At 37.1% G+C, this 72,089-nt stretch overlaps 4 protein-coding genes across 4 annotated transcripts; all 4 read right to left on the bottom strand.

Annotated features, from left to right (window-relative positions):
• Positions 1 to 6,134: 6,134 nt before the first annotated feature.
• Positions 6,135 to 9,655, bottom strand: LOC133529768 (uncharacterized). The gene is made up of 3 exons (XM_061867576.1): positions 8,722 to 9,655; positions 7,684 to 7,930; positions 6,135 to 7,233 (listed from the first exon to the last, which is right to left on the bottom strand). Exons 1-3 carry the CDS (start codon positions 8,857 to 8,859, stop codon positions 6,884 to 6,886), a joined length of 735 nt encoding a protein of 244 aa, XP_061723560.1. The 5' UTR covers positions 8,860 to 9,655; the 3' UTR covers positions 6,135 to 6,883.
• Positions 9,656 to 9,935: 280 nt separating this feature from the next.
• Positions 9,936 to 12,798, bottom strand: LOC133529767 (uncharacterized). The gene is made up of 3 exons (XM_061867575.1): positions 12,384 to 12,798; positions 11,651 to 11,906; positions 9,936 to 10,393 (listed from the first exon to the last, which is right to left on the bottom strand). The coding sequence occupies exons 1-3, from the start codon at positions 12,651 to 12,653 to the stop codon at positions 10,053 to 10,055; spliced, it is 867 nt and encodes a 288-aa protein (XP_061723559.1). The 5' UTR covers positions 12,654 to 12,798; the 3' UTR covers positions 9,936 to 10,052.
• A 23,140-nt stretch (positions 12,799 to 35,938) lies between these two features.
• On the bottom strand, positions 35,939 to 42,224 carry LOC133529863 (uncharacterized). Its single transcript, XM_061867668.1, has 3 exons — positions 41,713 to 42,224; positions 40,854 to 41,109; positions 35,939 to 36,793 (listed from the first exon to the last, which is right to left on the bottom strand). Exons 1-3 carry the CDS (start codon positions 41,848 to 41,850, stop codon positions 36,477 to 36,479), a joined length of 711 nt encoding a protein of 236 aa, XP_061723652.1. The 5' UTR covers positions 41,851 to 42,224; the 3' UTR covers positions 35,939 to 36,476.
• Positions 42,225 to 58,238: 16,014 nt separating this feature from the next.
• Positions 58,239 to 62,471, bottom strand: LOC133529814 (uncharacterized). Its single transcript, XM_061867623.1, has 3 exons — positions 62,316 to 62,471; positions 61,979 to 62,234; positions 58,239 to 58,838 (listed from the first exon to the last, which is right to left on the bottom strand). Exons 1-3 carry the CDS (start codon positions 62,454 to 62,456, stop codon positions 58,516 to 58,518), a joined length of 720 nt encoding a protein of 239 aa, XP_061723607.1. The 5' UTR covers positions 62,457 to 62,471; the 3' UTR covers positions 58,239 to 58,515.
• Positions 62,472 to 72,089: the final 9,618 nt, after the last annotated feature.

The following is a 72,089-nucleotide window of genomic DNA, read 5'->3' as shown; positions in this document are numbered from 1 at the left end:
GATCTGAAGTAGGTGTCCTGCTCTAGCTCGCAAATAAACAGAGCGAGAGCGTGAGCGAGCGATTTCTTGTCCTTGACTCAAGCCGATCATTCGCTCCCGACCGATTTGTTACTAGGTACCGACGTAACTACTGAACTAAAAGGACTGTGACCGGTTAAGAGCGCTAGAGAACTAGTTCCGTTCGGTCCGTGAAGGGATTTCATTCCTTTTAGTTCTTCAGTCCAGACCAACTCAAGCCTATATTAAATTCACGATATAAGTGTTTGTTTTGACGGTCTGGCCTAGTCGGTAGTGAGCCGGTCTATGAAGCCGATGATCCTGGGTTCGAATCCCGGAATTAGCCAAACGTTAATGAGAATTGACAATTAACCATTACAAATTGAACCATAAACTGTAACCGTCCGTTACAGGCTGCCGGTAAGGGCATGTACTTGTGTGAACTTAATGAGATATTTGTTCCTGAGTCATGGATGTTTTCTATGTAATTACGTATTTGTATATTATAATATATCGTTGTCTGAGTACTCACAATACAAGCCTTTCTTGAGCTTTCCGTGGGGCTCAGTAATTTGTGTAAAAATGTCCTATAATATGTATTATTATTTACACATGTATTTTTGATATAACCGCAAACTTAAACTAGACGTAGGTTTTAGTGCTATAAAACTATTCTGTAAGATTTATTTCTATAATTCATTTTTGATTTTTTTTCTAGCGGCAACATATTTCGTAGATCATAGTCACTTGTGACAACGCGTCATTAAATGCGACGTATTTTGTGAAAACGAAGTATTTATACATTGCTTGCTGAATTATTGTATGTGAATAAATTAAAGTCGTCTATTTTTATAAAACCTATGAAAGTGTGTTCATTAAAGCCTAAAGTATAAACCCTTTGGTTAGGCGGTCGAATCAAAAATACACGGTGTATTTATAAATGACAGGCAAATACAGGGGTATTTGTTTTGTATTTGTATCAGAATGAACTGATGTAATTCTTTTATCGTGCATTTCGTTCGCACTTATCCGTACATGTAATGGTGCGAACGAGACGCATGATAACAAAATAACATAATTCTACTATCATTCTGATGTCAATGTACGTTCGCGCGTTCGAATCGGCCTGTGAATAGGGAAAAATCTATACGTTTTTTTTCATCAGAGGGTAATATACTCATATAGTGCGAAGCTGTCTGGAAGTGCTAATAAAAATTAAACCAACATGGACGTTTAGAGATGACTATGCCACGAAAACCTTAAAAACCTTAATTCATTCAAGCGTGTTCTTAATTCTTATCATTATTTAAGGTCTTTCTTTATTTCCTGGATAAACACTAGTGATTTAAGAAAATACAATTTTCATAACGACTTTATTTTCTTATATTAATGTATGACTCAGAAAACGTTTAAACAATATCTACTTACTTAGATAAAAGTAACTAAAAACATGCAACTATGCCTACAGATTTTGTAGCATCTGAGCGCCGTACGAGAAGTCAAGGTTACAAAAAATGTAGGCGCTTTCTTTACGAGTACTGACTTCGTTGTTGGTGAGCTTACTCACTTAACTCTTCAAGTGGCATTGGTCATTTTTGAGTTATTGTAATTTTTGATTTTATTTCAATAAATCAAATTTGAAATTTAAATAACAAAATCGGTCGGGAGTCGATGGCCTACCACTTCAAGGGTTAAATCAAACAAGTCAAACATAACTAACAATAGCTATTTTAATGCTATTAAATATAAATATTTGTCGCTGGCAAATATACTTGTGTATTAAAACAATATTGGTGAATTAGCTAGTAGAGTTTTGTTATGCTTGTAATGTTTCGATATTTCTGAATTCAAATTATTGTTACTGTGTTAATCAAAACGTTAAAAAAAAAACAAATCTATTGGTATGTAAACTTTGTTATAAAAAGCAGAATATACTTAGGTATTTCATAGCTAAATGTAAAGTTTTTAGAAGAAACTACTTAATATAAAAAAGGTCTTCTTTAGGATTTCGAAAAAGTTTGACACAAACTATCTACGGAATTAGAGTTAAGTATACTGAATAAAATTAAGATAAATTTAGTCGAAAATCTATCTTGTTTACATATAGTTTAAAAAAAACAATTAGGACATTTAATATTATTTCGTGAACGCCTGCCAGTGTGTGCAAGGCCAAGTTTGGGGTAAAAGAAATTTCCCTTGCGAAACACATCGTGGAGAAATTATATATAGCTATTACAACAACTTTATGAAATATTACTCCCAGTAAGTTGTAACAGGCGTTTATTTTATTTTTTATTAAATTGACCATGTATGTAGGTGTTTGTACTGGTCAAATCTTGCAAGGTAAATTTGACCCACTTCCAGACTTCCTATGAAGCTGAAAATTTGCATCCATATGTAAGTCGGGTGACAATGCAATATTATGGTACCATCGAGCTGATCTGATGATGCAGCCAGAAGGTAGCCATATAAACTCTGTGATATAAAAACGCAACCTAATTGAGTTTGGGGTTTTTTAGAATTCTCTCGATGAGTATTAGTTGCATGTGGAAAGAAAAGAACAGTCAACGATAAAAGCTTGTACCAAAAATTATATATGAAATTAAAATGTATTTAGGAAAATAGGTAATCTGACTGATTACAATGACTCGAGAACTGTTATTACCGATAAAAATAAACTTGAAATGATTATATTATTGTAGTAGTAGCATACCTTTATATGAGTTATATGCCATTCCATTGACAGGAAAAAAATTGATCCCTTCACACAAGGAACCACTTCCTCTGGAGTTGCAGGCGTACATATAGGCTACGGAGACTGCTTACCATCAGGCGGGCCGTATGATTGTTTGCCACCGACGTAGTATATAAAAGAAAAAAAACATAAGACGAAATGTATTTTTTTTTAATGAACACGCAGTTGTATCACCAAAGTAGATCAATTCATTTACCGAAAAGTTTTGTTTCAAAAAAACGTTTTTGTTACCTATGCTGAGAAAACATAAATAGTGGGGAACGCTGGGAATTCAGATGCAACTCTGCTATTATTTTTCTATTTAAAAAAATATTATTATTTAAATTATTAAATCTATTATATACATGTAACCTGTAAATATATAGTGACGTATAAGATGTAAATTTTATGAATAAATAATTGAATTGAATTGAGTTGAATATGACAGCAGTAAATGTGACGAACGTCTTAACCTTTTAACCGCCGTAGTCTGATAATATAAGACGTACAATAACCAGCTCATTTCACCGCAATCTGATAAATAGGACAAAACCTTGTGTAACTTTCGTATCGGCGGCGATACGAGAACGTTTGATGAAAAATTCTAAGCGGTTAAAAGGTTAAAACGCGAACTTGATTGTTTAAAATACCATTGGTGACGACCGGTTTGGTTTAGTGGGTAGTGACCCTGCCTACGAAGCTGATGGTCCCGGGTTCAAATCCTGGTAAGGGCATTTTTTCGTGTGATGAGCATGGATATTTGTTCCTGAGTCATGGGTGTTTTCTATGTATTTAAGTATTTATTAATATTTATATATTATATATATGGTTGTCTAAGTACCCTCAACGCAAGCCTTATTGAGCTTACTGTGGGACTTAGTCAATTTGTGTAATAATGTCCTATAATATTTATTTATTTATTTATTATTGGTCAGGGCATAAAATTACTTCGATTAAGCTAATAGTATTTTGTGTATTTTTTCTTCTAACGCAGGGGTAACTGCATTTACGCATTTCACCCCCGGGCTGCGGAAGCCCATTGGGGGGTGGTATGTGGGACTCGCTTCTTCCGTAACTCCCTCTGCTAGACAGAGGAAGGGGAGGAGAATACCCACTAACATCACCCGCGACGCCCCCCGAACACAAATACAAGTCAACCTAGCCCCAAACTAAGCAAAGCTTGTACTACCAGCAATGGCAGCATGGTTCCATTTTTATCACTTGTCACTATGCCCGTCACTTTCGCGCTTACATACTTGTTAGAACGTGACAGGCATGGTGACAAATGATAAAGAGCCGACCATCTTAGCCCTACAGTACTAGGTGACGATATACATATAAAATACGCATTATTATTATTATATTGTATCTCCTTGGATTTCACGGGCCTATAAATCCCGGTCTTTTGATAGGCTTGCATGGGATATAGATCCAACACTTATTATTATTATTATTATGAGTCCATACTGTCCCACTGCTGGGCAAAGGCCTCCCTCTTATTCTTCCACGTGTCCCTATCCTCGGAAGTCTCCCACCAGTCTCTGTCGAAGGCATCAAGTTCGTCCCGCCATCTCCGACGAGGTCTACCGTGACGCCTTACAACCTGTGGGACCCAACAGGTGGCTGTTTTGGCCCACAGGTCATCCGGCATACGGCAGACGTGTCCTGCCCAGTCCCATTTGAGCTTAGCGGCAGTTTCAGCTACATCAGTTATTCCAGTTTTGGAGCGTAGTATTGTATTTTTAATGCGATCGGTTAACTTCACGCTCAGAATACTACGCTCCATAGCTCGCTGACCCATGACTCAGGAAAAAATATCTATGTTCATCACACAAATAAATGCCTCGTAATTCGAACCCAGGACCTTCGGCTTCAATAGGCAAGATCACTACCCACTAGGCCAGACCGGTCGTCAAACATCACACACACACTTGTGTTGTGGTGGTCGTCTGGATTGATATCAGCAATAAACAAGTAAGTAAGTACGTTAACACTTTATTGCACGAGAAAAATAAATATTGATTACATGAGATACAAAATAATTGTGTAGTACAAAGGCGAACTTACAATACCATAACCCCAGGTACGTAATTCTCTGCTATGTATTACAAGCTGTATTAGATGACGAGTAAAACGTGGAAAAGTAGTGTAACACGTTCATTTGTACTAATAGCATTCACGGTAGGGGTCAAGACCATAAACCTAATAGACCTCTACCAAATTGGAAACTACGAAATTAATGCAAATGCATATGCTAATATTCACTGACCGTCATTTGACTAACACACTTCAACAAAGCTGTTTTATGGCAAGCCATATTTTATATTGATACCATAATTGTATTTTCGAATGTCGAAAATTCCTAGTGAACTTTCGAATCTTACCTAATTTCACTGTGAGATTTTTTAAGGTAGGTGTATCTCCTCTGAAAGCCTGATATGGGTCTTAGCCATTTAATAATATGGCGGATCATAATTTATTGTATTCGTCTAGAAATCTCGTTATTATAGGAACTTTTACTTTTTGATTGTAAAAATCTTATTTAGGTTCTACAGTGAATGGTTATGGTTTAGTTTTTCCGTGAACTGAATTTCATTCGGTAGTAATATACTAGAAATGAAAAATATTGAAAAAACTGGCATTTTACCCTATGTATTTTTTTTTAAACAAACTAATATGGGTATATTACAGCCACTGTACAAATACTAAACTAATTTAATACTTTCTTAATGGCGCAGCGACCCAAAATGAGTCTTGGAGATCGATTTTTAAATTTCGAGCGCTCGATTTCGTCACTCGGTCGAAATCCAAAAATCGGTCCCCTGGCCTCCGACACGCCATTTGTCTCAATCCCGTGTAATCTCCCACCAATTATCGGCTTGGAGATCAAGAAACTAAATTAATAACCAGCTGAAACCTAAAATACCCTTAAGGCACACAAACTACATTTGGGATTCTAGAGGAATAGTTTTCATAAGTGCAGTCCCATATCCTTGACAAATTCTGTGATCAGCTGAGAGATGTGTTAATAAATAAATAAATAGGGTTTGCACGACGCATCTGAAGTGTATGGGATGATCAACGCATCCGGATCCGGATAATTTCATACATTTCAGATCCGGATTGCAAACCCTAGCTGGCTATAATAAAGATAATGGCATCTAATGAATTTGTAGATTCATTTTTACTAAGTCCCACGGTAAGCTTAATAAGGCTTACCGTGGGAGTTAGTCAGTTTTTGTAATAATGTCCTGTAATATTTATTTATTTATATCCTTTCTCTTTCTCGTTCTACAGAGAGATCGTTTCAATAATTCTTAATTTTATGGAACGTTTGTTTTATTATCTGAGATTTTCTTCTAATCGTGGGTATTTGAGGTTGATAGGAAATAAAATCACAATGTATGTAATCAATGCTATTTGGTTTATTCGTTTTGTCTATATAATTCACACACAATAAATACACACTCACAAAGATATCTTAAACGTTATACATTCATTAGTCGTGATACACGATACTATACAAATCGTACACATTATAATAATATATAGCTATAATAATAATATAGCTTAGTTATTAATAATTTAATATAGGATAAGTTGTAACAATCAATAATAAATACGAGAGATCATGATAATAGTAGTCAAATAAGTAATGCAATATAAAGTTTATGTTTGACCCAATGGTTGACTGGTAGAGAATGCATTAAGGCATGAAGTCCGCCATTTGTACAATTTTATATCGTGCAATAAAGTTAAAAAAAATTAATAGAAAATAATAGTAATAATTTGAAACGTTATAGAATATAAATAAAATAAAACTAAACAGAACAAATAAAACAAAATAAAAGAATGAACAAAAAAACTATTTACAAATAAAAATAATCAAAAATATACCAAACAAGATAAAAAATAATCACAACCCATAAAAATACGATTTCAAGACGAAAGTTCCTTTTCAATCAAATTACTACTAACAGTGAAACACCAGTTTCAGCGTCGTATAAAATGACTGAAAAGAAGTTAAAAGCAGTCAATAAATAAATAATCAAACACGCACACAGTCACACAAAATAAATATGGCAATAATGGCAAATATTTGGTTTGAACGTACTTTGCCTATAGCTATTAAGTCAGTACGCCATTATAGATCTACTGTTGCTTGTAGCCGGCATAGGCCATATCAGCGCCTTCGATCTTGCCTGAACGTCCCCAACCTTGGCTTTCCCAGCCACCATGGCCGTGTCCATGGTCTTCATGGATAGGCGGGGCCCATCCACCATGCTCCTCATGCTTCTTAGCCAACAGAGCCTTGATAATGGCAATGATCTTGGCAATGAAAGCAATCTTAGCCATGAGGGCCAGCTTCCAGATTGAGATGGCGATGACACCGAGGAAGAGGACAGCCAAAGCACCGAGTTTGGCCTTCAGCAGGTGCATGAGGGGCATGAGCAGCTTCATCTTCTTCTTGATGTCTTTCTTCTTGCCACGGCTCTCCTCAGCTGTGGAATTGTGTAAATGTAGTAACAAGGTAATTTGGATTTAATTAAACATATTTAGGCGACTGAAAAAGCTCAAAATAATAACAATGAAAAGCATTTTATTAACAATGTGTTGTAGGTATAAAATGTTCCTTGTCAAGTAGGCAATAAAATATTGCAATAATGCTATTTATTGACCTTAATCCTTCAATATCATTATTTTTGTCAGGGTTGTTTGAGTTTATTTTTGGGAATTTCTAAAACACAAGTTTTAGTATACGACCAAAGCCCATTTAACTATGCGGTCGATGAATAAAAGTAGCTATATAAAATGATTTATTTTATCGTAAATCAACTTTTGCAACTGTAAGTGAAATTGTTCGGTAATTTTTAATTTTTCTTTTATACGATATTTTGTCAAGCACAATATTCATGTCCAATTACGACTAAGAGGTAAATTATTCTGCTCACCGTCACCAAGAGCCCTGGATTCCTCATCATCACTACCAAAGCTGATCTCCAGCTCGCTGTTCTGAAGCAAATCATTGGCCTTCTCCCAGAGTCTCTCAGTCACTTCCTTGTTCCTGATCTGGGGATCGGTGGACAAAGCCTCCAGACTCCTGGCTTCTTTAGGGTTGTTGTTCAGGATGGTAAGACCTTCAAAGATGTCGAGTTTGCGAACGGTGCCGAGACGGTCGGTGGCACGAAGGGCATGTTCCTATAAAATGAAACATTCTATGTAATTTTCTTTACCATTTAATTAAAGGGAATAAATTCCCTTTTGTACAAAGAACTGGCAGTTTCCTCGCTCAACGCATTATTTAGTATTGCGATACAGCGAGGACATTTAATTTAATTTAATTTATTTATTTAAATCAATCAGCACTAACAGCTAAACCTTACGTGTTCATTGGCATTATATTACTTAGAGTCTAACATGCATTAATCACTAAATGCTGCCAGCGTCTACGGTACCATGCCACGGGGTGACAATTTGTATTAATTTATTTATTTTAAGATTAGTTTTATGTATTTTTTTGGTTTTGTACATATACTTTTTTTAAAATGTATATTAAGGGATTTCCTACTAAATTATTAAGTCATATGTTAAGTTTAGTAGCAGTTCAACTATATTAAATTGAATTAAATTTTGTCTAAGTATAGAAGTGTTACTTTAACTTTTAAAGTTTATTACTTTTTAACTATTTTAAAGTATAACAGGTCTAGATTATTATGATGAACTTGAACTTGAACTTGAACTTGGGGCATTGAACTCAGAGAATTAAATATTAACTAATAAAAAATCTAAATTAATCAGATGTGAATCTTTTGTATCCATTAAAATTTTAGTTTTTTTATCACATTTGTTTAGATGATTGTAGTAAGTCGCAAATTCACTATGACGAATAAAATTTAATCAGAAAACGTTAAACACTTGCCAACTTAATCGTATCACAGAATATTCACTGATTTTCAAGTTGAAATGTTCAACCACCGCACTTGACGTACCTTGATACACAAGTTAACATCACTATTCATGCAGTTCACGAAGCTCCCAACCACCGACTTTAGCACTGATTCGTCCTTAGGCACAGGACTGGAGTAAGCCACGGTGGCCACGCTAAGAAGAACCAAGGAGAACTTCATCTTGAAGATGTTTGGATGAACTCAAACCACCGATTACTATTTGATTGTGGTGTTCCAACCAAAAGTCAACAGTTTTTTATTCGATCCGCCCCCACTCCGATCTTTTAGTGAATTTACATTTTTAACTCGTATAGTATATTATCGTAGCTCGGAACACTATGGGCCGTGTGACACACATATTCCGGTCATTAATATTAATTTTGTTTTGGATAACACGCTTTTTCTTTCGTTTGGGATGTGATCGGTTTATGCGACAATGCAATATAATTTAATGCTTATTAACGTGTCATAATTCGACCATTATTTACTCGCAGGAGGGCATTCTCAGTGTTTTTAAATTACTTATTGATATATCAACCGAACCGAACCGAAAAAGAATCATAATGGGTACGGAGGGTATATCATATATTACTTCTATCCTTTCAACAAAATTTTCATCATGAAGATTATAATTTTTACTACCCTTGTTTTTAGCTCGTAAGTCATTAAAGCTGTGCACGAATAGTTATTATGATTATACGGTGAAAGAATATTTGTATTACCCTTCTTAATTAAAGGCGATAGGTAAATGTTTTGAACTGTATGTTAATTACCCTGTTAAATAGACAAATACCTACATTTTGAGCGTACGTAATAAGCAGTGACGTTCAAGTGAACAACATTCAACCAAATTCAACTCATCTGTGAACATTTTGTCTCATTTGTCATATATTTAAGACAATTTGTTTTAATATTGTGACAAGTAAAGTGCAATGTGCTCTGATTTTTAATTGAGTAGGTATTATGAGTCTTTGTTTGGCATAATTATTGAAAGTCATAATGTAATGCTAGTCATGTTACCATTAGTCATAACTCTGAAACCGTTAACTTTCCAGGAATTTCCTTAGGTTATCCTATAGATAGGTTTGGTTAAAACTAAATTGTGGCTAACAAAAATGCGGACAAACAATAATTATATTATGACTTAAATCTTTATGGGAAACATTAGAGACCCGTATCGGTATCGCGTACCAGGTATCGGCCTGGCTTGGGAGGAACAATCATGTACCTGGGATTCTTAGATTGAATTAGAACCGTATTTTTCAACTTCTTTATTTCGTTAAATAAATAAATTATTGAGGTACTTTAACATGGCAACGGCAAACAAAAAATAAATAATCTCACACACACGCAATCACACTAATTGTATCGACTTAGTTTATTTGGCCTGCATACGCCATCGTTTGGGCGTCCTGGGCTTTCCTGCCCCATCCTTGGGCTGGTTCGTAGTTGTAGCCGGGGTGCTCGTCATGATGCTGAGGAGGTCCGTAGGAGATGCTAGGTGAAGAAGAGTGCGACGAGCCTCCCTTGTTGAGGAGTTTCCTGATGAGGCCGACGGCTTGCATGGCGAAGGCGATCTTGCCGAGGAAGACAGCCTTGGCGGCAGCGAAGGCGATAATGCCAAGGAACAAGGGGACGAGGGCGGCGAGCTTCAGCTTCAACAGGAGGATGAGGGGGAGGATCTTCTTGATCTTCTTCTTCTTCTTGCCGCGAGCTGTAGAGAGGATTTTTATTAGTCATGTTGTCTTTAATTATCCATTTTAGGTATACAGGCACACTATCTACATATATTTTTCTTATACAATATAAGATAATTATATTGCAAACACTTTGTTGGATGTAGTGGCTTTGAGTTGATGGCTTATGATCGTCACTTATTTCATAGATGATAATTTATTGAATGGTTTATACGCCAGTAATTGTAAATGGAGATAATTCTTTAGATAGCTGATAATATCGAAATTGTTCATAGAATATTAATTTTGTTTACACTTTTTCTAGGACGTATTAAAATAATTGATGGCTACGTGCACTTAACGTCAGGGCAGAATAAGCATTTTACGTTTCAAGTTTGAGATCCAATTCTGGTGAAGTTTCTTTAAAATCTTCTCAGATCCGAGAGTCACGTTTGTCCAGTAACACAATCTCTTAGGATCATCTGATCCTAAACATCTGTTTAGGCTGCGTATGGAAATACGAAAGAGAAAGTTAGTGTTTGTCGTGAGCTACGTGACAATTCGTGACATTGACAAAGGGACGGTAATATGTAAATATGATGTGTGTTCGAGAGAAACGCGTACAGTAAACGAACAAGCGGCTATTTGCTTAATATTCTTAAATTACGGACGTTAAAGGTACCCGTTGTTTTAACCGCTTTACGATCATTATTGTCGCGACTACGCAAATTTTGTTTGGTTTTTATAACGATTCACATTCAAACAATAAATAAATTGTATTTGTATTTCAGAAAGTTGAAGCTGATACATATAATATTTAGGTAGTAAGAACTAAGAACGGCATCAAGATAAGTTGTCTGTTGATAGAACTACAGAACAGACAATTTACAAATAATACGGTCACGTCTGAAAATTGAAAAGTGCCAAAAATATATATACCATACCCTAATATATGAGCCATAACCATAAGGTCGTGTATACATATTCTTGGCACTTCGATCGTGTCGATGTTTTCAGACGTGACTGTACAACCACGTTTCTAAATGGTCGGAAAACCCCTCGAAACACCCTTGAAGTTAAATTCAACCATATATTATTTAAGTATTTGTATGTTACTAACACAATATGGACATTGTTCGAAATAAATTATTTTTGATTTGATTTGATTTGATTATGACAACCGCTTACCACCAAGCAGACAATTCACGATTAACATACAATACAAATTTACTTTAACGTGTAAATGCTGTAAATTTTTTAAAATTTTGGTTACAAGACCTTAATGCGTTACATACCTTCCTCGTCAAGACCGCGGGACTCGTTGTCAGCCAAGTCAGACAGCCGCAGCTGTAGTACGTGGTTGTCCAAGAAGTCTCCAACGTTGTTGGCGATCCTTTCCTCGATCTGCGATTCCCTGGTTTTTGGGTCTTCAGCCAAAGGCTCGTAGCTACGGGCAGAACGGGCTGTTCCACTGTTGATGAGAGTCATGCCCTCGAAAATGCTGATGTCTTTGGTCACTGCCAGCTTCTCCGTGAATTTGAGGGCCTTTTCCTGTAAATATTTATTGAAGTTAGAATATAACAAGATTTTATTGTAAGCTAGATTACTTGGGCTTTTCGTAACCCAACTCTACTTTAAAAAGACTAAGAATTCTATCATATGTAAAACTCCAATTATCTGCTGTTGCCAATCATCGTACAGAAAGACGATCTACTTTGCTAAGTCATGTCAAAGTCGGACAAAAATATCAGCTTATTTTCCTGTCACTTTTTAGAGTACTGACGAATAAACACAAAGGCCATAAGGTTGACTAGAAAAATATAAACTAAGCCCTCCTGCATAATGCAAGAGACGTGGTGCACTCCGGAAGAAATTAATTGAGTCTACTGGTACTGTACTCGTATCGCCTAATAACACAACATCCAATCTCAGAGGCGTTGACAAAACTTCAAAATACGGCATGAAAGCCTCGATGCACTGTATCACAAAATCCATTAGCACGTCACTTCACAATATCACTTTACACACCTTAAGACACAACGAAGTGTCCGTTTCAATACACTCTGAAACCACATTGACTAAATTCTCCGCGACTCCACCGTCTTGTACGGGATTCGATGCCGCTAGCGCCACAATGGCTAAGAATGCAATTTTCGACCACATCGTTTTTTGTTTTGCAAGTCCGTTACCCGAAGCCGCTGAGCAGGTTGTGATGTTCTTCCCAAAAAAGTGATGGATTATATCCTCCTTGCCCCACCCGTGCGAGTGACGTATGGCTCGGCTCAAACAACGGGCCATAAGGGGTAAGTAGAAAAATAAATATTGAATGTTAGAAAGCGAAGTTTTCGTTTACGATGTTACGGTGTTTGATGTGCTAGTGCAAATGAATGAAAGAAAAAGTGCGAATATTTGTATTTTCATTCTAATCGACGTGTGAAACGGTACGTAACTTCGTCTTTGGGATTGGGAGTTACGACATAAATTTTAAATAAAATTGAAATTAAATAGAATAACTCAACATAATAATAAAAAAAACAAGGCTAAGACACAGTATATATTTTTTTGTAACTAACAAAATGTACCAGCATAAAGTATAATTCTATGAAAAAGGGTATTAGTTCACTTATTGATAACCTAGGTTTTATTTTAGGATTAAATTGTAAAGCAAATTGGTATTTTATACAATTCGGTGACAACCTTTATATGTTTTTGGATGAACTAGTGTATATTTTATACTTCAATATCACCTTGTTATGTAAAATAGAGCGCAATTATAAAATATAAACTAATTTTCAACTATCTGTCAATAAAATCTAAAATTGTTTCTATGTTTATTCTCGCATGACATCTTCCCTATTTAATATGTAGCTATTTTTTAATTCTTCAAATTTCGAGGTCATGGCGGCTCTATGACTTCAAACCGGTAAGGTTCAGTTCTACTGGAAAGTAAACTTTCTGTCGCATCGGATTCCCTTTCGATAGGTTTTAGCGTTTTTCACTAAATTATGAATCTGTGTTACGCGATTAACCTATACCGGTAGTTTTACCTTCGTTTCTAAATATGCGACATTTTGTTGACATATTATAATAAACCTATATTACTTATATTGAATCATTAATCATTGGTTTAATCATTGGTTAGTAAGGTTGCCAGAGCTTAACGAGGGGCGGGAGGGGGTTAGGGTCGGCAACGCTCATGTAACTCCTCTGGAATTGCAGGCGTACATAGGCTACGGATACTGCTTACCATCAGGCGGGCCGTATGCTTGTTTGCCACCGACGTAGTATAAAAAAAAAAACAATCTCAATTAAATGAGAGTAAACTTTACTGTTCATAAATCCTTGTTGCTTGTTTTTCACATTTTTTCAACTAGTTCGCTACCTACCTAGTGGTTAAACACAGTCGCATTTTTATCGCCTGTCACCATGCCTGTCACGTTCTAACAAGTATGTAAGTGCGAAAGTGACAGAGATAATGACAGGCATTAAAAAAGTAACCATGCTGCTACCGCAGGAGAGTTAGGTGAATGATTACACACACAGCTACACAGAATACTAACGACAAAAACAGTATTGAATGAATGAGTGAATGTGACTTAAGCGCATGATTTTTTGGTTCGCAGTTTGGCGTTCAACTTGCTATCAGTAGGTACGAAAATGAATACTAATTTCACAAAATCTCGGTCGTTACATGATATTGTTATGTTAGTTGAAGTCACGCACTGGGCACTAGACCATAGGATCCTATATTACAGGTGACCCAAAAATACGCTGACATTTTTTTACTGCGGTGTATTGTTAATAATTTTAACAAACGCTTGAGTTTGTAAATCAAAGCTGAATGGAAAATTATAAAAAAAATAGTTTTGATTTAGTTCATTGATCAAGTTTTAATTTATTTTTGTAAAAGGCATGTAAGTAAGAAAATAAAATTGTCGGCATTATTTCAGCCACTGTCATTACAAAACAAAAATCTATTGTAGATTCTTGCGATGTTACGTTAACTGTCATATTTTTCAATGAAAAATATGTTAAAGAAATCAGGAAGAATAACCGGCCAAGAGCATGTCGGGCCACGCTCAGTGTAGGGTTCCGTAGTTACTCTTCCGTCACAATAAGCGAAACTGGAGCTTAAAGTATAGTAAATTGTTAACCAAGGGATGAAACGGTACCTTTCACCTGAGTTAAACAAATAGGCAAATTTGCATAATCAGTACCTAATTAAAATAAGTCTTTTTACTATGAAGGGAAAACTTTTTGCGATAACTCAAAAACAGCTAAACTGATCATGTCCGCTATAGTTTTCATTTAATGTCTCTCTTAAGCTCTACTTTCACGATTTTTTTCATATTTTTTGGACCTATGGTTCAAAAGTTAGAGGGGGGGGGACACATTTTTTATTTCTTTCGGAGCGATTATATCCGAATATATTCACTTTATCAAAAAATGTTTCTTGAAAACCCCTATTAGTTTTGAAAGACCTTTCCAACGATACCCCACACTCTAGGGTTGAAGCGAAAAAAAAATTTCACCCCCACTTTACGTGTAGGGGAGGTACCCTAAAAAAAATTAAATTCTTAGATTTTATTGTACGACTTTGTCGGCTTTATTGATTTATATATCCATGCCAAATTTCAGCTTTCTAGCACTAACGACCACGGAGCAAAGCCTCGGACAGACAGACAGACAGACAGACAGACAGACAGACAGACAGACAGACAGACAGACAGACGGACATGGCGAAACTATAAGGGTTCCGTTTTATGCCATTTGGCTACGGAACCCTAAAAATCAGGACAGGAGATATGAGATAATTATTTCTATCTCCAACACTTAGATGGTTGGCTCCCCAGCTGTATGTTTCAGATTCAAATTATTTTTATTTGCGATAAGTACATGTACATGGAAATACAGTAATTTACATTAATTACTAAATCTAGCTAAAAATATAATGTATAAAATAATGTCAATGGTATATTAATGTCAAATATTATCATTATGTAAAAAATAAATAAAAAGTCAACCTTACAATGTGTTACTAAAACAACCTTGCGTTGGAAAAATATTCGTCAATTCTGTAGAATGGTCCATTTATAAAATAATCTCTTACATTATATTATATTAAAGGTTCTTTGATCATTACATGGCTTTATGTCGGTACTTCATTTTATTAAAAAAAATCATTGCGATATTGTTCACGCTATTATTGAAATAGATAAAGTTAGATTTGGTAAGTAAATTATGGGTTTCTTCAGCTTTTCTATAGTTATTTTGATTGAAATATATATTAAAATGAATACAATGCAGAAACTGTAAAGATTTTGTGGTCTATAAACATATCACGATTAGTGACTGGTATGTTTTTAGATCCAGTAATAACTCGTAGTGCCTTTTTTGCAAGAGTAGTATAGAAATTATGTTCGTTCCCCATATTTCAATACAATATAGTAAACACCCCTATACTGTGTACAGGTACCAGTAATGGGATGGTATAGACAAATCCAGTAAAACAAGTATTTACCATCAGTTTTTAATCGCTAGCAACATTTCACCATAAACAAGAGCCAAAGAGCTGCTTAAGTTTAATTTTTCATTGATATTTGTTATTTTGAAAATGAATGGCGCTATACATTCCATGACTGGAGCAAAAAACCACAGTTTTAATTGGTAAATATGAAACTAATTGCAGTAGCTTTCATTAAATACATAGAAAACGTAAAGGACGAATTGGTCATTCAACTTTTAAAGCGTAAAGCGGTAGAAATTTTACAGGTGTCAGTGAAATATCAAAAACACACCAAATTTTCTCTTCTTAACATATCTTCTGTTAATAATCTCGAAGTAGGAAAAGTATAAATATAAATAATAAATAAATAAATAAATATTATAGGACATTATTACACAAATTGACTAAGTCCCACAGTAAGCTCAATAAGGCTTGTGTTGAGAGTACTTAGACAACGACATATATAAAATATAAATATTTATAAATACTTAAATACATAGAAAACACCCATGACTCAGGAACAAATATCCATGCTCATCACACGAATACATTACCAGGATTTGAACCCGGGACCCTCAGCTTCGTAGGCAGGTTCACTGCCCACTAGGCCAAGCCGGTCGTCAAAATAGTATACAGTTCTAAATATAGTTACGTTCACACGTTTTCTGTGAAGAAAAACCTCGCTGCGCTGAACTATTTCCACTACACTAGAGCTACGCTAAGCGAGGAATCGAGGATGGTTAAATCAAGTGTACCTATTGGTTTATGAAAAACAAATCCCTCGCTAAGCATACTCGCACAGATTTAGTGGAAAGCAGCGTTAGAGTAGGTATCAAGCTTTTCACGCCATCAGAAGACTTGTAACGTAAAAAAAAAAAAAAAATTGGATGTAATTTGTCACTGTGATGTAGACGGAGGCGTCGACTCAAACAGAAAGGTCCAGCTTCAAGTCGTTGCTGATGCAAAGACTGTCCATAGTGGTCCAGCGTGGAAATGATGCCGGCTAACATCATGGTCGCCTTTGCACTGGAAACGTTAGGGAGCGGTTTTTTGACCGAAGCGTAACGTAGGTCTACGTTGTAACTCGGGCAATCCGCTATCGTATGTGCGGATGTTCTCCTCTACAGGTCGCAATTCTCAAACGATTCGCGTGAAATTTTGCGACCTGTTTTTTTATTCAAACAGATTACACAGTATTACAGTGAGATACTAAGGCACTGTGGAATGCATACAATATAATTACTATCCAAAAACGTTAACGTAAAGTTCTGTTATACAATAACAAATAAACTTAAATATTAACCGAAGACGCGTGATCATCCATCGCCTCACATAACCTCTTACATTCGTCACATAGTATCTTTCAACTACTGGCAAAAACATCACAGTCAGGAGCTGATTTGACAAGTGCGTTTAGGTATTGTAAGGCGCGAACTAATGGTGAGTTCCTGTACGCCACAGTGCGCGCTTTAGGAACTGCCAGTAAGTCGCGCTTACGTGGCCTAATTACGTGTCCAATCCGTATATTCTATGATTAAATAGTTTTAGCAGTAATGTCGCGCTACAAATACTGCGGCAGTAGTGTAGCTGCGGTCGGGAATCCGAACGTTACCTTTACAGTGCTTAGAGTAGTGGTCGACCTTGGGTATCTTGCTGTAGGTTGTTTGTACGTTGCAGTTTCTCGGATTCAATGTCCTAATAGCATTATCCTAGAGCCTTCTAATTTAGATCGCCTGGCTAAAATTAAGACTATGAATCTCCCATTGCGACTCAAGGACTTCTAGGAGACAAAAGTACTGAAAAGACTGGCAAAGCAAACAAACCGAGACACAAAGAATCTCGGTTGCAGCTTACAGTCAAATTTTGAACGTACACTGACATCAGAATGCAAATTCCTTTTCCATGCGGGTTATTCCAATATACGTAAAAAGTATCCCTAGCAAAATTTTGAGCAATTAGAGCAGGTCTCTATAAATGAAAGAACCCCATACTGTATACCCTCGGGAAAACCTCGGCAGGGAGCTCATTCCACAGCCGGAGCGAAGAGGAAATTCTCTTAAACCGAACAGTGCGCGACCATTTAGGCTCTAGGGTATTAGGATGAACACCCTGCCGACGGCGAGCGGTGCGGTGATAGAAAGTGGCCGTTGGCATCATGTCAAACAGTTCTTCAGAACACAGCCCATTGTACAAACGGTAGAACACACACAAGGAGGCAAAGTCTCTCCTTAGACTCAATGGTTCAGTGTCGCTTGTGAGTTTGGGATCATCGACGATTCGTACAGCGCGCCTTTGGACTAAGTCGAAGGGTCCAAGCTGGCATCCAGGTGCTCCTGCCCAAAGGTGACAGCAGTACTCCATATGGGGTCTGACTTGCGATTTATATAGTAGCAGTCTTTGCCCCGGAGTAAAGTATCGCCTAGCTTTATTGAGCACACCGAGTTTTTTGGATGCAAGCTTAACCTTCCCTTCCAGGTGGCTACGAAATTGGACGTCACTGGAAATGTCGACACCAAGGATCCCAATACTCCCTGACATGGTAAGAGCTGTGCCTTGGAACTGTGGGACCAAAGTAAATGGAGAGTTTCGCTCTCATTTCAAAACTACGTGTTGGATTGTAATGAAACTTTGCACATACAATGACATGAGATATACCTATTCCTGTAGTTAGTTTGTCATATAGCTCCAGCTTTTAAAACAAACGAATTAGAGCAAAAACGAGTTTTGTATCTAAAAGTTAAATACGCTGTATTTTTTGAACTATGGTATCTGAAGCTACATAAACTTATTACAGGCAGAAATATATCTTTTCCTTTTGTACGTACAAAGTTTTAGGAAAATCTAGCTAGTCGTTTTGACATCAGAGCGCAACTATGTTTGTATGGAGAACCAAGCTTGCTGTGGACTCTTAACACGTTGAACGCCATGGGGGGCACCGGCGACCTCACGAAGTCAACTGCAACGCGCCATGGGGGGCACCGGTGACCTCGTGTTAAACCTGTTTTTAAGACGCTATCCTGCGCCGCGTGTAGCAGTTATAAGCAATGCGTTGTATGCAAGGGACCGGCATGGCGCTCGTTAGTAAAACGGTGGCTTGGGACGTAGGTGCAGTTAGTGACATAGTAGATTTGTTGAAAAAATGAAAAAAACAAGGCATTTTTTTCAAATCACAGCTTTAATTCTATAATTTATATAATTAAGTATTTGCAATAATTATATAATTAATAGAAATTAATTTCAATTATCTGGAGATACACGACAATTATCAAAAAATAAGAAAAAATAAATTTCCCAATGCAGACACACACCTGATACATGCATTCCACAAAAAAAACATAAAAACCCAAAATTAACAATAATAAACAAAAACAGCGTATCTTCTTGAACCAGTAGCAGGAATTGCCAAACCAAGCTATTGTCACACAATGCCAAAGCAGTTAAATTTTATATTATAAGCATATTTTAGCGGGTGCGAATGTGACAGTATAATGACCGGCACAGTGACCGGCGTGGCCGGCGGGGGGACCGGCGTGGCGTCATGGTAACGGTTTTTGAAATATGAACTTCACAGCGCCACGGGGGTCATCGGTGACCGCGAGTTTTTTTTTTTTAATAACTTTTTAACTAAACCTCCAATAACAAAATAAAATATATATCTATATACATATCAAAGTAATAATTGAATTTACATCAAGTTTTTTTTTAAGAAAAAATGAATATTTTGGTCTGGCGTTTAACGTGTTAAATGACAAATGTATACACCCATACGAGTTGTTTTTGTAGGGTTATTATTGGCGCACAAAATAAATCTTTAGTAGATGTTACATATCAATCGAAAACGTGAATTCAGCCTATATACGTGAACACTATTGGACACTGGTCTCTCAAGTACGAGAGGGCTTTGACTCTGGTCCTGACTCTGGTTCATTGAGGGTTGGTATCAAATCAAATGATATTCCGTAGGTAAGTTCCGAAAAACTCATTGGTACAAGCTAGAATTATGTCATATCCACTAGATGTGAACACAGTTTTAAATCTGACCCAAAACCATCTTAAAAATTCGTATCAATTTTTGCACGAAAAGCTGTATGAAAATTGTTTCTAAATTACGCAATTTTATTTCTGATCGAATACTTTTTTTTGGTTAAAACTTACTGAAAATAACAATTCAAACACATTATATCCGCGATCCCTGGCACTTACGCTCAGTTATAGAGACCTAAACCCACAGGGCCTTAAAGTGAATCTATCAAATAGGTACGGTAATAATCAGTACAAACGAAAGCAAAATAACTACTTTACCTCAAACCGGCCCCTTGACCCAGAAACATTGCGCAATTATGAAATAATTTGGGGTGAGTGCATCTGTTGCCATGCGGACTGACGCAACCTCAGTGAAAGTGCTGGTTTTTTGGCACTAGCGTAGTGGTGTGTATGAATGGCTGAATGTCGGATGTTACTATGGAGCTTGAGGCTAATTTGAACTAACATTTCGCTATCAAAATTACACACGTGTTGTCTTACTCCTCCGTAGTCAAATTATTATTTAATCATCAAAGCTGATTGCCGAGTGGAAAATTGCACTTCCCACCCTAGGGCGGAAAGTATTATTTTTTTTCTAATTTGTACTTCGAGCAACGGCTAACAGCCATAAATGCCATATTATTCATTTCAAAGCTGCTGTAGTCAAAAATAATACAAACAATAGTAACTAAAAGTTTGATTAACACTTTTTATTATTTATTATTTTATGCTTTTTTGACGTGTGTACATTGTACATTAGGTACAATTTACTGGCTATATTTAAATCAAACTAAGGTTTTTTCGTAGATTTATTGGCAGCCAATTTTGATAAATATTAATCAATGACATTATAATTTTCAACACTTTTGTACAATGGCGCCTAACGGTAAAGTTATGAACGATAGGTATGATATACGTAGGTTTATACATAAACCTCAATTTTAGGCATCAGTCGTAATACTTACGATAACGTTTTAGCACATTTCGCCGGATGCTCGAGGTGCTAATTTGACGGTGAAACATCGCCTAAACATTACAAAACCGTTTGTGAATGGATATGAAATAATATAAACCGTTTGAGTTAAGAAAACGGCTACTTACTTCACCCAGTCCGGTGAAGAGGGATGGACAGAGACATATTGCCAGAAGAGCGAAGTTGACGGTCGCGGGTAAGGCCATAATATTGAAAGAAGGATTTGAGGTATACAAGAGAATGTGGATCGTTAAGCACAGAAAAAAGAGTGGAAAGCAAGCGAATATTGCGTCGTTGACGAATGGGAAGCCAGCCAAGTTGTGCGCGAAAAGAAGAAACGTGATCATATTTGCGGAGGCAAAAAACGAAGCGAATGCAGTTATTAAGCAGGCGGTCCAATTTATCGAGCAACTCTTCGTTTAAGTCCGGATAACACACATCATTCTTTTGTTTTTTAAGGCGCTCTTATAGACAGATTTTAGGTTTTTGAGGGGGTGAAGCAGACGAAGTGGTAAAGCAGGCAGGCGGGCGCCCCGCGCGCCGCGCTCGCAGCAAGCCTACGTCCTTATTCTGACGCCATCCGTATTCTGGTTTGTTAGTTCTGGGATCTTTTCCGGAAATTTATATTGATTATGATTTAAACTTAATGAAATTAAAAATTTGATAATTATATATAATACTAGAGTATACCGCGGCAAATTGAGAACCTAGTAAAATATTACCAAATCGTTTTGTGTCGAAATAATATTACTTACTAATTCAGACAAAAGTTACAACTGTCTGCTTTAAATCATTTATATAGATACCTATTCAAAACTTAGTTGAATACTAGCAAAGCTAAGTAATTTGTGGAAGTGAACGTAAAAAGGTAGCATGTTTTTGCTGGTATTGAGATAACTGAAAATATAAGCATAAGGTATGCACAAGCATATGTAGCTCCAAAAAGTAGATAAATTATGCTATCTTCTCAAAAAAGAACCATGACTCTAACTGTAACGACTATTTCTATATTATTTTTTGAATTGACGACAATGAAGACGATTATAAATTTTAAATGCAAAAGTCGAGAAAACTGCTATTATTATTTATTATTTAAAGTTTATAATGGCTAAAATGCACTTATACTACTACTACTACTTCGAAGTTATATAGTAATGAGTATAATTGACTGACTTTAATTAATGTCTAATAAAGAATCAGTCTGTTGTCTGTCTACTCTGTCTGTAATCAAATATTACAAGTATATTTATTTTGACCCACTGAGGTTTCAGATGAAGTTGAAAATCTGCATACATATGTAAGTAGGGTGACAATGAAATATTATGGTACCATCAAGCTGATCTGATGCATGAGAGAGGAGGTGGCCATAGGAACTCTGTGTCAAAATATCGCAACCAAATTGCGTTTGAGGTTGTTAGAATTGTCTCAATGAGTATTATTTTCCTTTGGAAAGAAGTACAGTTAAGACCTGTTCCGTAAAGTTAATTAACATACAAAACTTTCCGATGAACAAAATTATTTTATCGTCAACTGTTATTTATCCCTTCAAGGGGTGGCCCACCACTCACGGGTCGATGCGATAGCCAGAAAGCTGTCGGCCAACAGAGGGTGGTTAGTGAGGTGTTGCCATTTTTAGTGGCAAAATTAAAGGCTTTGAAGTATATTTACGCTATTCTAACGCCCAAAAGTAGCTAGCAAGTTAGACAAGGAAAACATACATACACACGCTTGTTAACGCTTGGTTGCTAAGGACCGTTCATCCGGGATCGAACGCCTAGGTCGAGTTCTGTCTTGATTTTTAAAGAGGTTATTTTGTAAATACACGGTACCCTCGAGGAAACGGAAAGATTTTAACAGTATATTCTGGATCGTATTTAGAGGCAAAAATGTCATATAAACTTTTTTAATTCGCCTAGTTTCAGAGTTAATACCAATTTAAAAAAATATTTTTCGTTGTGTTTTAGTGCATAACGCCTTTTTGATGGCTATGTCGCCAGTCGCCACTTTGGGACCTAGTCTAGACTACCTTCTTGACAGATATCAAAGTCACAAGGTACCATTTGAATAGAAAAATGTACCAATTTATATTAATCCATAAATTTTCCAAGAACATGAACTTAATATGTTTAAAAACATACAAAAAGTAAAAAAAAGAAACAATTTTTTTTTTGCGGAATTGACTTAAAGGCTCGGTGCATTATTGAATATGTACATGTACTCACAGGAGTTAACTACTTTTTCTTTTTTTAATTTATTTTTTGTAATAATGAATCATATATATATATATATATATATATATATATATAGATCTGTTCTTATGCTGTAGGAACTTGTATGTGTAAATTAAGATGGGCAAAAACTTTTTATAATTTATTGTATTTCTATAAGTGAGAACCTGTAATTGGCTCTGTAATTCTATTGGAAGTTCTAGATATATATAGCGCTGTTGGTTTTCCATATATATACTAAAAAAAAAAATGAAATTCTTCTTATGACCTCAGGTATACGTGGTTAAAAAAAAATCCGTTTCCTCACGGGCACTTTTTATGACTTAACCTTTGAATTTTAAGCCCTACGTAGAATATTAATTCACAATTACCTCCAATCATAACTTTGTTTTGTGGTGGTAGTCATTTTTAATAAGGAAACTGGAAAACTGTCACTGTTGCTAGGTTTGATTAGTTAGGTGCATGTGGCGAAATGCATAAACATAACAATAATTTAACAACAACAAGGACATGATGTCACGATCCTCAGCATTGAGGGACCAAGAAGAAGAAGACAATAATTTAATTGTTCTATTCGAATAGCGTATTTAGTGCTTATTCTAACGATATATGCTTCAATATATACTTTTATACATAGATAAGCTTAAATAGTTGAATTTGTAATATTCTCTAAATCCGCGCTGAACACCCGACGGGGCCCCGCCACGTGACTACTTTTTACGTTTTGGCTTCTGCCACTTGAAGGGATATACTATAGGCTAGTCAAGACTAGTGATTCATTTCAAAATAAACTATTTTAATATATACATATTACACATAAGCACCCTAATGCAAAAATGAAGAAAATATATTTTGCGAAACTTTCGATCGATTTTTCCACTTATATTTTGTATTGGCAGGAAAAATAGTAAAAGCATATCACAAAGACATAACAAGGTCCAAGGTTTTAAAGAAGAAGGTAAAATTGGCTGAGACCTGAAATTGACGGCAGAGTGTCATCGAAATTTATACTTGAAAAAAGAAATAAAATGTCACCAGTTTTCATTTCATACAAAACAGAAATAGCATGGTATAAAAGTATTATACCAAACTTTTACAAAGGACTTTATGTTTAACATTATCAAAAATGGAATTTAGTGACATTCTTGAATTTACAGAATAATTAACCAGTGATATAAAAATATTGGCTAGAGGTACAAATATATACGAACTTCCGAACCGAGTACTTGCAAAATTTTGAATGGAATTTGAAGGGTAAATATCACTCCTGCTCACCTTACAAAATAAAATAGTTGATAAATGTTGTAAATAAAGTCTTAAGTGTATACCATATGAAAGTTAATAAACCAGAAATACCAAACAAATTCAACACTTATAACATAAACTATTACAGCCATTTGAGCACTTCCACAAAAACGTGAAATGGTACCTTTCACTAAGCACTATTTAAATCCCACATATTTAAATCCAGTATATCTCCTGCATCCTGTATGTGTTAAAAATGAAGCTGTTCCAATATAATGACTTATATAAATTAAACAAGCGGATTAATTTTATTTGTTTACGTTTAAAAATAGGTATTCAATTTGATTATTACTGTAATAGCCATTTAAAATATTATTTTACCTAAATTGATAATTAAAAGTAGGTACCCCTCACGAAATAAGTACTACTGAATTTTATACTTAGCAGTGTTTTTTAAAATGTACATGTATTTTACCTTCCTCGTATTAAAAATGAAAAGTAGAGTGTTTAACTCGGGTGCAAGGCACCATTTCATCATTTGGTTAATCGTGGCTGTATGCCGGACAGGTGCGTGTGTAAAACTTGTCAAAAAAGATAATATGACGGATGGATGTCTGAAATGTCACCGTATTTAAGAATCAATTAGCTTAAAAATTAGTTTTTTCTTCGTAAGAGTGATGAAAACATTGTGTGTATAACATATTTGTGTATTTATAGTGTGATTATCTATTTTATGTAACGTCCGCTAAACTAGCACAGGTCCGACGCTGACAGTGGTCACGGGCGTACTGGCGTACTGACGGTATTGCCGCGCAGGGTAACGTTTAGTAGACAAAATGTTGAATTCATAATTATGAATGAAAAATTTAACGCATCGATAAACTGACAAGCAAAATGTTAGAGTTACTTAAAAGCTATTGAATGAAGTAAATTTCATATTGATATTCATCATAGTACTTCTAAAATATCGAAATAAATACAGTTTTAAGCATATTTTCAAAGCAAAAATCTATCGAGAAAAAGATGAGCCATCGTGTTTCTGACAAGCATACGGCTAGTTCAAAGACTGAAGTTATACATACTAGAAAATAATCGATGAAATCCTTGTACAAGCCTGTAAATATCGATTTAAAAATAGCGCATTTTACTATACACCGCGCCTTAACGTCAAATTGTGACACAACGTCTTGGCATCCAACCATCAACTAGCTTCAGTTAGCTTGGTACGGGGATTTGTTGTCCATATTCGTTGCTAAGCAACGGCGGTGGCGCGTCGCGCAGGCGCGCGGACTTACGCGCGTAAGGTTGTACATCGCTGGTAGAGTGGCGAGCCGAGTAGGTCGCCACAAAACAAATTGACTACAATTTTTTGTTTTAATTGCAAGTTTGAGAAAAGCACTATACATATCTCGGCGAGAAACTGGGTTGCCGGCCGCGTATCTCTATCCGGCTTCGCAACGCTCAGCCGTATATATCTACTTGGCCTGCAACCCTACGTTTCCCGACCTCTATAGTAATGTACTATTACACGCATGATTGAAATTGACATGACATGAAAAAATATGTAAAAGCCCATAAAAAACGTTAAATGGTGGTGTTCAAAATTACCTATAGTTCGCAATGATAATTTCTTTAAAACTTCAAAGACTTCGCGTTGCCTCAAACATGTATGAGAAAAAGATCTTTTCTGTAAAAAATACAATAAAAGTTAACGATCCGGGTAAATATCACCTTTGTCACCATTTTTAGGGTTCCGTAGCCAAATGGCAAAAAACGGAACCCGTAGGTCCTGTCCGTCCGTATGTCACAGCCACTTTTTTTCGAAACTATACGGACTATAAGTACTCTGTTGAAACTTGGTAAGCAATTGGCCGCTTTTTTATTTTAGAGGTTCAAGTATCGAAAAAACATCTTGTCTGTGAGGGTATAGAACTTTTACTAAGAAGGTACATTTTGCAAAAACTCAACAATTTCCTAACCGATCATGTTCGATATAGTTTTCATTGAAAGTATTTACTATGTTTTACTTGCACATTTTTTTTTTCATATTTTTGGTCCCAAGGTTCAATAGTTAGAAGGATATTTTTTTTCTTTCGTAGCGAATATTCCTGGAAATATAAAATTTTAAAAAAATTGTTAAGACTCTTTCGAGATTTCACTTTAAGAATTCCTTTTGGAAGACCTATCCAACTATAGCCCACACAGAAACATTTTATATGGAAGGTACTCAAATATTTTTTTTTAGTTTTCATGTTACTGTACGGTCGCATTTATTAATTTATATACCCACGTCAAATTGCAGCTTTCTAGCACTGACGACCACGGAGAAAAGTCTCGGACGGACAGACAGACGGACATGGCGAAACTATAAGGATTCCTAGTTGATTAAAGAACCCTAATAGCTTTTGATTATCTTAGTATTAGTTTTTCGATATCTACAGGAAAGACGCGAACGAGAATCATGTCATAAATTGAATAGCGAATATTATTAATGGATCAATTATTGACGTTTGTGAAAACAGGCAACAGAAGCGGCGAAGTTGAAGACACGCCTTTGCTAACATACAAAATATGTAAGTTTTTGGCAAAAATTTCATTTTTGGTACATGTTTTTATCGATGACTGTACTTTTCTTTCCACATGCAATTAATTCCCATCCAGACAATTCTAAAAACCTGAAAGACAATTAGGTTATGTTGTTTTTATCACAGAGTTCCTATGGCCACTTCCTGTCTCCATCATCAGATCAGCTCGATGGTACCATAATATTGCCTTGTCGCCCGACTTACATATGTATGCAAATTTTCAGCTTCGTCGGAAACCAGGAAGTGGTTTAAAGTTAACTTGCAAAAGACAAGATCCGTACACACAGGTACAGTCAACCAATTTGAATCCTAGGCCACTATAGAACCTTGTCGCTTTAACTACTCTATACATGACATGCATCACTCAATAAGCACTGTCGTAGAAGTCATTATGACATGGTTCTATAGTGGCCTAGGAATCAAATTGGTTGACCGTACATTGCAAGTTAAATAAAAGCTTGTAATGAAATACAAAATTCTTTATTTTATAAAATAACCTAAGGCGATGGAGTCGCCCAGGAAGTATATAACAACACCTGTCTCGGGAAGACATGCCGGCTACATAAACTTCCTACGAAGTCAAAATTTCAAAAAATAAAATTTGCGAAGAGGTTATACATCAATGCAGGAATGCGTAACCACGTGATGTCGCACGCATCCCGCGGCGACATTCTTGCGAGAAGAAAGTGGATGAGTCAGGTCGATGTGACCTTGAACAACGGTTATTCGGAAGTTGTGGGTGCACACTAGGTGATTATTTTATTCTAAAAGCTTTTAACCTCTTCTCTGTGTGAGATACCAAATTTTATGTCATCTTTTTGAAAACATATTTTCGTGAACGACTTTTTCTGTTCTAGGTATACAGCATAGCAAAACTGAGGTTTGAAGCTACGATTTTTGACCGCTACACACACATGAAAGAAATAGTTAATTTGCAACGACTTTTGATAGATTTAAACTTACACGAGGTTTATGAAAGTGTGTCAGCAACGTGAGTTATAAAGTCGATTTGTCGACTGATGAATAAAAGAAAAATATATATATAAAAAAAAATCTAATAACACATACATAATAGCATTTATCCCAGTGTAAGGTTGACTTGGAGAGAATGCCTCATGACATTAAGTTCACCTTTGGTACATTAAGTTTTACTTTTATGCAATAAAGTTCAAAAATATATATAATATACTAGTTTCTTATATCATACTAGGTACTTAAAAAAAAAAGTAATATTTAGATAAGAGTAGTTAACGTTTATTTTAATGATTATTTTTAGAATCACAAATAGCCCCGGAAGCTGTACAAAAAGCATTAAACTCGCTTATTTCCGGGGTTTTTTCTAAAGCAACGTATACCACTAAATTCAAATATCGCTTCGTCATCTCAATTTAGTTTTTCCCAATTCATGCATAATCCTTCAATTTACTATAATCTTACCTGTCTTTTTCTTGAAAATGTTTCCAACCATTTTCATGACTTACCAAGAGAAAGATCAGTTTAACTCCCTTTACTATGATAAATGTTTGGCAAGCTGTTTGTAAACTGCATTGTATTATATTCCTTTTATAAAGGATTTGAGAGCCTCTAAATGAGCCTTAATGATCTTCATATATGCTCGGTAGGTGTTGCCACCTCTTAGGGGTCGCCACTCACAGGCTTGGAGTTCCCACTCTATAGGTACATAACTTTTCTTACTTATTAATAAATTATATATCCAATGTTACGCCATTAATCATCTGAAACAGGCGATTTACGATGAAATACCGTGGTGATGATAATATGGGTGGTATGGTAAAACTTATTGTATTTAGTTTTAAACTCGCTTGATACCAAACATTAAGTTGAAATCTTATTACAAATAAGTTTTTGTATAGCTCGCTCAAAACTTATTAATGGGTTTTTACTCCTATCTATGTATGGAGCTCTTGAAGTTTACTTATTTATCTATGCGAAAATTAAACACTTCGTGTGCGCCGTGCCGCACGCGCAGGAACTTTCGCGTCGCGCCCACCGGCGCACCTTACGCCCAACCCCACCCCTCATTTACATACGCCGACCCTTTAAACTATACTTTACATACACAGATACAAAATAGGCTGATAAAGATAAGCTTTGACTTTTCCGTTTTATTTGGTAGATTTTATCTAGAACACCAAGATCCATTAGGCCTCATGCCATAAACTACAATAATGGTACCGTCACTTGCGATAATCGGCAAGCTACGTGAGTAACAAATGTATGGCTATGCCGCAGTGTTGCGCCAACCTTAATTATAATTGACCATTATCCATTACAAATTGAACCGTAAACCGTGATGGACGGTTCAGTTTAGGGTGCAATTTGTAATGGTTCGTGGTCAATTCTAATTATCGTTCGGCCAACACTACTATGCCGTCTCCACTTGGGACCGGAAAAAGGAAAACCTTGGAGATGCTGGCTGGACGTAGCGTGGGATGACATGCGTGCCAATCTTGTAGCAATAGTCTTAAAATGCCGAACATTGTGCGAAGTGGAGAACTCCGAAGCAATGGCGGACGATGGAATAATGCAATAATTACCGAATCGGACAATATGAAAACGCTCTTACAATCGTGCAACATTATCCTCTCTTACGTTGCAGTCGGCTAATTCTACCTACCGCAGTTGTAACCCAATTTCGTCCGTTACATCTCATGCCGATGAAGGATCGCCTCGTAAAGAACAGACACGTCTACCGAACGCATCCGGTCTGACTGGTACAGTCGACTGCAGAATTTTTATGTTTATTTTTTAACGACCCTATAAAGTGTCCCACTGCTAGGCAAATGCCTCCCCCTAGACTTCTAATCGTCCCGATCAAATGCAGCATCCATCCAATTGCTGAGCAATTCGTCCAGGCCGTCCCGCCATCTCCTCTTAGACTGACCATGCCGGCGTTTAAGTTGTGGCACCCACTCCATGGCTAGTTTATAATATTTATACACAACTAAAAGAACATTCATATATTTTACATGTTTACTAAACAAACTAAGTAATTTATTTCAGTAACAAGCCGGTACATTTATCAACGTTAGGCGCATGTTAAATTATAAAGCTACTAATTAAGCATTTAAATAAATTGAAGAGTCATTTATCTCAGGCGGTTATTAGGTGCGAAATTACGCGGTGATTTTCTAGTAGAAGATAGGCGGGTTTTTTCACTAATTACTTATTTACTGCTGTGGCGCACGGACCCAAAGTGGATCTTGGCATCCGACACCAAAGACCACCATACTTCTCTGTCCAATGCCGTTTCTGTTCAGTCAACGGCGCCGAGTTCACTAAGGTCTTTTTGCATTTTGTCTCTCCGGCGGTACCTAGGGCGTCCAAACGTCTTCGGCCATTTGCAACTCCGAAGAATGCCAGACTGCACGACCTTCACCTATCCGGACTCCATGCCCGAGCCATCGGAGTCTGGCGGCTTTCGTTTCTCTAATCTTGTTCGGCTTGAATACCAGATTTTCTATTTCTTGGTTCCTGTGGAGTCTCCAGGTATAGATCTTCCAGTCCGTACATAAGGCCATGGCCTTATGACCGTTTTGTATCACCGGAACTTCGTGTTCCTGGTCACTGTCTTACTAACTGTCACAGTTAAACATTCGACCTATAGAAATGCTGCAGTTTTTGGTTCCATGCTGCAGGCCCTGCAGGGCCTATTTATAGACTTAGCTTAGTTGCCGATTGGTTCTTACTTAGCTTTTTTATTTGCCCAGTAACTGACTGTACTTCGATAAAGTTTCTCACGCAGCGCGGGTCACATCAATATAAATGATACGGCGCATACAAGACACAGTAATTGCGTACCTTTAATAAATTTCAGTTGCATTTTATATTCATTGACCTCTTCGGCAAACCGTCTGCGTTTCTTCTTTGCCACTTTAACTTTTAATTTATTCCGTTATTAATTTTGGAATAAAACTTAATGTATAAAAATTAATTCTTTTATATCACATTTTACTATTAGAGCAAACTAACGCATGGGCGCATGTAACTCCCTTGGAGTTGCAGGCGTACATAGGCTACGGAGACTGCTTACCCTCAGGCGGGCCGTATGCTTGTTTGCCACCGACGTAGTATTTAAAAAAAACACATTTTAGAAAAAAAATCGGCAGGCTGAAGTGGGACTGGGCGGGTCACGTCAGCCGCATGCATCTGGATAGCAGGCTATAATAGCCACCAAGTGGATGCCGCGAGTTAGCATGGACGTGGCAGGCCCAGACTGAGATGGCGGGATGACTTAGACACCTTCATCAGTAACTGGCCAGAAATAGCACAACAACGGGAGCCGTGGAGATCACTGCGGAGATGCCTTTGTCCAGCAGTAGTATACCAGACTAAGTATTTAATATCAGGGTTTTTTACTGCAGTAAGAAATTGCATCGCTTTAGGTTCTTTTAACTTCGCGATGTCTACAGGAAAGACGTAGACGAGTTAACTATACAATAAAATGTGTGACTTATTAGCCACCGGCGCTTAGTTTTTAGTTTACACGCGAAAATATAATTATACCGTAAGTAATTCAGAAAACATCAGAACATTTTTATTATGATAATTGTCAGTATTCTTATTGTAAGAAGAATACAAATTGCTGAATTAACGCTTTTTGCCATTTCTCTACCAAACAACCATAGGGCCAAATGTAAGATTAGCGTCAAGCTGATTGCAGTGAGAAAATGTGACAATCTAAGTACAGTCAAGTGTAAAAATATGGGTGTACTCATCTTACTCAAAGATAATATATGTCCCATATCATCCAGTATAATAAGAGCGTAGTACCATATTTATGATACGTTTCTCTCGATACAATTTTTTTTACAGCTGCTGCTGAGCCATTTGCCGCCTTATTCATAAACGTGTACTAAAGTTACGATGCCGCTGATCATCGTTTGTCCCTTTCCGACGTATTGGTATGATAGAAAGGGACAAACGATGATCAGCGGCATCGTAACTTTAGTACACGTTTATGAATAAGGGGGTTAGGGATTACTGTACATTGGAAATTTCATACCGTTAGTATTGCAACCAAATTAGCTTGAACTCTAAATTCCGTGACTAAACCCATGTGTGTGTCAATGTATTGTAACATCCCTACACTGTATCAATGCAAATAATTTCGATTTTTTGATTTTTCTATACATACCTAAGTAGAATGTTAAAATAATTTAATCCTACCCATCTTTTATGTTTGTCAAAATTGTAATTATTTATTTATTTACATCATGAAAATAAACAAACACAATAATACTTACTATAAGTACTTAAACTAAAGGAAAAAAAATTGACCTTAATCGCCGTCAATGGGCAAGGCGCCTAGAAGGCTGGCCGTATTTCCGCGCTATATGGTGTTACTTACGCGTTGAGCGAAATAGTGGCCAGCCCTCTGGTCGCCCGAGGCCTCTATTAGGCGCGCCGACAATCTTATACAGCCAACGCGCACCTGGTCCCCATGGTCCCAAGGTTTTAACGCTAAATGCCGCAAACACGGCAAATGTATTTAAAGAAAGCACTGGTGACTAAGGCTGCTGGCGGCTTCCTCGCACAACGTATTAGTATTGCGATACAACGAGGAAATGCCGCCAGCATCCTTGGTACAATGCCTCAAGGGCCTATTTTAGATTTAAGCTAGTTATACCTCCCTACATATCTATTATGTAAATGAAGGTTAGATTATTGGAAAAAAGAAAGATATAATAGAATTATAACGACTCTGTTATGTGGTTTTTATTTTACTACACACTTTCGCCTGATGGAAAACTACACATTTTGTTTTGTTTCGGCTGCTACGACTATGTTCACGTCAGGCGCTTAAAAGCTCACAAAATAAATACTTCCAAATGTAATCAATAATCATTCAAGGGGATATTCGATTAATATAATGTGTTAATATATTGTAACAGATGCTAGTATAACTTCCAAACAAAAATTGAAATTCCATTAGCAGTAGACTGAAATGAATTGGCCCCATTTCATATTAATGTTCTCATCATATAATTTTGGTTATCATATTTAATATTCTTTCAGCCATCCTTTTATAATACGATTCGCAACATCTCATGTCAAAACAGACTTGTAACATACGAGTATATTTCATTTCATTGTATTTTCGCCGAATTGTTACACAAATCTAGATTTTGACGTTCTGATGGTACATCAGCGGTGGCAGCATTGTTACATTTTTATCACTTGTCACTATGCCCGTCACTTTTGCGCTTACATACTTGTTAGAACGTGACAAATGATAAAGAGCTGACCATCTTAGCCCTACCTGTTCTCCGCGAAGAAGACCAGTGTAACCTGCATTGAAATGTCAAAAATAAATGCAAATAAATTCGCGACAGACCCGCTAAAAATGTGATTTAATATGCGTTGGCTTTTCAGAAAGTGTGAGAGTTGATTGGGATAGAGCGGAAGAATTAAGAATATGTCAGAATTTTGAAATGTTTTGATCTCACAAGCTATGTGAAATTAGTATTATGTTCATATCTTCAGCCTGATTTGGGACGCCACTTGCGTTAGCACCTTTGCCCCCTCCCACATCACCCATACTAGCAAAATAGCAGGCCCGGCCGCCGAGAGTGCTGCGAAATTCAAATATAATAAATACGCAAACTTGGTACCAGCGTACGACTTTGTTCCGGTCGCTATAGAAACTGCGGGGCCTTGGTGTGTGGAGGCCAAAAAACTTATTAGAGCTTTAGGGCGGCGTTTGAAAGATTCCAGAAACAACATAATTCTTCATTATATTATATATTTTCCCGTAACGAATGGAATCACACTACTAACAGTAGAAGTTTATAGATATAACAACAAATCACTGTGTCAAATCACTCCTATCAGTTCCACTTCATCAAAATGTGATGATGATGAATTCAGATAAAAAGTTCGTGACTACTGTATGTAGAAAAAGTATACACCGTGGGCTGGTAAGACCCGACAGATTTCAACCACGCATTCCTGAGGTCATAAGGAAAAAAAATGTTAGGTTAGGTTAGTTTTACCAAAATGAGTTTTGGTAAAAAAATTGGTTACTGACAAAAAAAAATACGTTTTGCACACGACGCGTTCTTTCTTTTTACATCTCGGCAAAAAAAAAACATTACGTACCAGGAGTATGTACATTTTTTTAATTCATTTACAGATAAAAACGCGAGTTTTTTTTTTAAACTTTAATATCTATCAGTAGGAATGCCTAAACCAAGTCAAATAGTGGCAGTGTCGTTTTTCATTAAGTTATTACAGACTCAAATTTGAAAGGAATTGGCATTATCTCTAAAAGAAGACCGATTTCAGAAAACTTCGCATGACATTTTAGTCTCTAAATGCAGTCTAGAATAAATCTTTAAACGGTTTTACCAGCCCACGGTGTATACTTATAATATACTATCATTATCACGCTCATGTTCCTTATACTATCATTATATGTTTTAATATAATGTTTATTATATTAATAATAACAAAAAGTACTTAAACGGTTATATTATTATTAGCCTGCTGTAAATACTTCTGAATTTCTCCCCTACTCCTTAACCTAAACTTCTAGGGTCAACCGGGACATAGAGAAATAAGAAGTAATATAGAGTGCTCACTCCATACATCAGTTTTGGTAATGGTATAACCAGAGTAACCGGAACTCTATTTTCAACTCTAACGCTTACTTTGGTTATAATATTAGCGGAAAATCTTTGAGCATTAGACTTTTTGTTTGCCGCGACATCTATTGTCGAGTAGCAGTACTGAGAGTTCCGCTACTCGATGCTAGATGTCGACTGCGAATATAACAAGCGTTTTGGTACCAAAACTGATGTATGGAGTGAGCACTCTATTACTTCTTATTTCTCTATGACCGGGATAAATGCGTCACTTGAGGTAAATGCATATTTTAAAGATATCTTCTTAGTGGAACATTTTACGACAAAAAAAATATTGCAACCCTCTCGTTCAGGTATTTTCGGCTAGTCTGCCTCCCTGCTATTGTAAAGCAACAGTTGGCTTTTTAATGTAGCACATCTAATGTATCGCGGTATTTAGTCACTGGAATGCTTGAAGACTTTTATTTTCTATATATAAAATAATTCAGTAGGGCTAAGATGGTCGGCTCTTTATCATTTGTCACCATGGCTGTCACGTTCTAACAAGTATGTAAGCGCGAAAGTGACGAGTATAGTGACAAGTGATAAAAATAGAACCATGCTGCCACTGCTGCTAAGGTAATATCCGCTTTACTAGAGCACATATCCCTGGTTTATCTTCATATCTAATTTCAATTCTTCTAAATGTTGATCATCTTTGATTTTGCTATTAAAAAGATTACCCCTAGTACAAAAATTAGCCAAGTCCTTCCAATTAATTCAATATAAAAAGAAACATAATTTTTCATACGAGACGAGACGTACATATATGTATGTCGCGAGTCGCGACCCATTTCTGCTAAGGGTGCGCTAACTGTTAATCGTCGGTTAGGTCATTAGCTTATAAAGTATGCAATTATATGCAGATGCGTTATTCTTACCTTGATATTTATTAGTATCATTAAAATAAATATACAATCTATGCTAGTGCAAAAATATGTGCTGATTAAAAATAATTGAATGCATTTTATTTACTTCTTCATTATGGACTTGCGCTTGGACTCCAATTGGGAGTTGTGGAAAATAGGAGGAAGAAGAAATATCATAATAAAGGTACATTTTGTTACAGCAAGCCAGTTTGGGTACAGTGATAGGGTACAGTAGTAGTAACATACTAAAGCAGTATGTTATTAGAAATATATGCAACAGCAGATTCAGTGTCAAGGATGACTCACGCTAGAACGGGCCGGGGCCTGGGCTGAACTACCGGCGCTTCGATTTCTATGGACCACACCTCGTGATCGCCGATCAGCCGTCATAGAAAATGACGTGTCGGACGTCTCGGCCGATCTAGCGTGAATCATCTTTTACTCGGAATTTTTTCTAAGTAAAAGCCGGAAATAGGAAAATAATTTATAAATAATCGTTTATGTAAAATAATTTATTGTTCGTTTTACGTGGATCCATCGTAAATACATTTCAAATTCGATTATTCGACAACACTTCATTTACAAGCTTACAAATTAACGTTGAATAAATAGCTCGTTCGGTAATAAATACACCGCTTTCATTCACGCCTAAAAGTACACAAAACAATAATAAAAAAATAATAACTAAACAAATAAAAATATCTTTGGAAATAAAAACTTAAAATATTTGGTAAAAAATATACTAGATGTCACTCTAACCCCTTTAAAAGAAGGTCATAAATGTCCGTAAATATAATAATTAACTAAAAAATAAAAATAAGGAAAGACTAAAATAAATCAGTCATCACTTATAGTACAATACAAAATAAACATATATAATATGAAATACTGTTGTGTAACTTCCACGAAAATCACAGGCACACATCAAATAATAGAATACAAGTATAACGGTGGTTAATTCAATAATATGATAGACATATACAAGAATATAAATTCGCTCATTCGTCACTCATTGAATAAATTAAATAAATAATTTAATAAAATATCTATAGCTGTTTGGCGTGAGCGCCGTACGCCAGGTTTTGGGCGTCTTGGGATCTGCCCCAACCGCCGCCCCCGCTGTTGTCCCAACCGTGCTCTTCATGAGCGGGCTCGGACCAGCCGCTGGACTTCTTAGATTCGAGAAGTTTCTTGAGGGCGCCGAAGGCGGCGGCAATAAAGGCGATCTTGCCGAGGAGGTAAGCCTTGAAGACCGCGAAGGCGATGATACCGAGGAACAGGGGGACGAGGGCGGCGAGCTTCAGTTTGATGAGGGCTAGGATGGGGAGGAGCTTCTTCAGCTTCTTCTTCTTCTTGCCACGGCCTGAAGATAAAAGAAGATACCCAATTGTAGATCTTTATTACAATAGACTAGAGTCGGAGCTCGCTAAGTTTAGTGCTAAGTGCTTGTGTGGAGCTTATAGACATATTATTATACAAAACTCCAACTAACTGACTAATTGGTCAAAGTCTAATCTGCTGACACGTTTAAAATAAAGTGAAATAATTTAATTTGTTAACTTTACATAAAAGGATGAAATTAAAATGTATCAAGTAAATGAACAGATGAAGAAATAGTTTATAGAAAAGTTTCCAAGACGCCAATAGTACATTATACAATCGTAATAATATAGTAGAGAGGTTTCAGTCGAGTACCGTAGACTTTTTTCTTTTTATTTAGACAACGAATCTTGCTGAGATGCCTAAGTAAGTACGAGATTGAAAAGCTTGATTACATCGCTGTTGTATACAAGAATTTGTATATCGGTCATCTAAAAAAGTATTTTTTTTTTTTACTTTAAAGCCTAAATAATTAATGAAAATTGGTAAGTATCTCAGTAGACAAAAATATAGTTCAAAATACATAAACGCGCGTTAAATGAATATGCCCATAGAAAAGTTGCTCGTTTATGTCTTTTTTATGGGAGCGCAGCGGCATGTGTTTGGTCAAATTATTTATAGTTGACTACATCGTATCGAAATTAATATTAAAGTCTACTTTGCGATATAAGTATAGTTTACCGAAGCCTAAGTAAAACAATACTGTAAAAAATAAAACTGTGACTGCTTCTTTAATTTTGTCCCTAGAACAATATGTTCTTGCCAGTTTCTACCATTGAACTTTTTATAGATAGATAAATGTATCGGAAAAGAAATTTATCCAAAGAATGAAAGAAAGTTAAATTAAAAGCAAAAGTTGTAAAACCATCGTGTGAATTGACACACCCAGTCAACCACAGTCTAACACTACCTGGACCTATTGTCTAGATCTTGGGCCCGATAATAAAAATAATGTCGCATTGTGACTTTCAAACTAGATTTCTTGACATCAAAACCCGTTAATGAACTTTAAAACTTCTTATGTGCCGTTATATTTAAAATAGAAGGCTTAAAAATTTACCGTCACCAAACTGGTCCAACGAGGAAAAAATGCAAAATGTAAAATGATTACATATAAAAGATGGACGATAACGTTAACCCGTGCTACAAAGCATTACATGCTCGTTTGAAATGATTGAAGACATACATTCTCAACGATCTTCTTTGATTAGTCTTACGGCCCGATTCGGAGAATGATTATGACACATTAAATATCTTGGAAAGATCTTTAAAAGATCGATAACTTAAGGATTCCGCTTTGATCCCAATAAGATCTATCTACGATATTTCTAACATCAAAGTGACATTGGTTGCCCGAATCGAGCTGCTTCTGTCAATTATAAGACATACAAACGATATCTAAATAAGAACTTATCTAAACCAAAACTTATCGTTACTGTATCTCAGTCTTCGAATCGAGCCGTTAGGTCAAATTGGTTTAAGTGATGTACAAGCGATACTTCATGTTCATTTAACACCTTTGCCGCTATGATGATTCCATGTATTTTCTGTTGTTTTTTATTGCTAGTCATTTTAAATGAATCATTACAATCTTTATAGCAATCCAAAAAAATAATTAAAGTTACTATAGTTCGTGTCATCCACGATGACGCGCAGATTTTAATACAAAAATACGAGTCAAATCACATGTCGTCTTGAATGACCACGATGCAACAGTTCAAATATTTTAAAACAATCTTTAACCCGCAAGTTATTCTTAATGACTGGCTATTTAAAAAGCTTTGGAGGTGAGAAAACTTAGACTAGAAATCTTATACGTGATCGTAGAAAGCCTGAATGAGCGTCAAATTATAGGTTATTACTAAGCAGAATTGATTGAAGCTTATATAAAGCACGTACTTGAAACTTGCGCTTATAAACTTGCGAGTCACCATTGACATCGATGTGAGTCCATTTGTGGACTTTTTATAGATGTTTAATTTCATGTTCGTTTTAAGCTTCTTACGTCACAACATACTTATAGTAACACGTTACTATGTTATGATGTCATTATCATTATGCAGATTTTATGACTTAATGTAATGTTACATCAAATTGGTCTATTCATTAATCTTGTAACCTAATTCTAGCCCACGAATAACATAGCAACTTTAATTGAATGTTAAATTTGTAATTACAATTAAAGTGTTGGAGATTAAGAGGGAAGTATGTGTAGTATGTAAAAGAGAAAATGTTTTTCTACTTCAAAATATTTTCCATTCTCCATGCTTTTTTAGTATGTTATTGACACAATGAAAAACTAGGTTTATAGGTTTTCCTTTTTTTCCAAAAATTGCAATACAAGAAAAAAGCAAAACCTGTAAACATAGAATATTATGCTGAAGCGATCGACATCAAAATCAAAGTGATTTGTTAAGATTTAGTTAGTGGAAACCGCTTTCTCCCGAAATGGAAATATCATATAAAAAGTGCCGTTACTTCGTAAGGATTGCAAAGCTATTCTTTCTAGAAATATTTAGAAGTATACGTAGTATACTTCAATCTTAATGCAATTTTTTATCATGCTAAGAACTATGTATTTTCCCCGCCATGACCCTTTGACCCGATCTAAACGTACACTGCCATTTGTATTCTTCTTGACACGTATTACTTTACTGATGACTTGGGACTCCACACAAAGTACAGTCGACCGAGTCCGTCGTGTAGGTAGCCATAAAACCTCGTGTGCAAACACTCCGTACATAATGGGCATGCGTTAAACTTTTAGGAGAAAATAGCGGTTTATTATTGACTTCGCCTACTCAATACTTAAACGGTTGACTTTGAGAGAAATTTGTACACACTAGAATCGAAAACGTGTGAACTGGGATTCTTAGCTTTTCTGTGATTACTCAGTTATTATAAGTTTTTGTGGCAATACATTTGCCGATTGATTGCTCTTGAAAACGGGTTATATCGTGAGACGAACTATTTAACCACAGAGTAGGATGGGAATGACTTCTTTTCGCTCTAAGTACGGTATTGTTTGTTCTGGCAATACTCTGACAAAGAACCATGGAATATATTATGTAGTAAAATGCAGATTTTCTTCTTTGAGAGCTTTATAGATACATGATTAGGAATCCAATTTTGCCTTGCTGTCCTGAATTTGAATCCTATTACGATTTATTTAGTTTACGTATACTCACTATTTAAGTAGACATTTGGCATACGTTACATATTTTAAAGACAATTTTAGCAGAATGTGAATAGTAGTACTATACCGACGACCGGTCTGGCCGAGTGGGTAGTGACCCTGCCTATGAAACCGATGGTCCTGGGTTCGAATCCCGGTAAGGGCATTTATTTGTGTAATGAACACAGATGTTTGTTCCTGAGTCATGGATGTTTTCTATGTATTTAAATATCTGTATATTATATATATCGTTGTCTGAGTACCCACAACACAAGCCTTCTTGGCTTACCGTGGGACTTAGTCAGTTTGTATAAGAATGTCCCTATAAGTACTATTTATTTATTGTACCAATATTTCGTAATGTTTAAATTTGTAGGTTTGGTGAGGATCGATTTTATTCACTTGTACTCGTAAAAATGCCTAGTACTTACTTTACAGAAGTTGGTGTTTTTACATAACAAAAGTTAAGCATCGGAAACATTGTCATATACATAAATTATGAGCAGTTTTCTTTTGACTTATTCATGAAGACCCCTGTAGTTACATTTCTCAATATTGTCAATTATGTACACATAGTATTATGAATTTAGGGCTAATATGTATTAATCGCTGTTTTTAATTTTGTATATGATCTATTCTACAAAAAAAATATTAGTACTGATTTTGTACTAATTTAAATATATTCTAATATATTATAATATATTATTGTGAATTTATTAAGTGTATTATGATTTTATATACTTATAATAAATGTGTGATAGATCAATAGAAATTAAATATAATGTTTCTAATAATATAATTTAAATGCAATTTAAATTCCACTATCACGCTGAAGCCTGAAATATAAATAAAACAAAAATCTACAAACCTTCCTCTTCAACTGAGTTGTCTTCAGTAAAGGACTTAGGCATCCTCAGCGTCAGGACATGGCCGTCCAAGAAATCTACAACGTTGTCCAGGATCCTGTCTTCTACCGCAGCTTCCCTGGCTTTGGAGTCGTCAGGTAAAGGATCGTAGCTTCGGGCAGACCTGGGGCTACCGGTCCTTGAGAAGGTCATCATGCCATCAGCAACGCTGAGTTCCTTGGAGACAGCCAAGTTTTCGGTATATTTCATTGCCTTCTCCTAGAAAATAAGAAGGGAAACTTTAGAACTAAGGATTTTTTTAGACCTATTCGAGTCTTGCCTATTGTAACGATTTTATTGATAATTTGAAGAGTAGGTATTTAACTAAAATTAATGCATAAAATTTAAATTTTAACGGCATTTACGAGTACGGTGTGTACTATAGTATCAATTAAGAGGGTTGTGAATGTGTTAATTGCCAATGAAACTCAGTCATGAAACTTTCCAAGCTTGTCGATTTTTTTATGGGGTACTTTCTTCAATTACGCTTAATTTGAATGAAGTTACTTCAAGTAATTGTTTTAATATTGCTTTATGTGCTTAATCTTTATTGAGCGCGAGCATCTATCATTTTTCCAAACACAACGATTTTATGAAAAAATTCCGGCTATTCAAATTAGTTCAATAATTTGAATTAAAAATCCACTTCGACGTAAAATGCGAAGATAATAGTATTTCCAATAACCTAAATTAAAAGCTCGCAAATCACTGAGCAACAAAACATCCATAATATACCCTAAATTAATCACTCCCGAATCGTCCTTTAGAGAGATTGGATTAGGATCCAATTTCACAATTCACTTCACTGATCACTTCACACACCTTCAAACACAGCACGGTGTCGGAATCCACGCACTCCCTCAGGTTGGCCATGAATTTGTCCATGAAACTCTCCTCCTTGACCATGGGCAGGCCATGCACCACGGCCACGAATGCCACGAATGCCACAAATGCTTTCATCTCTACAGCGAATGTACAATTGTTAGGAAATGCTTAGCACTCGTCAGTTTTATTTTGCGGCCCCCTCCCTCGCTCATATGTCACGCCCCGTGTGGGACGTATGACGAAATGTAAATAGTCAAAGTTTTAAGTATAAAACGTATTAACACGGATTTGAGATTTTTTGGAAAGGGGGTTATGATGGCTGCCTTTAGGGTCAGTTGTGTTTGACCGACATCATTCCAAGCAAGGTTAGATTTTGATTATAGCTACGTGTATGCTTCAATTTTAAATCGTTTCAGTCTATCTAGTCTCTACATGTGTATGTAAAAACTGAATACCTAATCAAGTGAAAATACCTAAATCTTGAACATAAAATAATAAGAACGTTTCAGTACGTTTAAATTACATAAAATAATAACTGACGCACTTTGATGAAGACACTTAACACTATAACAAAATTAATAACCATTTAAAAGCTTCATTAAAAGTCGATACGATTTTTTGTTTAAGAAACCTAATGAATACATAATTGTGTGACAGTTCTTAAGAACAATAACAAAAACTAATTTTATAATTTCATTTTTCACCGCCTTGGGAAAACGATCACCGCAATATCAAACGCTTTCTAAACCTATTGATCGGTGTCGTGTTAAAAATGACTTCATTTAAAGGCACTCCTTTAACCGAAGTATCTCAGGACGCGCATATAGAGGACGGAATTATGTTAGTCACAGACGTGTGTCAACTCAAAAAGAGGTCGTACGGCCAAATGATGCAACCAAACTTTCTTCTGTTACTCAAGAAACCGACATTAAGATGTAACTTGGTTCCTGACTCGAATTTTGAAGAATGGCCTAATATTTGATTTAGAGAGAAGTTGTAAGTGGATTATGTTAGATGCGTTATTTATGCAATAATATACCTAGGATAAGAATACATAGGTAGGAAGAAATGGGGGGGGGGAAGGGTAAATATTTCAATGTGCTTTAATAAGTTGCAGGAAGTCGGTAATCTTTGCTTGGGTTCGGCAACCAAGCTTTTTTAAATTTATAATTAATGTTGTGTTGCAGGCGTAAATAGGCTACGGAGTCTGCTTACCATCAGGCGGGCCGTATGCTTGTTTGCCACCGATGTACCTATATACTACATAGTTTGTTTTTTATGAATATAAAAAGGGTTTGTTAACAAGACGTTAGCTTTTGATCGAACGAATACTTTAAACCCATCTCACATTATTTAATCTTGATATGACGAAGCCTTTCTGATATAGTTATTAAAATAAAATATATGTATTAACGATTTTCGAAAAATACTTTCAAATTTCCCTGACGTCCTAATAAAAGTTTTATTATTTATAGAAACAGGAAAGTGGACGTCTAAGTGTGCCAATTCATACTTTTGAAATGCGCATTTACTGCGAACTCATCGAAATTCCAGTACGAAAACTCTCACAATGGATATCCTCAAAATTATGCAATGCAGTCTTATATATATTACATACATTGACTAAGTCCCACAGGCTTGTGTTGTGGGTACTAAGTAGGCTTAGAACTTTTGGTAGCATAACATGATTCTATAGAATGTTTGCTATCATTTACATAATTTTTACATATAAATATACATCTAATATTTACTTTAACTTTGAAGAAATAAAATTTTGCGACTTCATGGATTCTAGAACCACGGTATGCTACCAAAAGTCCTAAGCATAGTACTTAGACAACGATGTACATATGGACCCGGGTACGTCCTTAAACTACGTCCAAAAGAGAGGTATGGGCATTGTGAATGTCATCTCGCTTTGTGTGGTAGGACACAGCACAGCGGATGTCATTCCAGATCTAGAGCAGACCCCAACTGGGGAAGTACCTCCACCTTACAGAAAACCGCAGCCAATAGCCATAGTGTTGTGTTCCTGCCGGTAAGTAAGGTTGCCAGAGCTCAACGAGGGGAAGGGGGGTTTAGGGTCGGCAATGCGCATGTAACTCCTTTGGAGTTGCAGGCGTACATAGGCTACGGAGACTGCTAACTATCAGGCGGGCCGTATGCTTGTTTGGCATCGACGTAGTATAAAAAAAAGACATAAATACTTAAAAACATAGGAAACACCCATGACTCAGGAACAAATATTCGTGCTCATCACACAAATAAATGCCCTTACCAGGATTTGAACCCGGAACCATCGGCTTCAGACAGTCCCTACGCTCTAGGCCAGACAGGTTGCCAAGCGATATACCTTGCACGGATAATCAATCAGTCTTTAACCACGTACAAAAGCATACCTTAATTGTCGTTACCACAAAAGTACTATTGACCATCTTGCTCAAACAATGACATTAGAGAGAGCTCATTGTACATATTCAAAACCCCTCTTTCAAAGCATTCTAGACTTTAAAATAGAGCGTCAAGCTTTAGATTACCTTGAGTAAGTTTTATCTTAAGATTCATGGTGCTGTCCAGTAAGACAAATCCGTCGCTTCTGGGCACAGTTTGCATGTAAAACGCAGGGTTTCTCCTCATTTGTAGGAGGCTAGAGTTGTGGGATTTCCTTCCGTTTCCCGGCTAGTTCAGATGGTGTTGGGTTTCTTCCGACTGTTGTGTCATCTCAGTTTACTGTGTAATTGATGCTGCTTGGAATAAAGTTAGGTTTCTCTTGGTTCAATTCAATTCAATTCAAATATACTTTATTCATGTAGGCCTAGCAACAAGCACTTATTAAGACAGTATTACATATAATTATCTTAATCTAATTATCAGAGCAATTTATTGATGTTGTAAATATTATTCCATATATAATACTAATGAATATAATTCATAGATCAAATTTAATACTAAAACTTTCACAAAATATACATAACACATAAATACAAAAAAAAATGTATAAAAAATACTAGTCTAGATTGTTTCTAAAATAAATTCTAAATGTCAAACAAATATAATAAAAACAACAAAGGAAATACATGCATTGGAATATCCAGTTAATTGTTGCATAACATTTTCCATTGAAAATTTCGTAAATTTTCATATAAACCCATCGTTATTAGATTATAAACAATTAGTGTTGTGTTCCTGCTGGTGACTAAGGTTGCCAGAACTGAACGAGGATGTATAGTGTTAGGGTCGGAAAAGTGCATGTAATTCCTCTGGATTTGCAGGCGTATATAGGCTACAGTGACTGTTTACCATCAGGCGGGCCGTATGCTTGTTTGCCACCGACGTGGTATAAAAAAACTAATACAATCACTAATACAATAACAAAATCTATAAACACACGGTCTAAATTCAACTGTTATCGTTTTTCGGAATTATGAATATAATATTATTAACCTTCACTAAATTTTATCTAATGAATAGAACTCCATGGATGGATTAATTAATTTACACAAGTGTTACCTAGTAGTGACCTACTTTTTGGTCACCTGTTTTTTCACGAATAACATATACATACATATGATACATTCAGATAGATAGAAAACTTGTATGAAATTATGACGTTTAAAATAACACTTGCATAGTATTTTAAACATCATAGTTAGTTTTTAAAATCGCTGCCGAGTTAGCTTGGTCTGACTCTAAAACCATATTGTACATTTTCCATTCGGCTGTACGATAATAAGTCATATTATTATTGTCCATTGTGACCAAGATCCGGTCACGCCTACATTAAACGCCGTAAAGAAAGTAACATGTCATAACGCACAAATAATACTTGTTGGTCACCGTAATGCGGAGAGTTTGATTAACAAGTTACAGGAGAGAGCGATTAACACAATAAGATTAGACAATACAGTGGTTGTATTTGTCTACGTGATAAGATGGTAAAGACAATGGCTTTCCTTGTCAACCGCACGGTGTTAAAAAGAGGTGGGTGAATTATCTCGTGGATGCGTAAGTATCTCCGTCCATCATACGCCGACAGATGTATAATACTTTTTATACCGACACCTAACTACATGAAATAAAGTATTTCATGAAGTTAGGTGACGGTCGCAACAAATACAAATAAATATTTTTTTAAATATTATTGTTTTGGTTTTCATTGAATACGGAAGATCTTTTTTTTTCTTTCTTCCTAGCGTTGTCCCGGCATATTGCCACGGCTCAAGGGAGCCTGGGGTCCGCTTTGACAACTAATCCCAAGATTTGGCGTAGGCACTAGTTTTTACGAAAGCGACTGCCATCTGACCTTCCAACCCAGAGGGTAACTAGGCCTTGTTGGGATTAGTCCGGTTTCCTCACGATGTTTTCCTTCACCGAAAAGCGACTGGTAAATATCAAATAACATTTCGTACATAAGTTCCGAAAAACTCATTGGTACGAGCCGGGGTTCGAACCCGCGACCTCCGGATTGCAAGTCGCACGCTCTTACCGCTATATACGGAAGATGATCAATTAACAAGAGCATGTCGGGCCATGCTCAAAGTAGGGTTCCGTAGTTACTCTTCCGTCACAATAAGCTAAACTGGAGCTTAAAGTATGGTAGATTGTTAACCAAGGGATGAACTGTGTGTGTACGTCTTTTTACTATGAAGGGGAAACTTTTTGCGATAACTCAAAAACACCTAAACTGATCATATCCGCTATAGTTTTCATTTAATTTCTTTCTTAAGCTCTACTTCCAAGATTTTTTTCATATTTTTTGGACCTATGGTTCAAAAGTTAGAGGGGGGGGGACACATTTTATTTTTCTTTCGGAGCAATTATCTCCGAATATATTCACTTTATCAAGAAATGTTTGTTGAAGACCCCTATTAGTTTTGAAAGACCTTTCCAACGATATCCCACACTATAGGGTTGAAGCAAAAAAAAATGTTCACCCCCACTTTACGTGTAGGGGAGGTACCCTAAAAAAAATTAAATTTTTAGATTTTATTGTACAACTTTGTCGGATTTATTGATTTATATATCCATGCCAAATTTCAGCTTTCTAGCACTAACGACCACGGAGCAAAGCCTCGGACAGACAGACAGACAGACAGACAGACGGACATGGCGAAACTATAAGGGTTCCTAGTTGACTACGGAACCCTAAAAATGATGTACCTCAAGGCTATTCTCGGCTACCATCACATAGGCGTAACGTGAAAAATGTATTCACTGTTCATTACTTTTCTGTTATACTAGTTCTTGTAGTAACGAAACAGCCAAGCCACCTTTTTTCACTAAGGTTTGCGAGAGTAAGGTAGTAAGGTTTGAGGGAGTTTGCGAAGTTAGGGTTTGTACAGTTAGAAGCTTGGCTGTACATACGATCTGATAACTTTTTGACAGTACGAGCCTGATAGTTTCGTCTTGGCAACATTTATCATCGAAATGTTTTGGTAGCTTTATTTATTCTTAACGCAGGGTAACTTTCATATTAATAATGTTCAATAAGTTTTTAGGTCCTATAGACCATTTCCGCTACCTTCCATGACTTGTTGCGACGTCCATATCAGTGTCACAAACATGCTAATGATCCACGAATGCAAAAGTGATAATCATGACTTGGCACAACCCTAGCCTTTGTCTCGGGAAGTTCGAACATGATATCTTACCTTAGTATGAAAAGGTCATATCGTACTTCGTAGCTTAAAAAGAGATAAGATGTTTTTACTGTCAGAATTAGAAACCAGTTTGTATGTGCGTGTAAAGTAACTGACTAATGTTTGAATGGCATTTGAAAACACTTGCAGGAGATGGTCCCAATGATTAATTTTAGAATTCGTCAAACATTTGCTAAAGAAACGTTCATTCATTCATATTTTTGAAATTAAATGGCTAATGTACACTATTAGGAGCTTCAAATACGACTAAAACTGTACGCTTAGTACAAGACAGAGTCTTCTTCCTCGCGTGGTTCCGGCATTTTGCCACGGCTCATGGGAGCCTGGGGTCCGCTTGACAACTAATCACAAGAATTGGCGTAGGCACTAGTTTTTACGAAAGCGATTGCCATGTGACCTTCCAACCCAGAGGGTAAACTAGGCCTTATTGGGATTAGTCCGGTTAGTACAAGACAAAGTACGGTGATTTTACCAGCTTTTGTTAGCTTGACTTTACAAGTAGCACGTGGACCGGCCGTTGACTCCAAAATGGTGTTTAAACGCGTTTCAAGATTAATTCTCCATTCACTGCACACTACCACATTAGATTACTGTATAATAAGCTATCGATATTATACTTTAAACAATATTAATGAGCAAAAAACAAAGGAATTAATCACGTGGCGTGACTATCAAGATGGCGCTCAAACCATAAGTCACTAAAGATACGATATGGACTAGATATGTGAATGTTAAAAGTGACGTTTCTTCGAACAAATACGTCACTTTTGACACTGACATATCTAATCCATATCTTTAGCAAATGTTATAGACGTATCTTGAAGTTCGAATCGGTGTGTAAGTACGCTAAGTTTTCATATTAAGTGTGATGTCAAGTTTAGCTCTATTACAGAATATGTGTAGTCATTGTCACTGCAAAGTGAAAACTTAGCGTTGGCGGAGTCTAGTTTTCTTGTTATAGCCGACTTGCTATCATTTTAGCATTATATGTATGCAGGTATATGTCATGTATGTAAAATGTGGTGGTGGCCGAGTGGATCTGACGTCCGACTTTCAATCCGGAGATCGCGGTTCGCGGATTCAAAACCTCATGGACAAAAACTATTGAGAAGGATATGGATAGACTTAAGTTACGTAAGGAAGCGCTCAGAATAGAACTGCCTGGAAACTCAGAATAAGGAAAGCCCGTATAACGGGAAAATGCGAGGAGGAAGAAGAAAAAGAAGAAGAAGATGAATAATCATTTATTACATTGTGTTAAATGGTCCTCACTAAGCTTGGTGTTACAGTATGAGCCACATGGCACACTCCGCGACGCTGAGTTTCAGTAAGGTCCAGTGGATGGACTAGGTGCCGCTCAGTAAATAGATTATGGACACAATGTACAAAAGTAAGGAAAACTTAAGAAGAAGATTATCTCCGAAATAATTTCAATTGTCAATGAAAACTAGAGATGCAACAAATATTCGGCAACTATTCGGTATTCGGTCTTTTCGGCCATTTGTCAAATATTCGGTATTCGGCCGAATATCGGCTACTATTCGCCGAATACAACATATCTGTTGTACCTACCTAATATGAAAAAAAATCACAATAAAAATAACTAAAAACCACTTTAATATTAAAAATAAGTACCCAGTTTTTGAGCATTTGTTGATTACAAATAATTTCATCTCTACAACATTCACTGATTATGAGCAACAAAAATGAAATCTTAGTAAACGTTGCGTTGTGCTATATTGGCGAACACATTTATTTATTTAATCTTAAGGCGGACTTAATCTATCGCGGATCTATTTAAGGCAGACTTAATGCCACGAGGCATAATACGTTTTGTATATAATAACAAAATTTAGTAGTGTTAGTATATAATTTAAGTGGGTAGAAAATGAGCCATCCATTAAAAAAACTGGAATATAAAAAGACAAACTCAATTTTTTTTTACTTAAAAAAAAAAGGAAATGGAATTGAAGAAGGTCCATACCACAAAACTGCACACAACAGAAATGAAGATGTTGAGGTGGGCAGGAGGTATCACTCTACTTGATAGGGTTAGAAACGAGCACATCCGAGGCAGCTTTAAGATCCGGCCCATAGAAGATAAGCTCTCCGAATCGCGCTTAAAATGGTATGACCATATTAAGCGCGATTATTTGACGCTTCGTCCGGGAGAGTGGCCGAATATTCGGTATTCGGCCAAAAGCACTATTCGGGGCATCTCTAATGAAAACGCCTATTCGTCTTGAACAACAACCAACCAACCAACCAGCAACACCTCACACTACAGGGTTAAAACGAAATAAATCATCCCCACTTTACGTGTACGGGGGTACCCCAAAACATATTTATATTATGCCAAATAGCAGCTTTCTAGCACTAACGGTCACGGAGCAAAGCCATGGTGTAAGTGACCATTGTATTCTGTATGAAATGCTTAATATAGCTAACGTATTTAATTTGTTAATTATTAATACCTACTGGATCCGTGTAAATAGCTTTATAGATGTCACATACTATGTGATCTTTTTCTAGAAGTTAAGAATGGGTATAGTAAGTTATCCTTAAAAGATAGACATTCAACATCGCGGACTTTTTTGTAGACCCATTAAAGAGAGACAACCCCACCATACATTGTGTTGTTATAGCTCAATCGGATTAGGCAGCGTTTTCTGGCTCCTCTACACGATGGACCATCATAGTGGCCCACTAAGCTGGGCCAGCGTGTAGAGAGGGTAGTGGTGTCGGATGGCTTATGGCGCGCGGGATGGCGATGGGATGGCCGCGGTGTCGGTTTTTCGTCCGCACATCAAAGGCAGTGGGCCAGCGATGGCTGTCCGCATCTACACGTGGCCCATCCCTCAGTGCGTGCTCGAACGCGGTCGAGTGAGGACGTTCGTGCTGTGTATTATTTTGATTAAAAATGACGAGTATGTGGCCGCATCACGAACGAATAAAGTTTTTAGAGTTATATCGGTGAGAAAGCGTAACATGGAACCCCAAACATAAAGACCAAAACTATAGAAATAAGGTAGCAGGACTAGATTTTGCTTGGTGCGCGGGGCCCGTGGGCCCCGCGGTGTGCATGGTGCTGTAGTTGGTATTGTTATTTTTGTAGTTGGTGCTGTTGTTAGTGTTGTTGTTGATGAGTTGTTGTTGTAGGTGCCGTTGTTTGAGTGAAAAAGTTTGTTTTCCAAAGGGAAAAGGTAAAGCAGTTAGAGTTTTGCTTGGTGCGCGGGGCCCGAGGGCCCTGCGGTAATCGTGTAGTTTGTTGTTTGTGTTGTTGTTAGTGTTGTTGTTAATGTTGTTGTTGTAGGTGTCGTTGTTTGAGTGAAAAAGTTTGTTTTCCAAAGGGAAGAAGTGGTGCAGTTGTACTTCAGCTGCGCGTGCGAGCATGCACTCTGCCTCGCGTATGTTGTTATTAATGTTGTTGTAGTGTTTGTTGTTGTTGCTGTTGTTTAGGTGTAAAAGTTTGTGTTTTCCAAAGGGAAAAGGTAAAGCAGTTGTACTTTTGCTTAGTGCGAGCACGCACTCCCGCAGCTCGGCCTTCGGCCTCGCGTGCTTGGGCGATCCAATGGGACGCTCCGGGCCTTCGGCCCTACGCGGAGCTCGGCCTTCGGCCTTCGCTGGGTTTCGAAGCTCAGCGTCGGGCCTTCGGCCCGCCCCTTCGCTTATTAAGACAGTTAACTTGTAACCGGTTCGCTCTATAAATGCACTTTTCCCGTTATTTTTAGTATAAAATATATTTGTTTTCCAAAGGGGAAAAGTAATGCGGTTGTACTTCCGATTTGGGCTGCACTCTCGCAGCTCGGCCTTCGGCCTCGCGTGCTTGGGCGATCCATGGGACGCTCCGGGCCTTCGGCCCTACGCGGAGCTCGGCCTTCGGCCTTCGCTGGGTTTCGAAGCTCAGCGTCGGGCCTTCGGCCCGCCGCTTCGCTTATTAAGACAGTTAACTTGTAACCGGTTCGCTCTATAAATGCACTTTTCCCGTTATTTTTAGTATAAAGAATATTTGTTTTCCAAAGGGGAAAGGTAATGCGGTTGTACTTCCGCTTTGGGCCGCACTCTCGCAGCTCGGCCTTCGGCCTCGCGTGCTTGGGCGATCCAATGGGACGCTCCGGGCCTTCGGCCCTACGCGGAGCTCGGCCTTCGGCCTTCGCTGGGTTTCGAAGCTCAGCGTCGGGCCTTCGGCCCGCCGCTTCGCCTATTAAGATACTCGGGGAGGGTTGGTTTCGCTTCGGGAGTAGTGCGCTATAAATGCATTTTTCCCGTTATTTTTAGTATAAAGAATATTTGTTTTCCAAAGGGGAAAGGTAATGCGGTTGTACTTCCGCTTTGGGCCGCACTCTCGCAGCTCGGCCTTCGGCCTCGCGTGCTTGGGCGATCCAATGGGACGCTCCGGGCCTTCGGCCCTACGCGGAGCTCGGCCTTCGGCCTTCGCTGGGTTTCGAAGCTCAGCGTCGGGCCTTCGGCCCGCCGCTTCGCTTATTAAGATTCTCGGGGAGGGTTGGTTTCGCTTCGGGAGTAGTGCGGGAAGTTGGAGCTTAAACACGACCCAATAGTAAAAGTGTCTTGACAAGCTCACGTCGGGCCTTCGGCCCGCCGTTTCGCTTGTCTAAGACACTTTTCCTATTGGGTCGTGTTTAAGCTCCAACTTCCCCCTCTCAGGTGACGCTTCGGGCCTTCGGCCCTACGCGGAGCTCGGCCTTCGGCCTTCGCTAGCCTCGACGCGTCGCCGTCGGGCCTTCGGCCCGCCGGCTCCGCTTATCAAGACAGTTGACTTGGTAGAACGCTTGGGAGCACCTTGTGCACGCAGCTCGGCCTTCGGCCTCGCTTTAAATTACTGGGAGTTGCACGCTTGGGGGTCGGGGAGAAGGCTCCGGGCCTTCGGCCCTCCGCCGGGGTCGGCCTTCGGCCTCCCGGCCTGGAGCTCGCCCTTCGGGCTCGCTTAACACAGTTTTTATATAGGATTTCGCTTTGTTCCTCACGCCCGCAGCTCGGCCTTCGGCCTCGCCCAAAATTACTGGGAGTAGGACACGCTTGGCCGCTTGGGGTGAAGCTCCGGGCCTGGCGGCCCTCCGCGGGGTCGGCCTTCGGCCTCCCAGCCTGAAGCTCGCCCTTCGGGCTCGCTCAACCTACTTGAAAATTTGACTTTGCCCCTGTCCGCCGCCATTTTGGATTTTTCCAAAAAACTTTTTTTCATATGGTAATCTTGGCCCCCAGACTCAGCCGCATGCAAAATCTCAGCGCGCTCGGACCAACATTAAAAAAAGAAAAAAAAAAAAAAGTCGGCCATTTTGAATTTTTTTTGATGCAGTTTTATTTATCTCGGGGCCCTCTATGACATTTGGTCGAGCACCCCCCACCTATCACGCACCGTTTGAGAGTTGCCATACAAAAGTAAACTGGCCATTTTTCCGCCATCTTGGATTTTTTCCAAAAAATTTTTTTTCTATAGGAGTCATTGGGGCTCCGAGATACCGCGACCGAAATTTCAGAGCGCTCAGACCTTTTTGAAGTTTTAGAAAAAAAAAAGTCGGCCATTTTGAATTTTTTTTTTCTTATTCAGATTCCACTCGGAGCCCTCTATGACATTTGGTCGAGCTCCCCCGACCTATCTCTCACCGTTTGGCATTTGGGGGATTCGAAAAAAAATCCCATACAAATTTTTTTTCGAGCTAAAAAAAAAAAAAAAATTTTTTTTCGAATGCGGGGGCCCATATGTACCCACATACCGGTTCTCGGCGCTCTCGGACCGTTTTGAAATTTCGGCGCCATTTTGAGTCGGCCATTTTGATTTTTTTTAAATGCCATTCCATTCGTCTCGGGGCCCTCTATGACATTTGGTCGAGCAACCCCCACCTATCTGTCACCGTTTAAAAGTTGCCATACAAAATAAAAGTGGCCATGGTGTCCGCCATCTTGGATTTTTTCCAATTTTTTTTTTTCCATACCGATCTAGAGGGCCCCGAGATTCCGTGACCGAAATTTGAGCGCGCCGGGACCGACTTGAAAATCGGCCGCCATTTTGAATCCGCCATTTTGAAAAAAAAAATGGCGGCCTCCGAAACTGCCCAGGGTCCTCTGTGACATTTGGTCGAGCACCCCCCCACTATCTCGCACCGTTTAGCCGGGCCGTCAAACATTTTTCTGTCCCGATCCGGTAGACCGAATGTCGGATTTTTCCGGAGGTCACCGGACCGCCCCCTGTACGACCGTACCAAACTCGAATCCCCCCCGCGCCTCCTTCCGGGAGAACAATTCGTGTCGATTAATGTTCGGGCTGCAGCTTTATATAATATAGATATTTAAAAAAAAAGTGTTTATAACAAATAGTGCACGAATTAATTAGGATTAGGAAAATTACTTATACATAACGCAGACATCTGTATATACAGTACATTCACAATTTAAATAAATAAATATACCAATAATAAAAGAAATTATTATTAGATACCTACATATCTAAATATATGTACATACATAAATTATATATATGCACAATATATACCTACACAGCGGCACATTAAGGAAGAGACAAGTAATGATTTTTAGTAGGGTTTCAAAGGTTTGAAGAGTTTATTGCACAAATTTAAATTGACTTAGGTGACAACCTGTCTGGCCTAGTGAGTAGTGACCCTGCCTATGAAGCCGATGGTCCCGGATTCAAATCCTGGTAAGGGCATTTATTCGTGTGATGAGCATGGATATTCGTTCCGGAGTCATGGATGTCTTCTATGTATTTAAGTATTTATACATATGTATATAATATATTTATATCGTTGTCTAAGTACCCACAACACAAGCCTTATTGAGCTTTCTGTGGGACTTAGTCAATTTGTGTAATACTGTCCCATAATAAGTAGTTTATTTATTTATTTATTGCGATGGATAGATGACATCCACCATAATCTTCTACGTCATTTCTTTTTAATTACTTTATTATTGTGCAGATTAAGAAAAGGTTGGTACGTGGCGTATAAATAAATTGCTGCAGCGGCTAATGCTTCCACGTCCGTCTTGGAAAACGAATAGATCGCAACTGAATGTCGCCATCGTGTAGTGGCGTGTCAGCCATCGCATGGCCATCTCGCTGGGCCAGCGCTGGGCCATCGTGAAGAGGAGCCATTCGATTAAAGCTCCTAACCAGCGTGATTTTTTCCGATAATATCGTTATACATCCACCAATTTACACAAAACCTTAACAAGTTATATACCTAAACCTTCCTCGAGAATCAGTCTATTGATAGATGAGAGTCATATGAAAATCTGTTCAGTAGTTTTTAGTTTTGGAGTAGTTTTATAAGATGTAGTGCATTGACGTTTTCCCCTAGACTTGCGGACGCTAGGTTGCGTGACAGTCGTGCACATAGCGAATAGGCCCGTGAAATCCAAATTGGATATACAAATTATTATTTTTTTCAGCTTTGTTTAAAAATCAAATTACTTATACTCGTATATGTACATATTCTCGGTTTTTCACTTACGAGAGTAAAATGTTTATTCTGATTTAATACTTGTTCCGGATTATGTCAAACGGTCCGATTCGAACATTCAATAATTAGGTCTAGATAAATTGTCAAACGTGACGTTGTTTGAGGAAACGTCACTTTTGACACTGACATATCAGATCCATATCGTATTTAGACCTAATTTTTGACGTATTTTAAAATTCGAATCGGGCCGAAACTTATCAATAATGGCGTTAGCTGTAGTAAAGCAGTGTCTACATATCATACACTATAAAAAGTATAAATATTAAGGTAAATTAAACTAATATTTATTTTGTCATCCGACATCCAACGACACAGAGGTCAGCGGCGGTATCATGGTTCCATTTTTATCACTTGTCACTATGTCCGTCACTTTCGCGCTTACATATTTGTTAGAACGTGACAGGCATGGTGACAAATGATAAAGAGCCGACCATCTTAGCCCAGCTGATAGGATGAATCGGGCACAAGATCGACAAAAGTGGAAGAAGAGAGAAGACGCCCTACATACAAAAGGCCACCAAAAGGCCACCATGATGATGATGAATATTTGATTAAGTAGGTACAATAGTTTTTTTACAGGATTAATATGTTTTTTAACTCGCAAATGGTAACAAAATATAGTCAAAATAATTTTACCAAACAATCTCGTAAAACAAAATGAATTAAAAAGTTGATAAAGATTCAGATAAGTACAATTAAAAATAGCGACACAATAAAAACAGATTTTATGTTCGATTCGAATTCTATTTGAACTTAACGCCTGCTGTTCTTTTCATAGCACATGCATCGAATGTAGAGCTTACGACATAACATGAGTGCGTCTTTAGTATACGTCTAAAATGTACTCTAGATACGATATGGCTCACAAGGAAAGGTACCCAACTGTCCGGTTCCTATTTGATTTATATTTATATATGTTATAGAGTAGTCTAAAATAACAGACACGTATTTTTTTTAGCTGCCCAAAACTATCCTATTGGGAGAAATTGTCCTCCAAAGTACTAAAAAAATACTCAATCATTGATATGACTATCATTTCTGAACTTTGTATTGCTTTAATGCAATGGGTCCCATATAGACATTTGATTCTATAAAACGAACCTGAACAATTGATACCATTAATAAAAAAGTGGCCAAGTGCGAGTCGGACTCGCCCATGAAGGGTTCCGTACCATTTATGAAGTATTAAAAAAAACTACTTACTAGATCTCGTTCAAATTCAAACAAATTTTCGGTGGAAGTTTGCATGGTAATGTATATCATATATTTTTTTTAGATATTTCATTCTGTTATTTTAGAAGTTACAGGGGGGGGGGGGGACACATTTTTTCACTTTGGAAGTGTCTCTCGCGCAAACTATTCAGTTTAGAAAAAAATGATATTAGGAACCTAAATATCATTTTTGAAGACCTATCCATAGATACCCCACACGTATGGGTTTGATGAAAAAAGATTTTTTGAGTTTCAGTTATAAGTATGGGGAACCCCCAAAATTTATTGTTTTTTTTTTTCTATTTTTGTGTAAAAATCCTAATGCGGTTCGTATAATACATCTACTTACCAAGTTTGAACAGTATAGCTCTTATAGTTTCGGAAAAAAGTGGCGGTGACATAATCGGACAGACAGACGGACATGACGAATCTATAAGGGTTCCGTTTTTTTGCCATTTGGCTACGGAACCCTAAAAATTGTCATAAAATATAAAAAAAGTATCCGATATCATATTTCAGGCACCGTTCGGCTGTGTCAAGTACCGTACCGTACCAAAGTAATCGCATACAGTAACATCTAGTTTCAACATCGCAAGTCTAGACAACTAGCGAACCGGTTCGTTGGGCAAGTTTGTTTACTGAACTTGCGATGCGGCCTTAACATTGACATCTAGATCATATCGGTCTGATCCGATAGATGGCGGTAATTTTACATTACTATAGGACACCAATACCAATCAGTCAATCAGTCGTACCAATGAGTTTTTCGGAACTTATGTATGAAATATCATTTGATATTTACCAGTCGCTTTTCCGTGAAGTGATACGGCGAGAAGGACGATAGGGACCGTGCGCGTTGGAGAGTCTGCCATCTTGTGGCCTGAATCGGAACCATAAACATGCACATGTACACGTCACGTGTTTTCTTGTGCATAGTAGGTTATGCCATCTTGTGGGCTACATCGGAACAAAAAACATCACATTTACGCCTCGCGCCAAAAATCTGACGGCTCCTGCCTCCTACAGTTCATGCACGCTCCCTATATCATGGCGAATATGACACGACACGAGATTTCACTGTTTGTACTGTACTAAAATAATAAAGGAATAAGGACTAACTTAGTAAATTAGCCACATGTGCTGGGCTGTATCCCACAGGATGTATCTTGAGGCAGAGAAAGACCGAAACGAAGATGGCGGGATGACTTCGATACATTCTGTACAGAGTGGCGGGAATGTGCATTGAACAGGAACAAATGGCGGGAAAGAGGGGCTTTTGCCCAGCATTGGGACACTCTTAATAGGCTAGAAAAAAAAAACTTAGTAAGTATATTGTATAAAATAGGAGAAGATAATATTGCTATCCTATTGTACAAGAGCTTTTAGTTGAAGGTGTTACAGCCACCACAAGTCAAGTGATATCGCGGTCGATCAGACCACTTGTTTTCTATATTAAAATGATTTTGCGGTAAAGATATTGCAGAATCTGATAGGATAAGTTTAATAGTGCTGTTAGTGGTAATGATATCCCAAGCTATGCAAAGTACTAACAGGCTCACTCTTTGCTGACCCTTGGACATTATATCGTTTAAATAAAGTTTAATTTCAAATGCTTAGTTAACAGTGTCTGCGAAAGTAATACTTTTTTTGTATTCAGTTTGATATATTTGTGGTTACTGAAGTAGTTGATTTGGGAATGGAAATACCATGTTTATTTTTAAATTCTTTATTTGTACGATTTGCAAAAATATTATAAGTACTATGTATGAGTCATATATACAATATCACCATAAAATGTATAATTATATACTTATCATAATATCATAATGAGCAATAATATAGATACATATATCATACATACATATTAACATATCATACATACATAATTACACAAAATAAATAAATATATTATAAAAGATGTGCTATAGGTAATTAAAAGGATGTGTATGAGTTAATGATAATGATTAAAGATTAATTATAAAACAAATATCACAGTTTAAATAAAATAAATAAAAATAAAAGATGTTAACTAACTTATAATGATACAATAACAAGTGAAATAAAATAAGGACTTAGAAGAAAGGACTAGAATTAAATAATCGATCAAAATAAAATGATATGTACAAGTAAAAGTGAGTATCAAAAATTATTGTGAAAACAAAATACACAAATACGGATACCGTATAGGGTCTGATATATACTAATATAGTATAACAAGAATTAATAATATAGGGCCATACAAACTCAGAACAACCGTTTATGAAAACAACAACACTCCCTCACAAAGGGATCAAATAAATAGTAATAAATAAACTAAGGCTAGTAATAAATACGCCTGCTTAAATAATCTTAAAAGTAAATGCCCGCATCTCAATGATATTGACTAAAAAATAGCGGTCATAGAGTTGATCCTTGTGGAAGTCAAATGGCTTAGTTTAATCAGACTTGACGTGAGCGCCATAGGCGAGGTTCTGGGCGTCATCGATGGATCTTCCCCAACCATGTCCGCTGCTGGCGTAATGTTCATCATGATGAGGGTGGGCCACGACTTCATAGCTGGTCTCATGGTGCTTGTGTGCCAGAAGCTTCTTCAGGGCGAGGATACCGGCGACGAGGAGGGACACCTTGGCGAGGAGGAGGGCCTTCGTGGCGGCGAAGGCGATGATCGCGAGAAATAGGGGGATGAGAGCGGTGATCTTCAACTTGGCGAGAGCCAGGAGAGGCAGGAGCTGCTTGATCTTCTTCTTTTTGCCACGAGCTGGAAAAGAGAAAACATAAATAAGTAAACATATACAAAAATGCTTATGAAATAAATGTTCAAATTATTAGATCACATTCAAAACATGTTTCGGCGCCGTGATTACGAGTAAGATCGCCTGCGGCATAATGATTAAGTATGTAGTGTGGTATCGTTTAGCAACTTTTACAACATGTAGGTCAGGTTCAAAACTATCCGGATAAAATATCTAATCTCTCAAAGAATTCAAATCTCAAGTATTTGTGCACTTTGTTTACATTTTTTAATCCAAAACTGGAATGACCGAATTGTATTCTTGAGGATGTGAGTAAGTTGATGTACTAGTAAAATATAACGGTACGTTTAATCCTGCTTGACCGGGTTTTAATAATAAATCAACGAAAACATTTTATTTTTGTAAAGATTTACTGTTTTTTGTGACCTAGTAGAAACTACTAGTCGTTATTCCTTTCACAGTGTTAGGTATATCGACTGACGGAATGTTTTAAAATGTTTATGTAGATACTACAGATGTAAATACGCAAAATATTACATGAACATCCAAATCATTAAGTACCTCTACTGTTTTATATCTTACCAAGCAAGTATTGCATACTCGTAGCTATGGCGTTTCTTGTTCAGACCAAAGGGCATCTACCTACTCATTCGAAAGCCATTACATCTTTGAAAGTTAGAAGCCAGTTATGGCTAGATTTCACGATGACTTGCTCACTCGAACAGGTTTCCATGAAAGTTCAATGCGACAGAAGGACTCGACTACTCTAATGACCGAAGCAAGAATGTAAGTGCTACTTTCACAGCGACGAGACAAGTGTTAAGTGGCAAGTGCGTACTTGTACTTGCTTGGAATATGAATGGTATTCTAATTATGGTAATATCAGGTACTATGTGAAGTGAAATCAAAACATCTGGATCAGCTAGTGGACTTGAAACGGTTTTGATGAAAGCTCAGCACACTTATTTACATAGAGCTGAGGTGGCAATGCTTCTAGAATTAATTCAAGTATTGTGTGCGTATTTCAAATAAGGATACTAAGTCAATTTATTATACGAAACAAATGTGAATTTTGACTGTATAATTATGATGAACAGGAACAAAATAATAGGACCAAATGCTTATACAAACATATACATAATGTCTTAAGGCACTACTGTTTTGTTGATGATGATAACGATCGTGTATTATTATTTAAAAAAAAGTGCTCATGTATGGAATTTCCCACAGACGGATTTGGCCGCATTGACCCTACAGAAAGTCGTCGACATAGCAGTAAACGGTACTAAAATCAAGTTACATTTTACATAATAAAATGTGATGAAAACGAGTCCTTGATTGCGGGTTTACGAGAAGATACCGTTGCATACACCGTCAAAGATATGTAAACAAATATCGTCGTTATTACCAAGGATTAAGGTACAAACGTGTAAGTATATCTTTAGTGTCAACTGTACGGTCAACAAGTCAAGCTCACGCACAGCTATATAGCCATCGAGAAGCCGCGTGTAACCGATGCTGATGCTACATGACCTGACAAGCATTCAAGCGAGTCTAGAAATCTACTACAGACTTGAGATTTGTGGCGGTCATTCAACGCAACCGTCTTTCTCGGTAACACGATGTTTGTGTCATTCTAGATTGATGCCGTTGGAATAATGAGGTAAAAAGCTTCTAGTTATTGAACAAAGTCAAACTACACAGTAGATGGTAAAAATTTCGGGAAAGTATACGTATAGACGAATTTTAAAAATGCTTTTACATAGTTTCTTTGAATGGTTATTGCAAAAGTAACATCTTAAATACCATGTTGTTAATCTAATTTACAAACTTCAATAACTTTTAAGTTTTGTTATCAACACAGTTTAAAACGTATCATTGAATAAGTTATTCGAAACATATAATATAACTGTATACTTTAATGATAATAATTCGATAATAGAACCGGTATACATATAAGACCATTTTACAATTTGAAAGTGTCGAATAACACTAAAACGGTGGTGTGTAAGTAAAAGTTGTTTTGATCTCGTTTATATTATCATCATCAGCTCTGACTCACTTAGACCATCTGGAGTTGTGGTCAAGAAAAAAGAAGAAATAAGTAGTTATTGTTTGACCACAAAACTCTTTATTTTGCTCCATTTCTTTCTTAAACAAGTGTGAAATGTTGAATCACTGAGCTAAATTTCTTTTTCTATTTGCATTTCGTAATCTTGTTTCGATGGTCTCGTAATGACTGTAATATTGAGATTGAAAACAGAAAGTTCTTGGCAAGCTTTACAAGTGTTTGTGGAGCAAATGTCTCACGATTTTTGGTTTGTGCTAAGAATACGTTACGGTAAAGTAATCTCGTCTTATGTCATTGTTATGCGTCAAATTAGGACGCATATTTACGAGGTTTGCAAGTTACTTTTTTTTTGTTTCGAAGAGCACACTTGCTTAGAAAGACAATTTTTATTGTTGAGTTTATTTCACAAATTATAGCAAGATTTTAGTTGAAATTGTACGAAGCTGTTTTTTTATTTATTTATAAGGTAGATTAAAGTTAGATTATTTTATTAAAGTGTCCAATTACGATTTATCTCTTTATATTTTCTTGATTTTTACATGTAATTCTAACATGACCCTCATAGATGCTTAATTTTTGGAAGTATTTTATCAGATTGATTATTTATCGAAATAGATATGGAAATGAAATAAACAACTGTTTTATATACTTTTCAATAAATATGTGAAATTACATTCAGATTTTTGAAAAGGATTATATATCCTTTATCATGTTGTTTATCAAATTTAATTATGCGAACTATTAAAATATAGTTAACACAAACTACAAAAAATACGCAAGTTTGTCCCTAAATCCATTTAAATATTTGTAATATAATGTTTACCTTAAAGCGATTTTAATCACAGATCTATATAATATCCTGAGACCAGCAGTTTAATCCCAAGAAATGTACCATACGTACATTTTCACAAATGCGATTTGACTTATCAGCATAGAAGGATTTAAATTAAATTGTTTTATCAGCAGCAGAGAGCAGGTCAGGATAAATAATAAAAATAAGTACGAGCGATGAAGTCCAGTTTTAGGTTAACGAATGAGTTTAGATTATTTTAGGTATAACTTAAATTTTCTTACCTTCTTCGAGTGATCTCCTCATGCCCTCAACAGCGAAGGACGGCAGCTTGAACTGGATGACATGGTTCTCCAACAGATCAGCAGCAGAATCCACTAGCCGCGACTCCACGAGCGCTTCCCTGGCTCGAGGCTCCTCAGGCAGAGGATCCAGAGCACGAGCAGACCTCGGAGACCCGTTCCCAACTAAGGTCACTCCGTCAGTCAGGCTCAACTCCCGCGCTGACGACAACGTCTCCACATACTTTAATGCCTTCTCCTGCAACCAAAAAAAACTTTTAACTTATGCACTTATTTATTTTAAACACTTATCACTTTGAGCACATCACTGAAGTCCAACCTTCAAACACAAAGACACGTCGCCTTCAGAACACTCCTTCACCACACCCATAACACTGCCCACGATCCCCTGATCTTCTTTTTCGGCGGTGGGCATGCCCCGCGCCACCGCGACCAAAACTAGGACAGCTAAGTACCTCATGTCGTCAGCTAACAACCCCTAATGAAAGTTAAACACCAAGTGTGCCCACGCAGTATAAAACGGTCTGTTTTAAGCATGTCACCCCCACCACGGGTATTACGTGCGCCCGAGAAAACTGGACCTAAAAGTCGACGATTAAGGTGCTACGAAAATGATATCACAATGATACGGCGTTGCGTGGATGCACGTTTTTCGGGGTTCATTAACATTTCGTGTTCATGTATGTGTGTGATCCCGGATCAGTGGACGCAACACATTATATAGGATGAGGCTTCTTCCCTTTGGGACCATTCTTGTACCACTCCTAAAGCTTTTCACACTCATATCTTTGAAAAAACAAATATATTTCCCTGTGAAACGATACTAATTTGTCACAAATTTACTTAGTTCTACTTATAACTATAAAAAAGAAAACATTTTTTTATACAAAAATCCTTATGTCGAAAAATACTGTCGAAGTAGTGGTGTAACGTTTTTCAAGGGCGTCGCCAGCCGATGGCGCAGGGGGGGGCAAGTTGACTTTACCTACCACAATTCATACTTTTCTCATTCTCTATGAATGAGAAAAGTAGGTATGAATTGTAGGTAAAGTCGACAGCACATGAAACTTTTCACTTTTACTACGAGCCTTACATCTACAGCGATTGTAATAACAACAGTATCTTAGTACTATATACATAATTATATATTCTGTGACAGTACAGAGTCCAATGTGTAAAGCCACACGAGCACGAGCTCTTGACTATGCAATAAAAAACTTGTAAATGAGTTATAATAACATTTATTAGAAAAATAAAATAAAAAGGAGTTTGAATTTGAATAAATGTACAGCGTATTTTTTTTAAATTATCCGATTTTAATATTATAGTGGTCGTTGTTTGTTTATATTAGGTTAATTAAAATATAATTTTCGGGGATTCATTGTAAACTTCTCGACCACTTTATTATTAAAATCTTGTAAGTTTCCATGTATAAGTTTTCGGTGCACACTCATCATGGCCAAACCATTGAGGCGATTTTCACTTATTTGAAACTTCAATATCATTTTTGAAGACCTATCCATAGATATCCCCCCCCCATGTTTGTTTTGTTTAAATTTTATGACGTTTTTGCCATTTGGCTACGGAACCCTAAAAAGCGCTGGTGGCCTAGCGGTACGAGCGTGCGACTTGCAATCCGGAGGTCGCGGGTTCAAACCCCGGCTCGTACCAATGAGTTTTTCGGAACTTATGTACGAAATATCATTTAATATTTACCAGTCGCTTTTCGGTGACGGAAAACATCGTGAGGAAACCAGACTAATTCTACCAAGGCCTAGTTTACCCTCTGGGTTGAAAGCTCAGATGGCAGTCGCTTTCGTAAAAACTAGTGCCTACGCCAAATCTTGAGATTAGTTGTCCCCAGCTCACCAAGCGGGCTCCCATGAGCCGTGGCAAAATGCCGGGACAATGCGAGGAAGATTTGAGCGTTGTAAAATAAAAAAAACAACGGGTACTCCGGAAGTGCCGGCAGAAGTGAAAACTTGAATAATAACGTTGCGCATTTTTGATATTTTGGAATGGTTAGGGAATAATTTTGCACGAATTGCTTTAATTATCAGTATAAAAGTACAATCATTTATGTGGTAAAAAACAATATTCATTTATTGCGCTGTCGTACACAAACATGACAATTTATATTACATTAAAAATTTAACACTTCTGTAGGGCTAAGATGGTCGGCTCTTTATCATTTGTCACCATACCTGTCCCGTTCTAACAAGTATGTAAGTGCGAAAGTGACGGGCATAGTGACAAGTGATAAAAATGGAACCATGATGCCGCCGCAGAACTATTACAGTTATTTAACTTAAAAATACACAACGTTAATATTTAAGTTGCGCCGGCGGTCTACTGGCTTCAATGACATTGTAACAGTTTTTCGATCAGGTCACGTGTCCGTCTTACGAATTTTCAATCTGACGAATCTGTCGGTCACGTCACCTGTCGCGAGTTTAACATTTTTTTCCCCATCACAAAAAGTGCCCAGCGCCGCTAAAGAAGTTTTCACTTCAAAAATACTCAAAAACAAGCGTCACCAATTTGTATTCTTGCGTCCAGACCTCCATTTTATCGGTAATAATCAGTGGTTGAATTTGGCAGCCAAATTGGCATTTGCGTCCGCACGGCCTGGGGCCTGCCGCGACAACCAACCAAAATCATTAAGACTTAATTAGAGTGACAGAGAAAAATGGCTGCAATTAACGAACTTCGATTTTCGCGGTTATAGCCCTGATTAGATCGGACAATTTCATCAGATTGGCGAAAAATTGTCTTGTCTGGACACGGGTTCAAGGGCTAGTAAACTTGGGTGCGATCTTAAATATTAATACGAATTGCAAAACTAAACTTATCCAAAAATCGGCTAGCTTAAAAAGTCACAAAAATTGCCTCAAAATCGTAAGTCACGCACATGTCACACAAGAAGGCGAAAAGTCACAAAAATGTGACTTTTGTGACCATCTGGCAACGCTGAGATAGACGCTAAAACAAAGGCGGCTGTGCGGGGGGCGCGGGCGCCGCGCGGTTACATGTTGCTTCCCCCCTCCCCCTCTCCGCTTCAACGATAGAGTAGACCAGGCGGAGCGTAGTCGAGCGTTGGGAATATTAGGAGTGGAATTGGTGAATTCATTCGAGTTTCGACGTACGGGAATGATTGTTCAAAGCTTGAACTTCAAGCAAATCAACTCAAAGACTTAGGACTTTGGTTGTATTATATTTGGCAACTTTTTTAGAATCTCTAGGGGGGGGCAGCTGCCCCTCCCTGCCCCCCCTTGGCGACGCCCTTGACGTTTTTGGTATTTATATCACGCGTGATCATTGGAATGCCATTATCATACTAACTAAACTTTGATGGGTTGTTTGAAGTCGCTCATACGTTTCTTTGGCGTGTTTGAGCATCTAAATTGTATGATTGAAAGGTGGAAATCCAGTTAAAGTTTCTAATGGTACATGTCTGACTTGGTATTTAAACATGAAAAGTAAAAGTACTCACATAAATTCGAAGCAGGGAGTAGCCCAACGGGAAATATTCACTTTGCCCCAAAACTAATATAACCAACGAACTACTTTGTATGTTTGTAGCACTGTGTTTTTGATGCGCTAAATAGTATTTCTATCATATGAAGAAAAATAAGAAGAAGAAGAAGAAATAACATTTATTAACATATCCTTATAAACTAACTAAAAATAATGACACAAAATGAAGAGTTGCGCTAAATTGTTCTCACTCAGCTTGGTGTCGCGGGATGAGCCACATGGCACACTCCACGACGTTGATTTTCAGTAAGGTCCAGTAAATAGACCGATATGGATATGAGGGATCTCATTCACTACCAATAAAGATTGATCGTCTGCTTTAATTTGTCTAGTAACGATAAATGCTTAACTCATTTGCCACCATCGTGGCAAAGAAAATGACCAAGTAAGGTTTAATAACATTGTTGTTTACGACAAATACAATAGGTAGTTATTTACGACACAAATGCGGAAAATAGAATACTCGCAACGAGTGGCGATAAATTAAAACACGCCTGAAGGGGGAAATCGACATATGTTGCAAATTATCTATTCGCACGTGTACAACGTTTTACAATACATATGGCCCTTTAAACTATCGAAATTGGCACGAAAAGTAATAAAAACAGTACCACCACGTGTACTGTAATATATTATAATATATCTCAATCTATTCTAGTAGCATATTGACAATTCATAAGTCTTATTCAAGTACTCTCAATAAAAAAACTGGCATTTAAATACTTAAAAGTAGCTAAAAATAACGACTGCTGTATCCTTTTTGGAAATAAATGGGAACGTTCATTTGACCTGCAAAACTAACGACTTCAACATTATCGTAAAATTCTAAATTAACAATACAAGGTATCTAATTGGTGTATTCCACGAAAGTGCATCAGGTGCAACTCAAAAGTGCCGTACAGAGCGCGCCGGCGCGAACGCATCCGCGCCAGTGCAGCTTTCTGATACCAAAGTGGAGTCCGGCTTCAATTAGAAAAGTTGTTTCCCATTAAGGCTTTGTTTACTCATAGACCGGTCGGGATTTCATACTGGACGTTAGAACATGAGTATCATGAATTTATCAAGATCTTTACTACTACTTTCATATTGAGCAAGGACATAAAGCTCGGTGAGATATGCAAAAATTGAGGTTGTAGAATTTTTGCGGAAAGATCACTACACCTTGTAAAACAAAGTTTGTGTGTATGTATGTTCGCGATAAACTCAAAAACCTACTGAACGGATTTTCATGCAATTTTCACCAATTAATAGCGTGATTTTTTAGGAAGGTTTAGGTGTATAATTTGGTCGGCATATGGTCGGCCTAAGAGGAGATGGCGGGACGACCTGGACGCATACGCGACCAGCTACTGGATACAGCAGTAAATCGGGAAGATTGGAAGTCTACAGGCGAGGTCTTTTCCCAGCAGTGGGACTCTTAATAAGATCTTTAAAAAAAAAGGTGTATAATTTTTTTAGGTAACCCGTGCAAAGCCTAGTTTAATATTTAAATGAAGTATAAATAATCTACATTAAATTTTCTACAAAAAACAATCTAAAACAAAAACGCATGCATAAAAGACAAAAAAAGCAAACAAAGACACTGAAACTAGTCAAAACAAAAAGTTATGTTTAAATGCTAGTAAACTGACGGAAAGTCTCATAATAGTCTCTAGATGTATCTTTATTTTAACTGAATGAATATCTTATTCAATATAGGCATTCAAATAAAAAAATATATATTTTAAGTCCTGTAGTTGCAGGCGTTCATAAAGGCTACGGTGACTGCTTACCACCAGGCGGGCCGTACACTTGTTTGCCATCGACGTAGTATAAAAATGTAAATATAGTGTAACCCAAAAATAAGATGATAAAAAAACTTTAGGAAGATTTTTCTTACACGTCTTTAGCAAAAAAATCTACAATCATTTAATGGGCCCACTGATTACCAGTTCGCCGGACGATATCGGCCAGTCAGTTATTCGCGATTGTCAGCTGCGAATTTGCGAATTACTGACAGGCCGATATCGTCCAGCGAACTGGTAATCAGCGGGCCCTTTAATTTCCTATACCTTTAATACGCAAAAGTTTGTACAACTATTTATTTTTTATACTACATCGGTGGCAAACAAGCATACGGCCCGCCTGATGGTAAGCAGTCTCCGTAGCCTATCTACGCTTGCAACTCCAGAGGAGTTACATGCGCGTTGCCGACCCTAAACCCCGCCCCCCCTCGTGGAGCTCTGGCAACCTTACTCACCGGCAGAAACACAACACTATGAGTTGTTATTTGGCTGCGGTTTTCTGTATGGTGGACGTACTTCCCCAGTTGGGCTCTGCTCTAGATCTGGAATGAGATCCGCTGTACTGTGGCCTACCTACACAAAGCGAGATGACATTCACAATGCCCATACAACAATATACCGCAGTATTTTTTTTTTATAAATGAATGTGTTTTTTTATACAATATTACGCTTCATCATAACACACTCTTACTTTCATAAGTATACAACAATGACTTGCTTACTTTGTAAATACTATACTTTTATGAGGTTATATTTTTCATTATAAAACACCTATAAAATTTTCTTTTTCTATTGTTTTAGCTCGTAAGCTCCTTTCCCTTCTATGGAACAATGGGCACTTTAATGTTATAACTGCGTGATTATTATCGAATTTATCATATTTTTTTACAAATAAGGGCCCACTGATTTAGGAAGATTAAAGGAAAATATTTTAGCTATCAAAAAGTAATCATGATAAAATACAGATCTTATCACTACTCATTTTGGTATTTTATTATCATTTAACGTTATTTTTTGAAAGGTATATTTTACTCACACAACGTTCTAAATCCTTTTTAATATCATCACATTAAATTTACTACCAAATGTAGACGATCGATTATCGATCAATTGGTGTGGTAACACAAATATTGTACATAATACCACGCAAGATGTTTGACACAGAATTTTATGTTAACTGATCAATATTTTAGTGATCAATCACAACTTGTTAAATAGAAGGCCATTGTGTATTACTTACAAAGTTGCCTGTGGGGTATATCTATGGAAAATGATAACTGTCAGTGATACGTGTCATATAAGTATCAGTTATGTCGACCGTTTTTTGGAGTCAAAAATGTACCTAGAGCTTTGTCTAACCTCCTGAGTCTCAGAATCATTCTGCAGTTTTGAATTTTAAACCTTCCTTTTATTCTATTATAGTTAAAATTTTATTGTTGTATAAATAGAATGCAAAGATGGAATATCCCATATGGGATAGCGCATCGCTACTGGTGAATTTCCAATATGGCTTGGAGCTCCGGTAACCGTTTAAGAAGTGTAAAACTTTAGTACTCAGGGTAGATGTGGCCAGAGCCTCCCTATGGCTCATATATGGTGGAAATATTCGCTGTATTGGGTACGGTCTTGATAGCTTAGATGGCAGAGCACTAGGCTAGCAACCCAGTGGTCGTGGGTTCAAGGCCAACAGTAAATTTTTCCACTTTTTTTTCTAAGCTGCATGTTAAGATATTTTTGCTCACATTGGCCGCTCTGCTATATCTGATCTCCATAAAACATAATTTTCATTCAAATGCTTATACATTCACACATGTAACAAATTATAATCTTTTATAAGGTTTATAACATCTAAACGAGCAAATTGGATACTGTAGCCCGATATCAAATTTATATTTAAATATATAGAAAACTTTACGTTTCCCTTTGATGTTACGTAATAATACAAGTTTATGTGATTCTGATTATAATTATGTTAACTGTATAATTAACGTAATACTGCAGTGAAAGCAGAATGTATAATTTGAGGTTAGATTTGGATAACGAGATGTACAATTTTATCAGCTGAAATCTCTTCGAATAAATTAGTACAGCAGAGGCGGAATGTATACCTACCTACACGGTGAAATATAATCGGTGACCAACATGCATCGCAGAGTTGTGGCGAGAACGTTGTCCGTTTACTATGGGGACAATACACGAGCGTGGTGTCTCCTGGTCTCCTTCCATAGCCCATTATCTATTCCATCTAACTTGCAATATGACCTTAGACCTCATCACAACACAAAAGTACTGCTCTGCAATAGTCTTTGCACCTGGCGAGGACCATGTCTAGATGTATCATATTGTGCGCTTGGGGGTGGTGTCCGCCACGTTTTTTGCCTGCTTTTGGATTAAATTGTCTTAAAGGGCATCTAAAAAAGTAAAAAAAGCAGGATGGAATTGAAGCTTCATAGGCACAGTCAAAGAATTTAATTTCAGTACTTAGGTATCATTTCGTACCTCGTCACAATCACAATGAAAATAAATATATTTATGAAAGTCCCTAGAGACCTCCCAAGCCAATTCGAGTTGAAAAGGGCCCACTGATTATCAGTTCGCCGGACGATATCGGCCTGTCAGTTACTTGCGATTGTCCGCTTTTGCGAATAATTGACAGGCCGATATCGTCCGGCGAACTTGTAATAAGTGGGTCCCTTTAGTTATTCGATCTCATTCCAATATGATACTGATCTGTCAGTGACAAAAGTGACATTCCTTCAACCAAAAACGTAACTTTTGAAACTGACAGATCAGTATTATATTGGAATGAGGTTGAATCACTAAAATTTTGATTGGGTCTTCCGGTTCGAGTGCCATCTTGATAGTTAGCCTCGTGATTAATTCCTTTGCTTTTTTCTTATTAATATTGTTTAAAGTTTAATATCGATAGTTTATTATACAGGAAACTACTATGGTAGTGTGCAGTGAATAAAAAATTAATCTTGAAATGCGTTTAACCACCATTTTGGAGTCAACGGCCGGTAGTCCACGTGCTACTTGTAAAGTCCAGCTATTGCTTTGCAAAAGCTGATAAAATCACCGTAAACTGTCTTGTACTAACCGTACAATTTTAGTCGTATTTAAAGCTCGTAATACCTTGATGACGCCATAATTTTAAAAGAATGAATGAATGAATGAACGAGATTGAATAACTAAAACCCGAATTGACCTGTCATACTATTGTCACTGGATGTCACAAGGTACAAAATGGCACTGAAATTTTAATTCTTTGACCATACCCAGTAAAAGTAATTTCCACGTGGAAAATATTCAGAAACTTCTCACTTCCTCCTTCTCTTTTCCTTTATTTGATTTATTTCTTAAATTTATGAGAAATTTAAGAACTGTAGGTATTAAGTTTAACTTATTTACACAAATTGACTCAGTCCCACAGTAAGCTCAATAAGGCTTGTAATATAAAAATACTAAAATACATAGAAAATATCCATGACTCAGGAACAAATATCGATGCACATCACACAAATAAATGCCCTTACCGGGATTTGAACCCAGGACCATCAACTTCATAGGCAGGGTATCTACCCACTAGGCCAGGCCGGTCGTCGTTTATTTGTATCATTAAACGTAATTATCCCAACAATTTCAACAAAAACCTTGACATTGCTTTAAAATGACCGAACCAATTGCGATAACACTCGGAACAGTGGGGTCGTTGACTTTGTTTACGTCCAGTGAATGCAGTTATCTTCTTTTTGGTTTTATTTGAGCTCGAACGTAACTGTTCATTTCTAGGTCTCGAGCCACGTTTGTTTATTTACATACTTTTTGTAGTATTAGACCAATAGTGGGACCGGATTTTTGCCCTATAAGTTTCGATAATTCTAAAGAGTGAAAAGTGATGTTTATCTGGTATGGGACATATTTTTAAGCATATTTGTAATATATGAAGAAAATTTAGAACGAGCGTTAGATATAAATAAGGTATTTATTTATTTTTATTGATGAATTTTGAATATTGAATTAAAGTACAAAATTTAAGCATCGTCTTTTATAATATGTATGAGGCTTTATGCTATCAAATTTTTAGAAAAAAAATCAACGTGCTACTTTGTCAAACTCAAATTAGCTTATTATTTTGTCAATATTGAATTAAAGTTTGAAAAATCCACAATATCATATCTAAATTTTTAAGTTAATAGGCAAGGCAAAAAATTAGAAGAATAGGATATGTGCTTTACAATTAATATGCGTTTTTTGTCCTGTAAGATCTAATATTGAATTAAAGTCCGTAGAGATAAGTCTATTACTATAAAATAATATATGCAGCCATTTTATGGAAAGTAAGAAATATCTGTGTGTAGCTTGCATTGTAATAGTAAAATCAACTTAAAAAGGCGCGAAATTCATAACCACGCCGCGCTGGTCCGTCAACATGTCGGCTCGGCGCGCGGGAGCCTATCGTAGCCGACCTAGTGAGCGATAGATACCTCGCCCCGCCCGCGCCCCCCGCTCAGCTTCGCAAGCGCTGTTTGTCTTTTCTTTCAAATCATTCATTTGTTTGTTTATCGTGCACATAAATTAGATGCGGACATTACATGAATTTAATTATAGAATAAAAGTTATTATGACTTCAAAATGAGTGAAAAATGTTTGATATGTGTACTGTACTGACTTAGTAACAGAGAAAAAACGAGGAATTGAGCAGCTAATAACTGCGAGCAAATAATCTTTCTTGGTGATGGGAAAGTTAAATATTTCTACGGGAAGGAGGA

The sequence above is a fragment of the Cydia pomonella genome, chromosome 21 (genome assembly GCF_033807575.1).
Source record: "Cydia pomonella isolate Wapato2018A chromosome 21, ilCydPomo1, whole genome shotgun sequence".
Lineage (NCBI taxonomy): Eukaryota > Metazoa > Arthropoda > Insecta > Lepidoptera > Tortricidae > Cydia > Cydia pomonella.
The sequence above is the reverse complement of the archived record's forward strand: the minus strand, read 5'-3'. Positions and strand labels throughout refer to the sequence as shown.

What these genes read in the sequence shown, in the direction of transcription:
- LOC133529768 (XM_061867576.1), bottom strand. Translation starts at nt 8,859, where the DNA reads ATGAAGTTCTCCTTGGTTCTTCTTAGCGTGGCCACCGTGGCTTACTCC. An exon ending in ATGTTAACTTGTGTATCAAG is followed by an intron (nt 7,931 to 8,721) that starts GTACGTCAAGTG and finishes TTCATTTTATAG; the next exon opens with GAACATGCCCTTCGTGCCAC. An exon ending in ATCCAGGGCTCTTGGTGACG is followed by an intron (nt 7,234 to 7,683) that starts GTGAGCAGAATA and finishes ACAATTCCACAG; the next exon opens with CTGAGGAGAGCCGTGGCAAG.
- LOC133529863 (XM_061867668.1), bottom strand. Translation starts at nt 41,850, where the DNA reads ATGAAAGCATTTGTGGCATTCGTGGCATTCGTGGCCGTGGTGCATGGC. An exon ending in ACACCGTGCTGTGTTTGAAG is followed by an intron (nt 41,110 to 41,712) that starts GTGTGTGAAGTG and finishes CTTATTTTCTAG; the next exon opens with GAGAAGGCAATGAAATATAC. An exon ending in CAACTCAGTTGAAGAGGAAG is followed by an intron (nt 36,794 to 40,853) that starts GTTTGTAGATTT and finishes TTTTATCTTCAG; the next exon opens with GCCGTGGCAAGAAGAAGAAG.
- LOC133529767 (XM_061867575.1), bottom strand. Translation starts at nt 12,653, where the DNA reads ATGGCCCGTTGTTTGAGCCGAGCCATACGTCACTCGCACGGGTGGGGC. An exon ending in ACACTTCGTTGTGTCTTAAG is followed by an intron (nt 11,907 to 12,383) that starts GTGTGTAAAGTG and finishes AAATATTTACAG; the next exon opens with GAAAAGGCCCTCAAATTCAC. An exon ending in CCGCGGTCTTGACGAGGAAG is followed by an intron (nt 10,394 to 11,650) that starts GTATGTAACGCA and finishes TCCTCTCTACAG; the next exon opens with CTCGCGGCAAGAAGAAGAAG.
- LOC133529814 (XM_061867623.1), bottom strand. Translation starts at nt 62,456, where the DNA reads ATGAGGTACTTAGCTGTCCTAGTTTTGGTCGCGGTGGCGCGGGGCATG. An exon ending in ACGTGTCTTTGTGTTTGAAG is followed by an intron (nt 62,235 to 62,315) that starts GTTGGACTTCAG and finishes TTTTGGTTGCAG; the next exon opens with GAGAAGGCATTAAAGTATGT. An exon ending in GAGGAGATCACTCGAAGAAG is followed by an intron (nt 58,839 to 61,978) that starts GTAAGAAAATTT and finishes TCTCTTTTCCAG; the next exon opens with CTCGTGGCAAAAAGAAGAAG.